This window comes from Nelumbo lutea, chromosome 5 (assembly GCF_056320005.1).
Source record: "Nelumbo lutea isolate HS-2025 chromosome 5, American lotus-T2T, whole genome shotgun sequence".
Taxonomy (NCBI): domain Eukaryota; kingdom Viridiplantae; phylum Streptophyta; class Magnoliopsida; order Proteales; family Nelumbonaceae; genus Nelumbo; species Nelumbo lutea.
In genome coordinates, this window is record NC_142688.1 from 30,764,393 (window position 1) to 30,829,012 (window position 64,620).

General features: G+C 37.1%; 3 protein-coding genes across 6 annotated transcripts; 1 reads left to right on the plus strand and 2 right to left on the minus strand.

Annotated features, from left to right (window-relative positions):
- Nucleotides 1–2,430: 2,430 nt before the first annotated feature.
- On the minus strand, nucleotides 2,431–5,486 carry LOC148851415 (Mitochondrial transcription termination factor family protein). The gene is made up of 2 exons (XM_088942565.1): nucleotides 4,990–5,486; nucleotides 2,431–4,875 (listed from the first exon to the last, which is right to left on the minus strand). The coding sequence occupies exons 1-2, from the start codon at nucleotides 5,085–5,087 to the stop codon at nucleotides 3,783–3,785; spliced, it is 1,191 nt and encodes a 396-aa protein (XP_088798691.1). The 5' UTR covers nucleotides 5,088–5,486; the 3' UTR covers nucleotides 2,431–3,782.
- Nucleotides 5,487–15,940: 10,454 nt separating this feature from the next.
- Nucleotides 15,941–22,996, plus strand: LOC148851416 (uncharacterized). Its single transcript, XM_088943055.1, has 7 exons — nucleotides 15,941–16,455; nucleotides 16,660–16,765; nucleotides 17,161–17,293; nucleotides 17,416–17,519; nucleotides 21,052–21,223; nucleotides 21,331–21,471; nucleotides 21,553–22,996. The coding sequence occupies exons 2-7, from the start codon at nucleotides 16,716–16,718 to the stop codon at nucleotides 22,582–22,584; spliced, it is 1,632 nt and encodes a 543-aa protein (XP_088799181.1). The 5' UTR covers nucleotides 15,941–16,455; nucleotides 16,660–16,715; the 3' UTR covers nucleotides 22,585–22,996.
- A 3,023-nt stretch (nucleotides 22,997–26,019) lies between these two features.
- LOC148851417 (putative inactive receptor kinase At5g10020) lies at nucleotides 26,020–46,113 on the minus strand. Of its 4 annotated transcripts, none has more exons than XM_088947737.1 (4): nucleotides 44,946–46,113; nucleotides 33,793–33,831; nucleotides 31,686–33,353; nucleotides 26,020–26,907 (listed from the first exon to the last, which is right to left on the minus strand). In XM_088947737.1, exons 1-4 carry the CDS (start codon nucleotides 45,892–45,894, stop codon nucleotides 26,843–26,845), a joined length of 2,721 nt encoding a protein of 906 aa, XP_088803863.1. In that variant the 5' UTR covers nucleotides 45,895–46,113; the 3' UTR covers nucleotides 26,020–26,842. The 4 variants fall into 4 exon arrangements, with proteins under 4 accessions (XP_088803863.1, XP_088803861.1, XP_088803864.1 ...); XM_088947735.1 differs by having other exon boundaries at nucleotides 26,020–26,842; nucleotides 44,946–46,108; XM_088947738.1 differs by lacking the exon at nucleotides 33,793–33,831 and having other exon boundaries at nucleotides 44,946–46,112.
- Nucleotides 46,114–64,620: the final 18,507 nt, after the last annotated feature.

The following is a 64,620-nucleotide window of genomic DNA, read 5'->3' on the forward strand; positions in this document are numbered from 1 at the left end:
AAGATTCCAGTATTCAGGAAAAACATGAAGGGAGGTTGTTTTTTACCCTATATCTTGTCATATAAAGATTAATACTTATAAATAGAAGTTGTCCAAATATTTTAGCCTTGCATACTTGCATGGTACATCCCTTAAACTAGTATGTAAATAGTTAAATACAATTTCAATAAGAAGCTTGTTTTTCTAAGGCTCCATTTGTTTGGAGTTTAGGCTCTGTTTAAAAGGAGTACAAATACAAATATGCAGAGTACAAAGCCATGTATTTTGTATTATTTTGTATGCATTTGCACTGTACATATTTGTATTTATACTTTTTCTAAACTGAGCCTTAATTTCACTTTTATTACTACAAATGGTATGCAAGTTTTGGTTCATTTTTCTCATAGGTTTTGCTTGCTTTGTTTTAGGTTTTATTTCACTTCATCCACGATGCAAATACACAAAATAGGGCAAAAACTGAAACAAATCCAAATAACTATTCACAATTGTATTTTTGCATCAATGAAAATGAAATTATACTGCAAACAAACCAAAACTAATTTTTGTGATGCTTAGCTTAACTTGGAATACCAACCTCAATAATTGATGTATACATAGGTATAACAAAAATTTAAAGCAACAGAACCGACCCTATTTTGGAATGTGACTTTGTCACTTTTTGGAAGCCATTTGCTTATCATGACTCATAACCATTTTTGCAACCAAATAGCATAAAATAACATTTTTTTCTTTTTGCAAATCATTCATTTTATTTTACTTTTTGTGCTACCAAATGGATCCATAGAGAACATTTTCTTCAAAACTAATAACTTTTCTGAAACTCATTTTTGAGTAACAAAGCCCAAAGAGTACAGTTGAGTTGAAGTTACATTTTCTTTTTTTTTTTCTTGTGTGTGTGTGTGTGTTAGAGAGAGAGAGAGAGAGATGAAACTGGGTTCTTAAAAGTTCAAAGCTCCAAGTGTACAATGTTAACGTCCAAAATGGTTCAGAATATATGGCCAGCAGCAGAACTTAAAATATTCCTTTTCTTCTGAGGGGAATGGTCATTCTTCCTTTCCTTGTATGGAACTATGGATAGCAAATGGTGATGCACAGTGCACTGGACTAATGACTGAACAGTTCATAAATAAAATAAATAAATAAAAGACACTTTAAAATAGAAATGACTTTGATATTGTCATGAGCAAAATGAATTGAAAATTACTTGGTTGAAACTTGAACCTATGACAGTTTAGTAAAAAACAAAACATTCTAACCAACTTTACTAATAGGTGCAATATAAATTTCAACTATATATGAGCATATGTATTTAACTCAAATCAAATTGGACTATATTAGAATGGATAGGGGTGGTTCCATAATTAATCCAATTATAAACAGATCGAATTCAGACTACCCTTAATGGGACATTCATATTTGGACAATCAGATGCCATTTGCAGCCCTATTAAAATAAAATTTCAGGGAGGATAACAGAGTGCTCCTCAACAACAACATAAGAATCAAGGAATTCCTTCTCTATGACCAAGCATCCATGCACTTTCAGTCAGGTTTATATCTTCATTATATGAAAGTCCAAAATATAAATAATGAATTAGCAATACCAGCATAAGTTGCACCATAAGATCTATAGCACAACACACAGGATCGTTATTCAAGCAAAGGAAGACTACACAAAAGCTAGATTGCCTATGTTTTCACTGTCCATTATGATGGCAACAATAAAAAGAATTGACAGACAATGCGATCTCTATTTCATTTCCTTGGTATCAAGGATACCACTGTACCCTTACATGAAGATTTTCTTTCTTCAGTTAACTTTGTTCATGTCCCACTACCATCAACATCAGAAGCACCTTGACTGCATAATGGCTGCATGCTGGAACATGTTTATGTACTGCTCATTTTGTTTCTAATCTTTGGATTTGTTAATGAAATTACACTGGTTAAAAGCTCATAATAATTCCACAGAAGAAGCAATGACAAAGCAGCCCCTATAATCTGCTTTCGGGGAATAAAAGTTTAAAAGAATATCAAAATGTTGTATGGAGCAGAGTGTTGGGAAGTTAGGAAACAGCACGTCCAAAATTAACTGTGGCAAAAATGTGAATGCTAAGATAAATAACAGGTAAAACTAGAAAGGACATAATTAGAAATGAAGTCATATATGCAGGAACCTAGAAGTAGCTCCAATAGGTGACAAAAAGAGAGTTATAAGAGTTGTATAGAATATACAAATTATATCTCAAAGGAAGATTCTAGGCAGCTAGAAGATTTTGCTCCAGTTGTAGTTCTCATATCTAAAAAACACAAGAAATTTCTAGATTCCATAAGATATGGGGTCCCAACAGTGCAAATCTCGCAATCAATTTCTTGAAATATGCTGATGATGAAGTAGAAGGAAAAATTTTCATTAAAACAGTGCATTGCAGACTAGAACATGAGCAAGGCTATACTACTGATAGTTTGTAAAATATGATGACAGGTCTCTGATTTTGGACATCAGAAACACTATATACAGCATAATATTATTTTTTCTGTAAGTAAAAAGCAGTTTATCAGCAACAGACAGGAAAAGGGAAAAGAGCCCAATACAGAAGAAAGCATAAGGATTTAGATACATATACAACAAAGCAGCCACCCTCCTAATCAAAGATGATAGAACACAGAGCATTACAGAACTTAGAGAACTGACTCCCTTAACACCTATGAAGAGATACTAATGAAACTGCAATTTGAATTGTTTCCTTTCAGCCTGAAATGCTACTCCCATACTTCGTCATTCACTAAGATCTGGAGAACAGCTTTGAGACAGGTCTTATGCACAGGTGTTAGCCAATAGCAAGAGAGATGAGCCACTTCTCATAAAAGAGAATGGAGCTACTTTAAAGCAGATAGAGTTGAGATCCGATCAGACTCCAACCTGAAATGCTACTCCCATACTTTGCTTCAATAATCTGCCTCAATGTTTATTTGTCCATTACCAAATCTCAAAAGCCACTTACTAAGAAGAGCCTTATTAATCAGTCCAAGTGGTCTAATCCAAATACATCCCCTCCCCCCACTTCTATGGGACAGTCAATTTTCCCCACTCAACTAAATGGTATTTCTTCTCAGCGTTTGGACCTTGCAAATAAAGTTTCAATCTTTCTTCTTAAGCCACTGAAACTGGCATGGAGAAAAGGGCATCAAAACAGTTTCAACCAATTCTGAGCCCACATAAAATTATGCAGAAACTTCTAAAGCAATCTGACTAATCTTGAAGCCTTTCTTTAATTTCTTCGCTACAGTTTCCCCACAGAAGACTGATTCATGTATTAACATACGCCCTGAATCATCTGAAACTATCTGTTGCCTTTCTTCTCAGCAAGCTACAAATCCACCCCAACAATGTCAACAAGTCCAACGAGAGAATATCATCCCAATCTCTTAATATATGTCAGTCATCAATCTTTTCATCCCATTGTTCCAGATCATCACATCAGAACTCGTGGCAGAGAAGAAAACATAAAACTCAACATGATCAAATAGGGAAGAACATCATGAGTTTGCTAAAAACACTGTAATAATATCTCAAATTCTCAACCACGAAATCCTTGTATTCAATCAGATTAGCATCGAACAAAGATGAAATTGATGATTTGAGCTGTTGAAGCTTCTGGACTTACTTCTCAAGCTAATTCCAACTGTGTCCGTAACTTCAACAATTCACCATACAGCTTTAGCTCACTGATATCTGATTGAAGCCTCCAAATCAGTTACTTCTCCCCAGAATATTGATGCTCATTCATCCGAAGAATCAGAGCTCTCACCCTTATAAGCTATCAATAACTCTTCAGCATCATTTATAAACATTGCAATAAATTTCTCCTTGAATACCTCATCAGATAATAGTAACACTTGAGCAAAACTAGGGTTCTTCTTCAACAGTTTCTTCGACTTCAGAATACTAAGAACCCTGTAACGAGGGATTACCCTCTTCTCCAAACTATTCATTAAAAATGTCGGCTGATAAACCAATACTTTTCTTTCAAACCCAACAGTGTATAAGTAGAATTCAAGTCCCGACTTTAACTTCTCCTCAGAAGTCCTGAATAAACCCGGATTCCTCCTGAACACAGACATGCATTCGTCTTTTGAGAATCCAAAGCTCTGAAATAGATTGAATTTCCTCTCAAGGGTCGCTTGGCTCATGCAACTAACTGTGTAGAGCGCATGGACTAACATTCTCGAATCTGTAGAAAATCCCATCTCCATAACCCTGTGAACACGTTCTCTGAGATTAGACGGTTTCATAGCAAACAAGGTCGGTTGCCGCTTCAAAAGCATCGTGAGCTGTGAGCCAATAATCCCACAGCTCTCCAAAAAGGAAATGTTGGGCAACAGTCTTGAATCTGGGTATCTGGTGACCCATTTGCATCTGCGCAAAACTTGAATCAAACCTCGATTGTCGGCACCATTAGACAGGACTTTCTTGAAAATTTCAATGCAAGGGATCAACTTCCGATCAAGGCTGTAGGTCAAAAGAGTTGCGTTAATCGAGATGAAATGACCCAAATCTGGTCCCGTGAGACCCAGTTCTTGAAATAACCTGAGCTTTGGTTCAAGGATCTTCTTGACATTAGCAAGGAGAATTCTGGGTTCCACTCGGACAGCAGTTCGAATATGGGTCTCCGTAAATTCCAATTGCTGGAGTAGGCGAACAACAGATTGAGGCTTTTCTAGGTCTTTTACCCGATGCAAATAATGCGAAGCCGAAAGGGCATGGGCTTTGGAGAACCCAAGGGTATCAATCAGATAATCGACGATAAGCGGATTTGAATTTGAGCCCTTGACGGGAGAAACAACAGGAGCAGAAGAAGAAGAAAAGGAGAATCTGGGGATGTAGGAAATACAGTAAGAATAGCAATATGAGAGGGAGCGTACTGAAGAAAGAATTCGCATTTGAGAATGCTTAAGAAATTACAACAATGCAGGAGGGCGGACAAACCTAAAACTGAAAATGCGACTGAAAAGTGAAAATTCTTTCTTCTCTTTGGTCTTTACTATTTGCCACTGCGGAACTAAACCTGGAGCGGCGTTTGGCATCGGAGTGATGCTTCCGAATCTCCTGAACCCCCCTATTCTCCATTTCCGACGAAAGGCAAACACGTATGAACTCTTTGTCTTCTGACCTCCCCGTGTGCCCGTTTGGGAGGGCTGAAGCGCAGCGGCTTCTGGCTTTTCAAGAATTAGGATTAGTCAGCAAAAAAAAATGGCTTTCCGGTGAAGCTAGCTTCCTCAAAGCAGTTGAGCGAGAGCAGCTCAAACAAAGCGTCAGCCCGATTCCCCAAAGATAAACCTTTTTGTACGTGGATTTTAGGGATGGCAATTTTTCTCATCCCCATGCAGATTTTCCCTGAATGGAGGGTGGATGGGGATGGGGATGGGGATGGGAGAATTTTCATCCATGTTGGTGGGGATAGGGTGTCCCGCAGAGATCCCAATTCCCGCTTCGTGGGATTCCTACTAATATATGTATATATTTATATATATATATATATATATTTATATATTAATATTTTTAAACATATGATTGAATATGTTTGAATCTTTTCTAATATAATTGTAATTTTTAATTATTTTATATTTATTTTTTAAATAAAATAAAAAACAAAAACAAAATGATTGACATTATAAAAAATCACAGGAAATGAGGATCCCGTAGAGATGGAGATCCCTGTGGGGACGAGAATGGGGATAAGATTGTCCCTACTAGTGAGGACGGAGACAAGGACGGGGGTGGGGATTTTTAGGAGGCCCTGTCCCACCCCACCCCACCCCATTGCCATTCCTAGTGGTCTTAGTTTGATTTCCTTTTCACCTTTAAGTAATACAAATAAAAATCTTGAGCAAGAGACATATCTGTACCATTTATAAAAATTAGGATGGTGATAACATTTCGTCAAAATGCCTGATTTTTTACTTTCCATTTTTACCCTTATCATATTTTGTATTTTAAAGCTTATTTTCACTTTTCGTTTTTACCCTTTATATTATTATGTTTTTATTTTTTCAAATTTATTTAATTAACGGTTAACTTTTAACACTTGTAATTGGTTAATCTTGTACCATTTATAAAAATGAGGATGGTGACAATGTTTCGTCAAAAAGCCTAATTCTTCACTTTCCATTGTTACCCTTTATCTGTTTTTATTTAATTAATGGTTAATACTTGTAATTGGATAAAGAAAATAAAATAATAATAAAATTGTTGTGGAACCTACTCCTCTCCTTATCTGATCTTCTCCTGATGAAGCTCTTCATTGGTTAGAGCCAACACGTGTCAAGTATTGAATGGTTTGCCCAAACCAAAAATTTGAGATGAAGGGAAATTTTGATTTTTTTCAACCTTTTTTCATCATGGAACAATCAATTAGATGATTAAATGAAGCTTATTTTTTTTCCCTGCTTTTTTGTTCAATTGTCTTTGTTAACATAATAAGTTGTATTGTATCAGGAAATGCTCTTATCATTATATTGATTCGTTTTAGGGTTTTTTTTCTCAACGATCATTGGGCCAATCTGGTAATCTAACACCCTACCAACGGAATACCATAGGGGTTGTACTTGGTAGGGCCGTAGGGTTTGGTATGCATTTTGTTGGTAGGAGATCCAAACTCTTCTATATAAATCAAACAGATATTCAATTCGAATATGAATATAAATTAATCAAGATAAACCTACCTATATCCTAATGCTAGCCATTAGATATACAAATAACGGCCCCACCATTGATGAGCAGAATGGCAAGAGGCAAAAGGCCAAATGTCATCATTCACACATTAAACGAAGACATAAACTTGATGAGGGCAGATTTGGCCCTCCAGTGGAATTGCAGCACGTGGCACCTCGTGCCAACTAAGTATGGCCTCCAGGCAGCTCGCCACAGGCAGCTCACCACAGGCAGTTCGCCACAGGCAGCTTGCCACAGGCATAGGCAGCAGCTCACCATAGGCAGCTTGCCACAGGCATAGGCAGCTCGTCAGAGGCAGCTCGCCATAGGCAGCTTGCCACAGGCATAGGCAGCAGCTCGCCATAGGCAGCTTGTCACAGGCATAGGTAGCAGCTCCCCATAGGCAGCTCGCCACAGGCAGCTTGCCACATGCATAGGCAACAGCTCGCCACAGGCAGCTCGCGATAGGCAGCTTACCACAGGCATAGGCAGCAGCTCGCCATAGGCAGCTCGCCACAGGTAGCTCGCCATAGGCAGCTTGCCAGAGGCAACTCGCCACAGGCAGCTCGCCACAAGTAGCTCGCCATAAGCAGCTCGCCACAGGCAGCTCGCCACAGGTAGCTCGCCACAGGTAGCTCGCCATAAGCAGCTCGCCACAGGCAGCTCGCCCTAGGCAGCTCGTCACTTGTAGAGAAGCTCGGTACAGGAGTAGTTTGGCGTATCGCAGGAAGATCTCCTGCCTGACGACCTGGCCCAGACACTGACCCGCCAACTGACACGGGCGCCGACCTGACAACCTGGCCCAGACACCGACCCGCCGACTGACACAGGCGCCGCCCTGACAACCTGGCCCAAGCGCTGACCTGGCCGCCTGACACAAGCGCCAGCCTAACAACCTCGAGGAGTTCACCACCATACCCCGGTTCTGACGGGATGTGACGAGTCTTACCGTTTGGAAGCTTTTCACCCACTTGACCCGCGAGGACTCCGGTATATAAAGACCTCACCCCCCGAAGGGGAGAGGAGGGGAAAAAAGGTGAGGTAATCCTTGCTCTCTAGCTCTCTCATTTCTCCAATATTATCTTCAAAGCTCTCTACAATCAGAGTGCTAACTTAAGCGTCGGAGAGCCCTGCCGGGAAAATACCCCCGGGTCCTCCGATTCAGTTCTCGCAGGCCCCTCAGCTCCCGCCGCCTACAAAGAGGAGGAAAAGATGGAGTTCTCGCAGGTCCCTCAGCTTTCACTGCCTACAAAGGAAAGAAGACCACCTCATGTAGAGGGTAGTCGGGTTGCGCTTCACCAGGGAGCTCCACCATTCTCTAAGTCACAGGCCGCCTACAAGGGAGTTCGCCACCAGGTAGCTCCCCGCCAGGCAGTTCACCACCAAGCAGTTCGCCACCAGGCAGCTTGCCACCAGGCAACTCGCCACCAGGCAACTCACCACCAGGTAGTTCGCCACCAGGGAGCTCGCCACCAGGCAGTTCGCCACCGGACAGTTCACCACCAGGCAGTTCGTTACCAGGCAGTTCGCCCCCATGCAGTTCACCACCAGGCAGTTCGCCACCAAGTAGCTCATCACTAAGGCACGTCAGCACCAGGTCAAATAACGAGGTACTTAGCAAAAAAAAATTTACATCACAAAACATTGGTACGTGGCAAAAAATGGTTACATCAATTGGCGTCGTCTGTGAGAACACGCTACAAAAAGATAAGTTCTCATCTTACCAATGCTAAGTCCTCACTTTTTAGACATTGAAGCTATCGCTTTATAGTTTACATTTTTTATGAACTCAAAGACTATGCAGGGAGCTAACGAACTAAGTAGCTCTACCAACCTTACTTTCAATTCAGATAATGCCTCATCAGTCCTCTTCGCAAGGTCCCCCCTACAAAGATGAGCTCTTCGTGGCTTCCGCGGGAGTTGGCGGCCAACAGACTACATAGGCGCCCTTACCGATCGAGCCTTCCAAGGCTCCCGTGAGCTAGCAACCTAAAGTTAGTAGTGCTGCCCCCGAAGATCAATCTCCTAGTAGCTTCTTGTAGGAGTGGGTGATCAGCATTACGAAGCTGATGCAGCACAATCATAGCTCGACACCTCACAAGCAAAGCCTACGGGGCACATTACTACTTAAGACCCGGTCGCCTCTCCGGCACGGGCAAAGTAAAAAAAGAGTAGACTACAAGTCACTCCCAAAGCCTACGGGCCACATTACTACTTAAGACCCGATCGCCTCTCCGGCACGGGCAAAGTAAAAAAAGAGTAGACTACGAGTCACTCCCAAAGCCTATGGACCACATTACTTCTTAAGACCCGGTCGCCTCTCCGACACGGGCAAAAGTCAAAGAAGAGTAGACTAATGCAGCTCGCCATTGGTAGCTTGCCATAGGCATAGGCAGCAACTCGCCATAGGCAGCTTGTCACAAGCAGCTCGCCATAGGCAGCTTGCCATAGGCATAGGCAGCAGCTCGCCATAGGCAGCTTGCCACAGGCAGCTTGCCACAAGCATAGGCAGCAGCTCGCCATAGGCAGCTCGCCACAGGCAGCTTGCCATAGGCAACTCGCCACAGGCAACTACCAGGGCTTGCCACAGGCAGCTCGCCACAAGCAGCTCGTCACAGGCAGCTCGCCCTAGGCAGCTCATCACTTGTAGAGAAGCTCGGTATAGGAGTAGTTTGGCGTATCGCAGGAAGATCCCCTACCTGATGACTTGGCCCAGACACTGACCCGCCAACTGACACGGGCGCCGACCTGACAACCTGGCCCAGACACCGACCCGTCGACTGACGCAGGCGCCGCCCTGACAACCTGGCCCAGGCGCTGACTTGGCTGCCTGACACAAGCGCCAGCCTAACGAACTCGAGGAATTCACCACCATACCTCGGTTCTGACGGGATGTGACGAGCCTTACCATTTGGAAGCTTTTCACCCACCTGACCCGCGAGGACTCCGGTATATAATCCCTGCTCTCTAGCTCTCTCGTTTCTCCAATATTGTCTTCAAAGCTCTCTACAATCAGAGTGCTAACTTAAGCGTCGGAGAGCCCCCACCAAGAAAATACCCCTGGGTCCTCTGATTCAGTTCTCGCAGGTCCCTCAGCTTTCACTTTCTACAAAGGAAAGAAGACCACCTCATGTAGAGGGTAGTTGTGTTGCGTTTCACTAGGGAGCTCCACCATTCTCTAAGTCACAGGCCGCCTACAAGGGAGTTCACCACCAGGTAGCTCCCTGCCAGGCAGTTCGCCACCAAGCAGTTCGCCACCAAGCAACTCGCCACCAGGCAACTCGCCACCAAGCAGTTCGCCACCGGACAGTTCGCCACCAAGCAGTTCACCCCCAGGCAGTTCACCCAGCAGTTCGCCACCAGGCAGTTTGCCACCAAGTAGCTCATCACTAAGGCACGTCACCACCGGGTCAAATAACGAGGTACTTAGCCAACAAAATTTTACATCACAAAACATTGGTACGTGGCCGAAAACGGTTACAACAAAACTCTAAAACCCCAGTTCTCTCCTTTAAACCCCTCTATGCATAGTGTATATCTTATCCATTCCCCCTACTTTACAGTAGGAAGGAGGAAATAGAAATGGTGTCTCTCTTATCCTATTCCCTTCTCCTCAAAATGAAGAAAACAATATAAAATACAATAAACAACAACAAAGAAATACATAAAAAATTACAAAAAATATAGAAAGTCATAAAAATTTTCTATATACCATACTAAAAAATGAGAATGTTGCAAATGGTTTAGTCAAAACACCCTAATTTTACTTTTCAACTTTACCTTCAACTTTCTATTCTTTCCCCATTGTATATATTGTCATTGCAAAATAATTATGAAAAACATAAAATGAAGAAAACAATATAAATTACAAAAAAGCAAAGAAATACATAGAAAATTTACAAAAATAATATAGAAAATCATATAAATTTCTATATACCATACTAAAAAAATGAGAATTTTGCAATTGGTTTGGTCAAAACACCCTGATTTTACTTTCCAACTTTGCCCTCAACTTTCTATTTTTTCCCATTGTATATATGTCATTGCAAAATCATTATGAAAAAACACATAAAAAGAAGAAAATAATTTAAATTACAAAAAACAAAGAAATATAGAGAAAATTTACAAAAAAATATAGAAAATCGTAAAAATTGAAGAAAAAAATAAATTACAAAAAAGAAAGAAAAGCCATCTTATTATAGAAAAATGAACAAAAATTGTAGAATAAAATAAAAATTTATATCTACTACCATATATAAAAAATGAGAATGATTCAGTTAGTGTGGTCGAAAGACCTTGATTTTTCATACTCATTCTATCCCTTAGTTTTTTTGTTATTCCAACATCCCAATTCTATATGAGGGTGCATGATAGTTGTTGGCAAAAAAAAAAAAAACATTGTCTTTTCTAAAAAAAAAATTGGGTGGGTTAAGTAATTAGGTTTGAGTTGAGCTTTAACCCATCCCACCTGACCCATCAACCCACTAGTGACCCATTTTGGGTTCAACCCAAACCTACCATAACCCAACCCATTAATTTTTTCACATAATACGTAAATTCTAGAAAAAAATAACTATAAAAATACATAATATATAAATAAAGATATAAAATGTAGAAAATAACATAAATTAAAGAAAAAAATAAAAATTACAAAATAATTGTAAAAAAATAAAAAAATGAAGAAAATAATATAAATTACAAAAAACAAATAAATACGCAAAAAAAATTACAAAAAAAAATGTAGAAAATCATAAAAATTTGATGAAAAATAACAAAAATTACAAAAAAAAAAACAAAGAAAACCATAAATTAGAGAAAAATGAAAATATAAAAATGCCATTCCATGGGCCCTAGACATGTTTGTCAATTAGACCTATGTCTTCTAAGGGCATTTGACCACTAGGACCATATGTTATCATGTGTGTGGTTGTTAAGTATGACTTACAACTCATGTCCTAAGTCTTATGCAACACTGTGACACATTATGAATTATTCGATTGTTTTATTCTTGGACAAATGTGTGGAGGTGCTCAACATGCCTAGAAGGTGTTTGCATACATGTTACTTTAGTGGTTGGTTGATAAATTTTTCTTCCAATTGATTTCTTTATTTTCTCTTAGTTAAAAAGTAAGAAGAAAACGTTTTTAGGCTTAAATGTAAGTCATTTAATAGTCATCTTAGATAATGAATTCTGTTATTCAATGGTTATTTGTGTAAATTAACATAATAGCTTTGTTTACTTCTAACCATTAATAGTAATTATTTTCATAGGTTTTAGGTTATTGCAAAATAGGAGATCGATTAAGAGTGGCATCTCCTATTTTCTATAAATTTTGTGTTTCATTGGGATGAACTGTATTTGTATATAATGTTGTTGAATGTAATTTTATCATTGATTTGGTATACTAATGTTTCAATTTGATGCATTTGCAACCAACATTATATGCATATTATAAAATTTAGATCTTGGCATTTTGAGAGTATAGTCTTTTTTATGTATTATATAATTGTTATAGAACTTTTGAACAGTATATAAATTTTCATCTATGCCCAAGATATAAAAGTATAGTCATACATCACCATCAACGGGCCATTTCACTAATCCTACCAAAATACTAATAAATTAGACTTTGTTGTTGTGTTCTAAACTTCTAATAATGTATGAGCCCCCAAGCTGATTGTAAGTAGTCAGGAAGAGCTAAACTCAATTTTCAAAGCATGGAAGTACAAGGAGCAATAATAAAAAGATAAGTTTAAGAGATATATCATATAGACTTTGGCACAGAGAAAATTAAAATAAATATGGATATATTTGGGGAACTCAAATAATTAGATCTAAAGTGCATCAATACTGAAGATCCAAGTTTTTAGATGACTATAGAAAAGGTATATATGCATAAAGAACGCATACTTTGATGGTTCACACTTGGAAAATGTGGAAAAATCATAGAACTTAAATATGCATATAAATTTTTTATGAAACCAATACTTTTTGCTAATATCTATAAATATTTAAATTTTAATAATCAATTGTTTTTATTTAATGTTTTGTCATAAATAAAAAATGCTTAAATGTCAAAATTTCAAATTTATAATGTTATGACAAGTAACTTAAACGTTTGCCTTACAGCCTATTTGAATAATCTTACTCGTAGTTCTTATACCATGAAAATTATGGGCCTATTTGAATAATTAATCTTGTTTTCTATACCATAAAAATTATGGAGTATAGCATAATTGATTGGGGAATAACAACAATTGGGAGAATTTAATTAATGGCATATAAGAAACAAAATTGCCCCATACATAGAAACTTAATGCCCACTCCACCTACATGTCCATAACACCAAAACCAATACTTTGGTGGCGATGGGCAACATGACTAATTTTGTTTTTGAAAACAAAAACAACTGATACATCAACAAAAACAATAGGGCAATAGGGCCTTGAGGGTCCTGAGGACCATTATTGTTGTTCCATAAGAAGATGCCTAGGATTTCCACGCCAAAAGCATAGTTCTTGAGGGTGTTTTAGGGGGATGTAAACCAACCATGTTCTCCAATACCCTATTAAATCTTTGTGTAGGTGTTTGGCATCAATGTCTTCTTTTTGGAAAAAACAATGTTACGTCAGTGCCATGCAAGGTTCAAAATATCGTTATGTATTGGCCCGTATCGGGTCAGGCCATGGTTCAGAAGGTAGTCGGGACTTAAACCAAACCTTCTGACCCGGTTTTGAAAAAAATAAATAAAATACAAAAAAAACACCGATACGGGCCGATATGCCCGACGTATTGGCCTGTATCGATATTTAAAACCTTGGCGCCATGTTTGAAATCTATTTTTCAGAAAATACCTAATTTTTTGTTAACTATTTTTTCAAAAAGCATTTTCTTATGGGCCTTGAAAATCAGGAAATGTGTGGTCTAAGAAAATGTCATTTTTACTGATTTCCTGTTTTTTTATTGTTGCTAGCAACAATATAATAACATAGCATTGAAAAATGTCTGTGTTAGCAACACTAGTGGTACCAAATAGAAAACTAAAAAAAAAAAAATATTTCCTGAGAAAACAACATGCCTATGCAGCACCAATTTTTGAGAAAACGCTTCTCAAGAAACAATATTGATTCTAAACACCACCTTTGTTTATTCATTTAAATTTGCCTAAGGAATTATGCTTTTGGCATGGAAATGAGAAAATCCTCGGCATCTTATGGAACAACAATAACGGTCCCCCAGCACCCTCAAAGCCCTCATACCTAGCTAGGAATGGTCTCAAAATAATCAATGTTCCTGTGAAACATTTTCTTCGAATTTAATAGCATCGGCATCTAGCCCTTCTATCACCATAGATAGGCAATGCCCAAACTTATAGATTTCACATGTGAGCAGTTGAATTTGCTTGGATAATTATTAGTCCCCCTTTGCTCCTTAGCTTTTCTTAATCAAATTGTGTTGGCTCGTATTATCTTGGGCTGTTTTTAGTATGAAGGAAAAAATAGGAAAAAGGTAGGGAAACCTATATAAGGTTTGTAAAGTTTCCTTTCCTTTTCCCTACTTTTTCCTTCAAATCAACATAGCAGGGTTTTGCTCTCCAATCTGCTAAGCCAAAGATATATTTCTTTCTTTTTCTTTTTCTTTTTCTTTTTCTTTTTTTTTTATATTTCAGGTCAAGATATGCATGCACTTGACCATTCAAATCGAAGTCTATAACCACTGCATGGGGATCAAAGTGGATGTAAAATCCCTATCCCTCAAGAAAAGCAAGGTATAAATCCAACAATATAAGAAACAACTATTACACCTATGCTTTTTAGGTTGTGTTTAGGAAGAGTGCAAATGTTGGTTTAATGCATATATATGTGCGTGTATATATATAGACTTGTTCATGGGTCGGGCCGGGCTGGGCTGGGCTCAGGTCGAGCTTTTACTCTTCATAAACAGGATTTTGTTAGGCTCGAGCCTGAGCCTGGCCTGACCAATGGGCCTACAACATGGGCCCGAGCCCGAAGCCCAACCTAACAGAAGAAAGGACTCACCACCAGTGACTGTGTTTGTCAGTGCTGAGTTTGCGTCTGAGAGAGAGAGAGAGAGGACTCACCACCGCCACCGGTGCCTATGTTCGCCACCTCGCCAGTGCCTGAGTTCATGTCTGAGATTCTGAGAGGGAAGAATTGAGAAGAGGAACGAGAGAGAGAGAGAGGACTCACCGCCGCCGCTGGTGCCTGAGTTCGTGTCTGAAATTTAAGAGAGAAGAAGTGAGAACTAAGAAGAGGAACGAGAGAGAGAGAGAGAGAGAGAGAGAGGACTCACGCCGGGCTACTGGAGTTTACTGGTTGCACCAGTGAGTGTTCGTCGGTTCTGTGTTTGCCTAAGAGTGTGAGGTTGTGAGTCATTGTGAAAACTACGAAAAGGTTTGGCTAACTCGCTTAGACAATAAAGAGATGAATGAGAAGAGGGGTAAGGATATTAGGGTTTTTCATTTAATCTATAGGTCAAGCTAGGCCGGGCTTTTTTAACAAATCCCGAGCCCGACCCGCAACATAGTCAGCTCGGGCTTTTAGGCTCGAGGTTAAGCCTGCGGGCTCAAGTGTGTGTTCAAGCCCGTCCGGGGACAAGGCTACCCGATATACACTCTTGAAATGAGAGCAAAAGTTTGTATTCATTTAACACCTATGCTTTTTAGGTTGCATTTATGAAGAGTGCAAATGTTGGTTTAATGCATATATGTGTGTATGTGTACCTCTCACAACTAAAAATCATTATAAAACTACACCAACTTTGCATTTTTTTTTAAACAAACATTTGGTTTTGGTACTCGTTTTTGCTGACATGGACACTCAAATAACAACAAATCCAGCAAACTAGGGCAGAGAATATCTTCAAATATTCGGGAGACCTGTCTCAAATATCTAACTCAACATCCCAATCAACCAAATAATTGTATAATTCAAATTAGTTTCTCTCTTTCTAATAGTGAAATAAAATGAACAAAAAGGTGTAGAAACTTTTTCATTATCTTTGATCTAGTACTATATTAATTCAATTCGCCAAGGGAGACTAGCTTTAATTTACTACTGAAAATATACACATGCAATCACCATGCAACAACTTTCAACAACGATATAGTGTACGCAACTCTAGAAGCTGAAATTCCTGCTTTCAAAAGAAGCCCCACATATAACCGTGTATTATTTAATAGAGTTAAAGTCAGCTTGAATAGATAGGCGCAGGTATCTTTCTATGTTATATTCAAAGAGTTGAGCTCTGCTCACGTCTGCCCATATAATATCGCAGTCACACATGGAAAATATATCATCGCGGGATGAGTTTAGATCTGCGCTCCCCAAAATCCCACAGCACATCGCTTCCGTGTATTGAGAAGATCTCCCGATGATATGTCAGAGACGTGCTGTGAGACGCTGTGGGGCGCAGATGTGAACTCCACGCGGTAGTGTGTTGTGACTTGTGAGTAGACGTGCGCAGGAGATCCGGAGGGAGAGACTCGAGCGGTAGACGATGACAGAGCAGTAACGACTAACGAACTGAGCACATCCACATCTTTTCCGGAGCCGCGTAATAACTAGATGCAATACAACATATTTGTGCGAGTGTGAACTACACCAAGCGGCGCAACGTATATTTGTCTGGTTACAGAAGGAAAAATCAAGGACGTGAAGATACTTGGAGCGTAAGAAAAGATTCTCGAGATAGGACGCTTTCCGAAGCTGAGGGAGCAGGTAGAGTGAGCTTCCTCTCTGTCTTCTTCCCTTTTTCCAATTCTCACTTGGTTCAATCTTAATTGTTAATTAATAGAAGTCTCCATTGATGAAAAGGTTTAGGAGACAGATCCTTTATAAATAGTTATTTAGAAATTGAACATCATATTCGCCGGCTGGTATCTCTCCCGCTTCTTATTGTTTATTTTTTCTGGTTTTTGCAAGGACGATTGTTGGATTCCGAAAGTTGAGTTTGAGTTTCTGGATCTTCGGTTGAAGTCATGTCCATGCTCGATGCTTTCTTCAATAAAGGTTTTAAAGGAGCGAAATGGTGCGTGTTTGTCCCAATTTGAGCCTTGAATTTATCAACTTGTTCTGTTTCTACTGTTTCTATTGATAAACCTAGCTACTTGAATCACTCTATATCCATTGTTATGTAATCCACAATGTTGGTTTCCAGATTTTGTTTGATAGGCTCTTTCTTTTCTTTGTTGTCGACATTGATCTGCATTGGATCATGGAGTCAGAGATATAGACTATAATGGCTTAAAATACTCTTCTTAATTAATAATTACTAGATAACATTATCTTCATTGACGTTGGTGAAATAAGATGATACTTGTTTCAGTTTCACTTTTACTTAATTTAGCTAAGTAGGTATTTGGTAATGACTTTCAGAGTGTTTATTTGAACCTTTGCAAATTTGATTTTTATTCATCGTTCCAGTAAAACCCTTCTGAAGCTGACAATTCCGCGCATAAAGTTGTTGCGAAACAGAAGAGAAGCTCAAATAAAGCAAATTTGGAAGGAAATTGGCAAACTACTGGAGACTGGACAAGAAGCAACAGCTCGCATACGTGTATGATGGCTTTCTCTCCTAAATTCAAGTTTGATAATCTTTCACTTGTCCACATATGGATACGTAATGGATGTTTTCTAGTTTCTTAATGTCATCATTTTGGGCTTATGCATTATTTTCAGGTGGAGCACATTATTCTTGATGAGAAAATGATAGCTGCACAGGAGATTATTGAACTATACTGTGAACTTATTGCTGTTCGTCTTCCAATTATTGAGACACAGAGGTGTTTTCATAACTTCAGTATTTAGTTGCCAATATGACTTACCCTCCTGTGTACTGAAAGATCTAATGATGAAAGCATTTCATTTTTATGATTATATAATCAGTTCTGCACCTAATTTTGTTAGCTTGGTGAGTCATATGCATATTCAAAACAATTGCTATTTGTTGTTTATGATGATCAGAACCTACAGTTTAAATGCACCCTACCATTCGCTGCAGATTAACATGATTGAATGACTTCTAATCATCTGATGTATTTATTTTAAGGAGCTTTCTTAATAGTTGTAATAGAATAATTCTCTCCATCCAAATGAATACAGTAAACCTACAAAATGGGAAAAAAACACCAATTCTGTGTTAAGGCAATTCATTGACCCAAGTTATATCCATGTGGACCCTTCAATTGTCATGCCTGATCCTCTTAATACGAGCATGTCATAGCCCCCAACACTATCTCTACGGGGCCTTCTAGCCTCATACCCAAGTTTTTGCTTGTTTGAATTGGGAAATAACTTGTACTGACTTACGGAATTCATGAGTTCTAAGGGGATAAGTGTTATCATCTTCATCTCATAGCACAGGAGGCAAACCATATATTCAAAAATAACCAGTCCATGAACAGCATATAAATGTCTATTCCAGGAAAAGCTATGGTTTTCTTGGATCTTCTGATAGAAGTGGATTGTTTTAAAAACCAGACCAGACTAGACAACTGATTGGACCAGACCAGAATCTAGGACAACTTTGGTTAGCCTCACCAATTGAATTGATATAAAAATTATACAGAACTGCCCAAGCTGTCTGACTTCTAGAAGTATATGTATACACACACATACAATAGGAAATTTGTTTTCCTTGTGATATTTGGCTTTAACTCAGAATACAAATAACAAACCTGAATAATTGATGCATATATGGGGATCACAAAAATTTAAAGCAACAGAACCAACCCCCTTTTGGAATGTGACTTGTCACTTTTTAGAAACTGTTTGCTCACCATGACCATTTTATGTACAAGAAAACTTTGTAAAATAACTTTTTTCTATAAATCATTCATTTTTGTCCGTTTTCTATGCTACTAAATGGATCCATAGAGGAAAAAATTCTCTAAAACCATTAACTTTTTTGTGTGTGAGGGAGAGAGAGAGAGAGAGAGAGAGGAGAGAGGAAAGAGGAGAGAGGGAGGGAGGGAGGGAGAGGGAGATTAAAGCTAAGGGGGTTGGTGATTTAAAAGGCATGCCTTAGGCACACCTAGTCCCGGCCTGATGCACCTTGCACCTCATCCTAGTCATGAGCTTTTTCAAGCATGGGCCAGGGGCTCCACCTAGTCAGCTAATCTAGGCCTGATGCCTCAGCTGATGCTCCTTGCACCTCATCTGGGCCAGGGGCTCCACCCATGGACCCCAACCAAGCTCCTTGAGGTAAGCCCAAACAAGTCCATGCAAGGGTCCTAAACGTGGGAACCACCATTTTCTACTAGTACTTCTCATCCTCCTAAATACAAGACATTCTTCATCAAATAATATTTTATTCCTAATCCTCAAATCACACATCTCTTTATATAAAAAAGCTATTACGGTATTACCCAACGTCAGCTATCTAGGATCTTCATGGGTTGGACTGTATTGTTAGAAGGGTTTAGAACCCATCATATGGATGGCCGAACCATGCTAAATAGCTGGGCGAAATTTCAAAAAATTTTCTAACCCTTGTGGGAACCGATTTCCCGGTGAATTTGAAAACTGAATTTTCCAGATCAATCTTGCACTGAACTGGACCAGATTTGAAACCAAATCAAAAAGGGAAATCATACCTGATACAAATACCACAAGCACAGATCCAAAGGTGGAAGTTCACGCCCAAATTATTCCTAAAACCAACCTCCACTGAAGATGGCACAATGTGTAGGTGAAGCCGGTTCAGCAACACTATTTTTAGCAAAACTGTGATCCAACTTGCTTGAATCGAATGAGGTAAGTGAGCCTGATTTTCTTAAAAACTAGAAGAAAAACTTATCAAAAATCAGTTCTTGAAAGCCCAGGTCGTGATAGGGTTTCCCGGGAGACAAAGGAGAATAGAAGAGAACAAGAGAGAGAAAGGTGTTTTAGTTTAGTTCACCCTCTTCTTCATTTATCTCCTTATGGAGCACTCTCCTAATCAAATTAGGAGATTATCCAAATCTGATTTGGATTTGGACTCTATTAAGAGATAAGTCTTATCCTCTTAAGCGAATAGGTGCTCCATACCCATTACCAAACCTAGATTTGACCCAGAGTACATGACAACTTCATGTGACAACTAACTTAATCTTATTAATTATGGACCTAAGGCTCATCTACTTCAAAGGCTCACGACCCAAGGTGTTGCATGGCCACTTTAGGCCTGATACTATATGGCATGGAACCCCACAATGATCTCACATAAGCCCACATGGGTTTGGCCCAACCTCTGAAAGAGGCTAGGCCAAATGCACTACTCAGGGCAGTGAACCCCTGACGCAATCAGCATTGGTCCAGTTTGGGCCCAACATTTACACCTAAATGATCCTTGGATTCAGCCACTCTATGAAGACCCAAAGATAATGGACTCATGTAAGACAAAGTCCATCAAGTAATCAGACCTGTAATGGTCTCTTACACTTAACCTCTCGGCCCATAATGGTCAAAAACATTGCCTGACAGGGAAGGAACTCTCCCCTAGCTGCAAGGTGCAGTGTCACACTCTTTGCTTGAATGGATCCCAGGATTAAAACCTTTTGCAGACCTTTTCATAAAATAGTAATATATATAACATATAAATATATTTTACAAAACCATATTTCAAACACAAGTGAAATCCACCACCGGCAGTTTAGGTTTCCATAAGATATAGTGTAAACCCTGACAATTCACTTTGTCCGACAAAGGGACCGATCCTATCTCTATGATCACCCACTCAGGTGAATTCTTAGACTGCCCCAACATACCCAGGTATTTTACCCTTAATGGATCTCACTGGTTGGCATATCAAAGACAGCTCAGTCCAACAACTAGTGTAGTACCATAATCAAGTTTGGGGTTATGTGTAACTTTCCAATTTTGCCCATCTATCTTCAAGGTCCAAGGCATAACTAGAAATTGGTCCAGGTTCAGTGCTTCTAATAAACACACACTGGTTGTGCTTGGGGTCTAACCCTAGTAGCTGAGACAAGCTGCTCCAACTCCTTGGCAGCACACCAGTGTTAGCCTTGTCAGGATAAACTCCCCAAGTCTATCCAATGGCTAAGAACGTTTTAAACTAACACGAGTCTCTTAATTGTCCAGTTTAAGGTGTGTGGAGGAATGATAAGGTGCATTAGGAATATGGGTTATACTACAATATTATATATAAGCTTACATAATCCAGAGAACCTAATTGAACCAGGTTGAATTGGGTTAGACCAAATCATCATTGGGTTCATCTTGGTTGTGTTTGTTACAAGGATATACATATATATATATATATATGTATTCTAGAGTCGGATAGTCGTGATCTGATACTGCCAAAATGTTCAGGGAATGTCCTCTTGACTTGAAGGGAGCAATTTCCAGTGTGTGTTTTGCAGCACCTAGATGTGCTGACTTGCCAGAACTACAACAGGTTCAGATGTTATTTGCTAACAAATATGGAAAGGAGTTTGTGTCAGCTGCAACTGAGCTCATGCCAGACTGTGGTGTTGATCGCAAGGTCACATCAATTTCCATCCATCTTATAATGTAACTTGTAGGGGGAATTTCTTTTTTTTCTGTATATTGTTGCTTTTTTCTAATGGGCAGTATAGTATATTCTTGCAGTTAATTGAACTACTATCTGTTCATGCTCCTCTTGCTGAAGCAAAATTGAAGTTGCTGAAAGAAATAGCAGAAGAGCATGAGTTGGATTGGGATCCAGCTGCCTCTGAAACTGAATTCTTCAAACCACACGAAGATCTTCTGGTAATTAAAATATTTCACTTATCCCTTTCTATATTAAGATTTTGCTTTTCTCTATTTAGCAAATTGCATGTCTTTTAACAGAATGGCCCAACCCAGCTTCTGAGTGGATCTAAATTGCCTATGCCTAAGGAGAAACATGACAATCCACTGTATTCAGCACCTGCTCAAGCACCTGGCCAACAATCTGAGTCTGATACAAGCTTTGCTACATTGGATCTTCCTGAAGTCCCTAAATTACCATTGGAACCAAGTATTGACACTGTAGCACCAAACATGGATCTTCCTGCTCATGAATTTAGAAATAATTCTGAGGGTGATCTTGACATAAAAGAATATTCAGTGGGTGATCATGGACCAATAACATGCAGTTCTAATGAAAATCATGACCCACATGTGGAACCTGAGGAAGTTGTGGTAGAACCATCAGTTGCTCCCCCAGTCAATGTCTCTGCTGGTACAGGTGAAGACAAACAATTCTTATCATTCATTGCTCCCCCTTCATTGTCTTCTGCTTCATTTTTGTCAAGAAAAAGCAAGCCAGCTCCATCCATTTTGGGGACAAAAAGTGAAGCCAATGTTGACCTGCAGGATGTCTTGGCTGCTGCTGAGGCTGCTGCAGAATTTGCAGAACATGCAGCAGTGGCAGCTCGCTCAGCAGCAAGCCTTGCACAGACCAGGATCACTGAATTCATCAAGAAAATTAATGAACAAGCCTATGAGGGCAATGATTTCACAAGTGAAGATGAAATCAACATAACGAGTCATTATCAATCGGATAGAATGGAGATATCAAAGCTGGATCATCAGCAGTCTTTTGGTGATACTGATGGCATTTCATATTCCTTGGACCTACTTAGAGAAAATGGATCCAATCAAAGTTTAGAAATTCAAAATTCCCCAACTTATGATGCACCTAGAGAGGAATTGGAGCTACCTACTTCTGGTGACCGAGTTATTGAACACAAATCTATCCAGCACCAACCTCAGCCATTGCCATCAATGGATGATGACCCATATTTCTCATACCCAAACTTGTTTACTCCTCATGAGCCAGACCTTGGATCTAATAATCTTTCTATGACAAGCAATTCAATAATAACTCCTGAATTTTGAGTACAAAAGGCAAAAGAAATGAATTTGGATAGGCTGATCATTGAAGGTGACTCACAGCTGGTTGAAGGGTGAGGAAAATGCAGTTTGGGCTCATATAGAAATGCTAAAAAAGATTAAATGGCTAACAAGAGAAATGTTGATAAGAATTCAATGGGTTCCTAGAGCAGCAAATGGTGTGGCTGATACTTTGGCTAAGCAAGGGGTAAATAGGGTTCAGCCTTTTTGGTGCTTAGTTGTAATTTTTGTAAGTTAGTGTAATGAGGAGAGATAGGAATCTGTACTCTCCAAGAATGGTTTCATTTTACATATATTTGTTCATTTTTAATAAAATATATTACTTACAAAAAACTAATTAACTTTGAGTACACTTATTTATGAATTAAGCCCAATAAATTTTGTTACAGGTTTTCCATGTGTATCGTTATCTTTTTTTGGTAAGTAATGGAGTGTGTAGATATCAAAGTTGAAGTTCCAATACTGGGAAAAAGGGTGAAGTTTGTTAATAGTGTGTATGCTGAATTAGATCTGGCTTTATTGATGAAAATGTGAAAAGTGGCTATAACTTCAGGCGGTGAAGCCTGAAAGGGCATGCCTTTGTTTTATAGAGTGATAAATTGTATTTGGTTGTATTTCATTTTTCTTTCAGCAAGGGTGTTGGAGGTTGCAAGAGTATATTTGTAATCAAGGTTCAAAATATTGATACGTATTGGACCGTACCTCCCGATACGCCACTACAGTGGGTGTTCCGGGGTCTGACCTGGTTCAGTGGGTAGATGGTCCTTAAACCAACCCTTCTGAACCAGTTCGAAAAAAAAAACTAAAAAAAAATATAAGCAAAGCTCGATATAGGCCGATACACCCCAACCAGTGTATCGGCATGTATCAATATTTTAAACCTTGTTTGTAATGTTGATGAACTTTTGAGACTTTGTATGTATTTATGATAGGAAGAGGAGCACATGTATAATCTTGATATAATTGGGTCCATTGCTTATTTAAGTGATTGGTAGATTAGGGTTGAGTGAGAATGGACATTTTGTTGCAGCTTGCGAAATTTTAAAGAAGTCAACAATGTATATCTTACTCTCATCGTGGATGTTTTTCCCTCTTCCTATGGATGTAGTATACCAAGCTGAATCATGTTAAATCTTGATACTTTCTTCTTTCTATTTTCTTCTAGGTTTATTATTTTCTTTTTTGCTAGTTAACATGGTATCAGAGCAAATTTGGTGTGGGAATTAGTTAGGTGAATTAAGGTGGACCGATGGTTATGTTTTAACCATAAGTTACTATTCATGGCCTTTTATTGTTCATGTCTTGTCATGCAAGCTTGAACTTGGAAAGAATCTTTTAAGAATCCACTTTTACCATTTAATTACGAATATTTTTGAGTATTTTTTGTCATTATCTCTGGAATTTTTATAGGCCCCTAAAGGGGTGATATTGTTTCTCATTAGTTCTATGGAAAATCAGGAAAAAGTAGTACTAGTATAAGATTTGGCTTTTTTTCAATTCTCTCACACTTTCTAGTCTTAGACTTGAGTTTTTAGAGTTCAAATCATATTTTAGATGAGAAAGAAGACCAAAGGGTCATTTGTGCAAAGAAATCTAATCTGGTTAGTAAACTATTGTGTCTTTCTAGTCCTTATTTTTAACACTATTAAAGCCTTTTTGGGATTTCTTCTTTTCTTTTCTTTCTCGAAGGACTCCCTCTCCGACAAGATTTATATTTGTCAGAGAGGGAGTTGTTTGATTAATTGTCTTAAAGGTTGGTTGTGAGCCATTTGGTTAAATTTGGTGTTTTCTTTAAGAGTTCTAAAATTTTGCAAAGAATTATTATGGAAGTAGTACAACCTCTTTAGTCTATTTATGTTATCAACATTAGCATGTGATATTGGATTCCAAGGCAACTATTCAATGTTCAAGAAAATGTCTCAAAGGTGTAGAATTTATACAATGGTTCTTCATTGTTATGATCGGTATTTGGAATATTCTAATGAATTTTGGATTTATTCATTAGTGAATATCTAGTTTGTTTAACTCATGTTTGTTCTACATGAAAGGCATTCGAAGAAATGCTTTAGCAATGATTCTTTATTATATTCCATTCTAAATCAATGTTGAGGAATCTAGTTGAGTTTTCTAACTGGTTTTCCATTGGACATTGATTTGGTTTATGGAGATCATAGTTGGCTTTCCACAAGTCAACTCTAATTTGGTAATTTTTTTGCATTTCTCATTATTTAGTCGGTTGATATGGTTGGTTCTTTAGTCCGGTGATTGTGATTATACTTTTGATAGCTAACTCCAATTCTTTGGCATAACATATGTTGGTTTTCCATTGGCTAACTTTGATTCTTTACCCATGTTCGTGGATTTCGTAGTTAGCTCCATTGGCCAATTTTGATTAGGTAAATTTGTTGGCACTTCTAATTATCCATTTGTTTGACATGGTTTTTCAGTTTGGTGGTTGTGATTGGCTTTTTCAATGGTTAACTTCAATTCTTTAGTATGACATACGTTGCTTTTTCATTGTCTAGGTTCAGTTTGGTGATTACTAAATCATGGCTTGGTTTTACTCTTAACTTTTTTACACTAGCTCATATTATATTGTTACCACATATAGCATTTTAAAGCCAATTTTGGTTTCTAAGAAGCTACTTCAACATCCCAACTTTCATATTTGCTACTTCAACAATATATCAACTTTCATGGAGATTGTTTCAATATCCTTGCAAAGTTAAGTTGGTTTCTCAATCTTGAGTTTGAGAGGTGGAGTGATATATTGTACTTAGTTGTATTTGAGTTTTCTTTTAGGGAGGGTGTTAAAGATAATAAGGGTTTAAATCTGATGGAAGAGGGCCTATATATAATTTTGATATAATTGGGCATTTTGCTTTTTTAAGCTATTGGTTGCATGGTTTAGGTTTGAATAACAAATTTTGTTGTGGGATCATAGAGAGATCAGCCATGTATATCTTATTCTCATAATGGATATTTTTTTTCTCTTCCTGGATGTAGGCTATTAAGCTGAACCATGTTAAATCTAAGTGCTTTCTACCAATGGACATGTTTAACTAATTTCAGTCTAACCGTTTTTTGGGTGCATTTACCTATACTATATCATCGAACTCCCTTATTTGAATTTCTCAAATATTCTGTTAGAGCTGCCTTGATGGTCAAAAGCTGTTGGAGACCACAGGTAAGTTTCACTTGTGAAAATACCATTTGACCTCTGAAGAACTTCGTGAATGAAATAAAGTGCATTATAAAATCCGTCTAAAACTGAACTACGGATCCTTAACGATTGAAAAACAAGGACTCTCTCCACCAGTAAAGAATTGCAGTATACTGTTCCATCACGTGAAGGGAACAAACGTCCAAGGTGTTTAATTGGAATTTATGCAGCATTTAGAACAATAAAAGATAAACAGCTCCTTTCAAAGTTTTTTAGTGTCATTTGATTGAGCAATCTCATTAATGGCATTTGACAAAGAATTACAACACTCAAACTAACTCAAACAATATCAATCAATCAATGGATCAATAATCCCTTTACATGGAGAAAAAAAAAATGAAAATTAGCCCACATTTGAAAGGCTTGGAAACCCTCAAAGAAAAGGAAAAGAAAAATAGAAGTCAGAATGCAAAATTAATTCCAAGATACATATACACAAATTTCAAACTGATATAGAACAAAGATCCTCGAAGACTTGTCTGATGTTAGGCCTCTCATTTACAGGGAGAATACACCGGAGAGATACGGCAAGCAAATCATCCATTGCTTTTGTTTGTTCTTCCCCACCAGAAATGTCTCTGTCAAAGCACTCGTTTACTCGTCCTTCATGGGCACATAGCCGAACCCAATCTGTGAGGTCAACAGCACCTGACTGGCCAGAAATTATGTCGCCAGCACTTCTTCTAGTTAACAACTCCATAAGTATCACACCAAATGCATAAACATCAGCCTTAAATGTTGGCAATGGTTTTGCCGCAGAAGCAATCTCTGGCGCTCTGTATCCAAGCGCTCCCAAATTTAACATCTGCTCTGCAGTCCCAGCAGGTGTCATTAACCGGTGGAGACCATAGTCCGTGAGGCAAGCAGTAAAATCAGGGCCTGCTAGGACTATGTTTGTTGGCTTTAGGTTACCATGAGGCAAACCTCTATCATGGAGGTAAGAGAGCGACCGTGCAACATCCACTGCAATTTTTATTCTTTGGCTGAATGATAATGGAGAGTACCTTCGTGGCGTGGTCTCTACAAAGCACATTGATAGAGATTTGTACATGTCAGATTGGAGTCCCTTTTTTTTTTTTTTTTTGCTGCAAGAGATTCGAGTCTCATTTATGAACAAAAAGATCTTATCAAATATAAACAATTCCTACGAAGTATGGAGTCAATGAAGACTTAAAATTTCCTAAAAGATAGTCTCAACTAAAATCATAAATACAGACATCAAGTAACTTTCATGCAAGGTGGAGTGATAATTTTACACATTAAGAAAAAGCTGATGCACTTCGATGATAATGGCAAATACTCATGCAAGGTGGATGGTCTAATTGCCACATGTTGTCAACCTTGGGTTGCTGTACAGTGCCTGAATTCTAAAGGGTTTTCACTTTTGACCACTGTTGCTGACAAAAAGAAAAATCCCATGTCATTTAAGAAAATATCTAGGTATTGGAGTTTCATGGAGGGACAGCTGAACACTCGTACCAAGATTTAAGTACATGATATTTCATTTATCAGTTCTTTAAATTAAGTTTAAAATACATAATTCTTTTTTTTCTTTTTTGCTGAAGAAAAAACAACAAAATTCCAGCAAAGTACTAAAATTTTAAAGAAATTAAAAAACATGTTCATAACCACAGCGTTGCTAATGCCAATGTATGCCATTGGTAACAACCATATTTGAGTTCAATTACCACAAAGGAATACGTTTGTTATTTAGGCTCAGTTTGGAAGGAGCACAAATACAAATATGTACAGTACTAAACCTTGTATTTGCACTATACATTTGTATTTCAAAACCTTGTACTTGTAACGTACATATTTGTATTTGTACTCTTCCCAAACTAAGCCTTAAGTTCGAGTGCTAAACCAAGTCAAGAAAACTAAAGGTGATAAAAAAAATTTATCATGAAAGCCCTGATCACTAAGTATGAAAATGCATCTTCTAGCTCTGACATGACTGAAACCTAAACAAAATAAAAATTTGTGTTCCCTTGTGTCTAATTAATAGAGCAACTGCACTTCAGTTTATTAACTTATAGATGCACCGATTCCCCACAAGTTTGGCAGGCTGGGCCAGGTTTAAGATCAACCCAGGCCCTGTCCACATTGAAATTTGACATGAAAATATGTATCTCTATATATGCACATATGCATGTGTATAGTCAGATCAGGCTAGGGCTGAATTAGGATTTCAATAAGGTTGGGCTGAACTCGGGATATAGCTACGGGCTAGGCCCAAGCCCAGCCCAAAAAATAAAAAGCCCAAAGCTTTGGACCCAGGCCCAGCCCATGTAAAATTGCAGGATGGGTCAGTCTGAGCTCAAGTTGTCCACTGTAATATTAATTGCAAACTACAAAATATAAATATAGTCGATCTCTGGATGCATATGCTTTTGCCATCTATTGAAGGGAGGAATGATTTTTCTCTATGAAAAAGGTTATCCAAGAAGGAGCACACATTTTGAAAGGTCAGTATTTGTATTAAAGAAAGGAAAGGAGGGGGAGAAAGAGAGAGGAACCCTTACGAAAGCCATACAGAAAGAATATAAGTGATGAAGTCAGCCAGCCCAAGTAATGTACCACAATTACCTAAGAGCACCTTGGGCTAACCAATGGAATATCAATTGCCACTTCTGTGATACGTCAGCAGAAAATGTCTAAGATTTAAGCAGGAATTTTTTGGCATTTTTTACCACCTGCAACCTCCAAGAAATTTCCAAAATATACTGTCCCAAGTAATGGCATTTCCTAAATCTGTTTGTGTTTCTCTTCCCAAGGAGAAACAATAACAATAGTATTACACCAGTTGATAAAAAAATTAACTAAATAAATCTCAAACAATGGTGCACAATAAACCTAGACAATAGTCATATTGAAGAAATGGTGTAATAGCACCAGTAAAGAAATTTCCTCTCCTTGTGAGCAAGGAAGTCTCTCAATTATCTTTAGATACTTGTAGGAATAGTACCAGAGGAGGCTATAGATGTGAGCAAGGAAGTCTCTCAATTATCCTTAGATGCTTGTAGAAATAGTACCCGAGAAGGCTATAGAAAAGAAGAATTAATGAAAAAACAAGAAAAGAAAGGGTCAACCTAGAATCACAAAACTACACACAAACCGGCAGATTCAGTATCCAGTCTCTATTTCATTTTAACCATCACTTCATGTTTTTTCCCTTGTGAGCAAGGAAGTCTCAATTATCTTTAGATACTTGTAGAAATAGAACCAGAGGAGGCTATAGAAAAGAAGAATTAATGAAAAAACAAGAAAAGAAAGGGTCAACCTAGAATCACAAAACTACACACAAACCAGCAGATTCAGTATCCAGTCTCTATTTCATTTTGATCATCACTTCATGCTTTTTCCCTTAAATGTTTAATCTTCATTTTCTTATGACCACTACCCTGATTCTCTTGTATGTTAATCCAAGTACCGAGAGCTTGTAAGAGCAAGGAAAGACTGAGATCTGAGATTGCCAAATTTGAACATACCCCAAAGTCTAGAGTGCCACCAGAACATAATAGTGCTCCAGTTTTAAGAGGCTTTGCACAGCAATAGAATTTAGATCCTCCCCCACTGGACCCCGACCTGGCATCCAACCAGGACAAGGGGATCTGCATACTTATCATGCATGTGGAAATCAAGCTGGGATCTGCTGCCCACAAAGAAGCTGGTTAGAAGTGATGCATTCATCTCCATTCAGGCCTCTCACCTGCCAACCTCTACCTCCCAGGCTGGAGACAGATTATATCCTTCAGTTTGATGGAAGTTTTAGAAGAAACCATGATGACCTTACTGCAGCTGGTATTAGGGATATCATTAGCAAAGTTGATGGGGAACAGCTTTGAGCTTTTAGTGGCCCTACTACAGCTACAGATGCAGCTAATGTTGAAACCAGCTTCAGATTGCCAATCAGCAGCTGATCAGAGATACAATTATAGAAGGAGACTCCAAGAAGGCTATAAAATGGGCCAAGCATTGGGAAACAGCCCCTTGGAAACTCTCTCACCCTCTCCCTCAAAATCCATGACATTTACTCTTCTTTGAACTGTAGTTTCAGATGGATTCCAAGAGAATGAGTCACATGCCAGATAGATTAGCTAAATCTTGGTTGGGAAGGGATTTCTTGTATAGTGCAAATATGCAGCCATTTTAATTGTATGGGCCCGTGTTTTTTTGTTTTTTCATGGCCCTCTCGCACATCTTCTTGTGTACATCCTTCCCTCTTTGAAGTTTAAATACAAGTACCTTTTTCTCAAAAAGACATTACATCCGTGGATCAGGAACATCTCCCCATGAATGACAACTGAGATGTTGCCAATGTGCGGCTGTAGTGTCTTGTGGGTAGAAGATCTGGAGGCGTGGAAAGCCATCTCAAAATAATTAGAAAAGTTTCTAAGGGTGTAAGATTCAAGGGAGAAAAGTGACAATTATTTTCTAGGTGACTTACAATTGGAAGAGACTCCTCTAAAAGGCCACATTTCCAGGTCTCTAGCTGTAGTATGAAAAGAATCAACTATAGTTCTAGAATGCTATGCAACTAGGGCAGAAAGGATTCACTGAGCCCATTACCTAGACATAATCTAAATATTTACATCGAAGAATTTCCAGACAACTTGGAGATGTAAGGTGAGGACAGAACATACCAAGACTGAAGGGGAGGAAATGGGGCAAGAAAGGAGTTATAGTGACTGAAGGGGAGGAAATGGGGCAAGAAAGGAGTTATAGTGATCAGTTCTTTCTTCTCTGTATTCATAAAGAAGTAGGCAACATCGTTCTTAGCCAAGTTTATGTGCAGTTATCAAGTCTTGTCCAAGGTGGAATTTTCTCTAAGGAGTGCAATTTCCATGTTGAATTAAGATTTTGAGAGTAGATTGCCCAGTAAATTGCAATAACTCAAAAAAAAAATGCATTTGTTCTATGCCTTAGGGGTGGAGAGTGGCAATCATCTCTTTTATTGCCTTTCCCAGAGATTAATATGGTAATGGGCATTATGATTGCTAAGGTTACTTTTTATTCTTTAATAACATGTTCTTATTATTGAAAAAGAAAGATCATTCAGGTTACTTTGGTGCTCAGTTGAGTGGTCAAGACTCATGAGATGCTGCATGGTTAGAGAGATGTGATGGTCCAACTGCCCAAGTGAATAACAAACGTAATAGAGGATGACACTAATTGCATATGGAACATGATGACAGAGACCTAACAGATCAAAGGGCTTTATTTTTGAAGTAGCTGTTTTCCATTAACATGTAATAGAAGTTCTAACAATAAAAGCATTGTTATTTGATTTAAATTCTCAACTAATGAAAGTAATTTCTGTTGCTGGTAAAAAAATAAAATAAAATTGTTAGATTTCAGCAGGAAAAAAAAAGGACTAAATTTGTAAGCTTGGCTAAGGGAGGTGAAACCAGATTACCAGACCCAAAGCCTCTCGATCAAGAGAGCAAAGCAAACAATACCCTTAACAATTATTTGGATAAGGCAAGGATGATACTTCATCCAATGATAACCCTATAAGTGGCAATAGGAGTTAATCTTTTAGTCTACCAATAATAAGATTTTTCTGGAATTTAATTTACCCCAGTTTGGGATAAGCAAAGCTTGAGTTCTTTTTGGGCTTTTGCCTTATCAAGTCATGTATTCAGTTATTATCCATAAAAAAAAAATAGAAAAGTTAATCCTTGATATACAGTAGTTCATGAAAAGGAGCAACTACCGATAAATAGATGTATGAAGGCAATGATCATGGCTCTTACATACCAAATGTATAGCAATATAATTGCAAACTCCAAGCAGAAATAGTTCACAATGCAATGATAATATTAAGGTGGAAACATAAAGATCAGTTGTTCGAAACCCTTACCATAGAGATGAAGAGCCAAGCTATCTCCATGGATGTAATCTGCAAGAACCAGCCTCTCTTGCTCCCTGGGGCCCCAGTAATATGCTCTTAATGGGACAATGTTTGAATGTCTAATAGATCCAAGCTTTTTTGCCTCCTTGGCAAACTCTTTCTTATGTCTGACGAGTCCTACTCGCAACCACTTCACAGTCAAAATATGGCCACTATCTAAGGTAGCTTTGTATAAAGTTCCATGACTGCTTCTACCAAGGACTTCTGCTGGGGCTCTAGACAACTCCTCAGCTGTGAATACTAGTGAGCTATCCAGAAAGTACAGCTCTCCAGCCAACCGATCTGGTGAATACACATTTAACATCACAGGTTGCTCACATGCCTCAACAAAATGGGGTGAAGAAGATAGAGGGGACCCCGGAGATGACTTCAAACCAGAGGTTGCAGAATGATTATCTGGAAAGTTAGGAATCAGAGATTCTGGGCCTGTTTCTCTTCCCTCAGGTAAACCACACTCCGCAATTTCAGTCAGAAGCTCTTTCTGCCCAGGTAATGACCTTGCATTTGAAGTCAGCAGTCGATCATTTGAAAAACTCATTGAGGTTGAAGTGGGTTCTATGTTTTTGTGGAACTTGAAAAGCGAGGGGCGTGTAAATTTTCCAAGTTTAATATCTCGGCCAGTCATTTGGCCTCTTGATCCACTCCTAGGAAATTCTTGTAGTTGCCAACGATAATATGCGAATAAAACAAAAACAATCATCACAGTGACGCCTACAGAGGCAACAATAATTGCTATTCTGATGTTAGCCTTTGAACTGTGACGTTGGCCTCTACCATTAAAACCCAAGGGCCCATTACTCTTTGAAGGCATGCCATTTGGGAAGATTAGTAGGGCATTTCCAGGATGAAAAGAAGTAACAGGGAAATTTACCAAATTGTCAGGAACTTGTCCCGATAAATCATTATAGGATACATTGAAAACCTTTAGATTTGATGGAAGCCCATCAGGGATCTTACCCTTAAAATTGTTGTTGGATAAGTCAAGGTACTCTAAGCCACTAAGCTTGTTCATTGCACTTGGTATCTCTCCTGATAATGTGTTCCTTGACAAATTTAGCAACTTAAGCCTCTCCATGTTACCTATTTCAGAAGGCAATGAACCTGTCAATAAGTTATAAGAGAGATCAAGTGATTCCATCTGTGAATAAGAAGGTAGAACCAATAACTCAGTTGTGCGTGAGCCTTGAAGAGGGATTGTTCCTCTAAACTTATTTCCTGAAAGGTTCAATTTTGTCATTGTCAAAGAAGTAAAGAAACCACTTGGAATAGGCCCAGTAAGCTCATTGAAGCTAAAATCAACTATAGACAATCTTGGATAGGTCCCGAATTCAGGAGGTAGTTCACCTATGATAGAATTACTTGAAATCATAATAGAAATCAATCTCTGAAATTGATTAGCCAGATTTGGAAAGCTTCCAGATAATGCATTTGAACTCAAATTGATAACCTCCAAAGTATCTCCCCAACCTTGCATAATAGAAATATCACCAGAAAAATTGTTTTTGCTCAAGTCCACCATCACACATGTTCCAAGAGCAGAAGGCAATGAGCCAGAGAGTATATTCGATGAGAGATTCAAAATTTTCAAAGTGGTGGAGTTAATTCCATGAACAGAACCTGTGTAAATAATATTTTCAGAAAATAGATATTTCGGGCATAGCTTCAAGTAAAAGCAGTTGCCAAGGAAAAATACCAATAAAGCAAAGATATGGGACCATTCAAATTTTTATAGTTCTACATACTATATTTAATTGAGCAAAATACAGAGCCATATTTATATTTAATTTGCTCAATATAGTTCTACATACTATATTGAGCAATTTTTTATAGTTCTACATACTATATTTATGTTTGACTTCCAATGTTGAAGCCAAACATGCACACAACACCTGAAAATCGTAGTCATAACATAAATCATAGGAAAATTGAGTTGAATCTTCATTTGTAATTGTGAATCATTAAATTATTTCTGTTTCTGATAAACTTGCCAAAAAGTTAAAAAAAAAAAAAAAGATATACTAAAAATTTAAATATATATATAGAAAAGATAGTTTACCCTTATTTAATCCATGATCCATATCTGCCATATGTGCACCTGAAATAATAGTGTATCATTTGTACACTAGAAGCCAAAGATGATAAAATCAAGTTCAACCTGAAAGTCAATTAATCCACGTATGATGGCCCTTATAATGTAAATAAACTCAATACAGTCTGTAAGAGATCTTCAATAGCCTAAATTGTTTTCGAGCAGGGACCTTAAACCATGTCTCCATTAAAAAAAATTAAAAGAAGTAAAGAACTGACAAAGTAGAGAACCTAAAACTTGATTGAATTAATTCATACCCATCTTCTATTTTTCAAAGCAAAATTCCTTGTAAACATGTTTTTTATCAGAATAACTTCTTACTACCTGTTTGCACTGATAAAAAATAGACAAGTTTTTGAACTATTCTGTTTCTTGTTCCTCTACATTACCAGGTTCCCACCCACAAAGGTACAGTACCCACTGGTGGATTTTCTATCATCAATAGCACCTGTGCAGTTTGCATTTGTATAAACCTCCACCTTCAGGTTGTTGTGCTTCTTAAACAACAAACTAGTTCCAGGATACTTCTTCAAGTACCTAAGGACCCTCACAACATCCTCCAAGCGTGATACTTTAGGGGAATGCATAAACTGACCAAAACCCCAACAACAAAAGCAATACCGAGGTGTGTCATAGAGAAATACAACAATCTGCCCACTAGCCTTTGAAACAGTTTCACATCCTTTAAAGGTTCTCCATCACAACCAAATAGTCTGTGTTTAGCAATGTTTAGAGAACTGGATCGGGCATAGAACCAGAGAAGGGAGAGGTTCACGGGTCAGAGGTTCAACCGGGGTCGAACCATGATGACATGGCATATACATATATATACTACGGGTCACATAAATACTATATATAATACATTTTACAACTTTTAATGTACTTAAATATGGTGGATGGATGGTAAGCTTCTTAATTTTTAAAACAAATAACTAGGGTTCAAGCCTTTTAACTTGCATTTTCTTTAAAATGCGTGCATAATAATGTAATATGTACAATAAATAGTCATTAATTAGCACAAGTAAAGAGGTGGATTAGTGGTAATTAAGTAATCTGTGAAAATAAGAAGTCTTTTGTTCAAATCTTGTTAACAACATTTTAAAATCTCACTTATGGACCCAAGCAATTTCATGAAACCGGGACCGGTTCACCGGTTTTCCAATTAAACCAGCTGGTCAGCCCATTTTCAGCGGGTTTTGAGCAAGTCCTATTATTGGGGTGTGGCCGAACCGATCAGTGCCCCAGGTCACAATTCAACCAGTTCGACCAGCCAGTTCAACCCAGTTTTCTAAACACTGGACTGGTTAACATCAATAGGGGAATCATCTGGCTTTGCCCCATTTTCTCAATGTCTTTCAAGAGATCTATGATGTATTTCCTTTGAGAAGTAAAGATACCCTTTTGTGAGCAAGCAACCTCAATTCCAAGGAAATACCATAGGGGTCCTAGATCTTTCACTTCAAATTGGGTGGTTAAAAATTCTTTTAGTTTTTGTATATCAGATCCTTAGTTACCTATGGTGATAATGGCATCTACATATACCATCAATATTGTAACCTGTCCAAGACTCCTCTTAACAAAGAGGGCATGGTCAAACTGACACTATCTAAAACCCACCTGCTAAACCGCCATTTGGAACTTGCTAAACCAAGCTCTAGGAGACTATTTCAAGCCATACAAGGACTTCTTCAACCTAAACAGTAAGCACCTTGCCTTAACTAACCTTAGCATGGAAACCCAGTGGCTAAACCATAAAACACCATTCAACAATGCATTTTTTTGTAGCAAATGACAGAAGTACTCAGAAAGAATTCGTTTTTGCCATTGGGGCAAACATCTCAACATAATCAATGCCATAAACTTGTTTATACCCTTTTGCCACCAACCTTTCCTTATACCTCTCCACTGTCCACTAGCCCTATACTTTACTGAGAACACCCATTTGCACCCTATTGGGCCTTTTTCTTTGGGAAGATCTACCAACTCCCACATGTTTATTTTTATGGAGGCATTAATCTCCTTCATAGCATCTGTCCATTTAGGATGTATTAAGGCCTCTACAACACTTTTGGGTATGGGAATAATGTCAATGGTAGATAAGAAGGCATGATATGAGGTGGAAACATGGTCATAGGACATATACTGGGAAATGGGGTATTTTGTAGTGCATGACCTAACACCCTTTCTTTTTGCAATAGGAATGTCAAGGTCACATGTACGATCATCAACAGAAATAGGAACATAAGAATAAACAGGAATAATAGTACTTGGCTGAGATGGACTCACCTCCTAAGAGTCTGATGGTGTTGGTTGCACAATATTCAGAAGCTCAACATCTTTAAAACAGTGTTAATCTCTACGGCACTTACGTAGGAAGACATGAAAAGAAGTGGGATCAAGAATGGAAAGAAGGATGAACCTGATTGGCCTGCTTCTCTTCCAAACAACTCTCCCCCTAGTGAGAAGCAAGGTAGAATGGCTCAAACTCAAAGAAGGAAACATCCATAGAAACAAAGTATATACGAGTGACTAGGTCAAAGCAACAATAGTCCTTTTGAGAGAAGGGGTACCCCGTACCCAAGGAAATGCATGAAATAGACCAGGGATCCAACTTACCACGAGAGGAGGGCAAGTCATGAACAAAGGATCAGCAACAAAGAATCTCATGGGAATGGAGAACAAGCAAGACTGAGGATACAAAAGCTAATGGGGGCCTTATAATCCAACACTAGAGGGCATCCGGTTGATAACATAAGTTGCACAAAGTACAACATCCATCCAAAACTATGTGGAGTTTTCTTTCAGCAACACTGTTTTGCTGTGGAGTTTTTGCACACGAACTATGGTGAAGTGATCCATGTGAGGTAAAGAATAAATTTAGGTTGCCATGAAAGTATTATTTTGCATTATTTGATTGGAATATCTAAACCTCCACATGAAATTGAGTAAACACCATCAATTGGAAATCCTTAAAAATTTTTGGAACTTCATACCAAAATGAAAAGTAGACATTGTGGCTATTCACAAACAATGCCAAACCAACCAACCCAATTTGGTCAATTTTTCTTCACCACCGGTCGGTTTTGGGTTGTGAAAAGGGATAAACCGATATTTCGGTTTGGTTCCGGTTTTCATTTTTGAAACCGAACCCGAATCGAGTTAGTTAGTTTCTAATCTCCTAGTCTTTCCCTAACTAGGTAATCCTTATCCTAATTTATTCTTTCTAGTTAGTTACTTATTTTTAACATAAAAGAACAATAAAACATTAGTTAAATGGGAATTACTTTTGTCTTAGGATTATTTTCCTTTTTTGAGTAGGAAATTTTACACCAAATATAGGGTTGTTCACAAACAATGCCAAACCGACCCTTCATGTTTGGGTCGGTTTTGCTTAATGGCATGTTGGTTTCGGTTTGCTCTTTAAGTAACCCGACCAAGTCGGGTCGGTTGAAAAAAAAATCTATTAAACCAACCCAACCCAACCCGTGAACAGCCCTAGTAGACACCGAACATGACTTAATAACAAAAGGAACAAATATTTCAATAACTCAAAGGCAGGGGTGAGCAAATGGTTTATTAGGTTTAAAACCAAACCAAATAAACCAAAATTTTAAATGAAAAACCAAACCAAAACCGAAATCGAAATATTGAAAAACCAAAATAACCAAAACTGAAATTTTCAGTTCGATTTCCGGTTATTTTAGTTAAAGTCGAATTTCAACACTATATATATTTTAATATATTATAGTGTATATTTTAATATATAATATATTTTTTAATATAAATTATATTAAAAAATAGTTTTTTTATAAATGAGAGAAATTTTATTAATTCAAATAAGAAAATACTATCGGCCTAGGAAGAGGCACAAGATGTTACCTCCCCCGAGGACTGAATCAAATACACTAAACAAGCCCAAGCCCTGAAACACAAATTACAAAGTAGTCCAAAACAGATCTCCCCTTGACACCCCTTGCTTGGCCAGAGAATCAGCCATTGCATTTGCTGATCTGCTGATCCACTAAAATCTGACAGTCATATTTCTTGTCATCCATTTAACTTTCTTTAACAAGTCCCTATAGCCCTAGCAAGTTGTATCTGGGCTATTCATCCAGCCCACTACTACCTTGGAATCCTCTTCTACTAACAAATTGTTCACTCCAATTTGACTAGCCATCTATATACCTTGTACCACTGCTAGTAACTCTGCCCTTACAGAATCACCTTCACCCACTGGTCCTGAAAAAAGAGACAACATATTGCTGTCTTTGTCTCTTGGAATCCCACTAATTCCGGATGGCCCTGGGTTACCTTGGCAGCTGCCATCAAAATTCAATTTTACCACTCCATCCGGTGGAGGTTTCCAATCCACTTGTGATTTGTTCTTAGTGGAAAATATAGAAGCCACTGCTCCCTAGTTTCTCCTAAAGTCATCAAAGGAGAAATCTACCAACAATTGTGAAGATTTCAACCATGAGATTGTCCTTGTCAATATGCATTCCTTGATTTCAGCAAGACTTATTTCCTTTTCTTGAAATATTCTAGCATTTCTCTCTTCCCATAAAATCCACAAAGTAGCAGCTCTGATACATTTCCACATTAGCTTACCTCTTTTTGTCAATCTCCCAAGAGAAGCCGGAGTGAACAGCAGCTTTACTTCAGAGGGCAAGTTCCACCTGCACCCAAATAAGGAAACAACCCAGTTCCAAATACTGGCAGCAAAGGAGCACGATATCAGCAAATGGTTGCAGTCCTTACCCTTCACTTTACACATAAAGCACCAATTGGGGGACAGGCACATAAAAGGTTTCTTCTTTTGCAAGTTTTCCACAGTATTGATCTTACCACAATAGGCTTCCCAACGGAACACCGCTAATTTGGGGGGTATTGGCCTTGACCAAACTTCTTTATCAGAGAAGACCTGAAAGGAAGGGTTAGAGCAAAGGGCTTTGAAGAAAGATGCGCAAGTGAATGAGCCAACCAAGGTTAGGGCCTAGACTCTTTTATCCAGGTTAGTGGGGTCCAAACACACCGACTCTAGAAGCAATAGCTCTAACACACAAAGAAACTCTTCATCCTTTAACCCTCTTCAAAACCCAAAATCCCAATTTAAAGCCAAAGGGCAAACCGGGGGGGGAAGGAACCAAGAAATGGGTTTCTTTTTAAAGAGGGAGATGGAATAGAGAGAAGGGAAACGGTCTTTCAGGGGTTGAGTGCTCACCCAAGTATCTTCCCAAAAAAGAATGGAGTTTCCAGAACAAGCATCGTACCTTACAAAACTGAGGAATTTAGGGAGAATGCCAGAGATTGCCTTCCAAGGTGTTGTGAGCAAAGCCCTTCGAGATGCCCCCACATCCCAACCTGATTCAGAACAGCCATGGATACTTTTCACTACTTCATGCCACAACCTCTCCCTCTCCAAGGGCCACCTCCAAAGGCACTTACCTAAAAGAGCCTCATTCTTACTCACCACATTCCCTAAGCCTAGGCCTCCTTTTTTACTCCGACTCACCACCTCCCACCTAATCAAGTGATCTTTTTTCTCTTCTTCAGGCTCCCATAAGAAGCCCCTCATCAGTTTTTCCAACTTCTTTGCCTCCCTTTTAGGAATTCTAAAGACTGACAAAAAATATAATGGCAAGTTGGCTAAAGTTGTTTTAATCAGAGTAACTCTACCACCCACAGAAATATAGCTTCTCTTCCAAGCTGCCAATCTTTTTTCGAATTTTTCCACCTCCGGGTTCCAAAACCTAGTTTCCTTTGGATTTGCACCTAGAGGAAGTCCTAGGTAGGATAGCGGCCACTGAGAGCAAGTGCATTCTAACAAGGCTGGTATAGACTCCATCTCCTCTCTATTCAAATTAACTCCCACAACACAGCTCTTCTCAAAATTTACCTTCAAATTTGGGGCCCTCTCAAAATGAATTATTAAATCCCTCAGATTCCTTACCTCCATCAAATCACAACCTCCGCAAAAGATTATTATGTCATCTGCAAATTGGACATGGGTAACTGAAACTCTACTCTACCTATTCTCCACCCTCTTATAGATGCAGCTCTATCCGCTTCTGAGAGGAGTCTACTAAAGGTATCGGCGACTAAAGTTAAAAATATATATTATACAATGTATATAATAAATTATATATTTTAATACATAATATAGTACAATATATTTTATACATATTATATATGTATTACATGTTAATATATATTATAGATAATAAAGTTCGGTTAATTCGGTTTTTTTTTGTTAACTGGATTTCTAAACCTAAAAACCAAAACAGAAACCGAAATTTTACAAAACCAAAATAACCAAAAAACCGAAACCAAAATTTTTGGTTCGGTTTTTTGTTTTAACCAAATAATGCTCACCCCTACTCGAAGGACGCATGACCCAAACAATTTTGCCATAAAACACCTAATTCCTATTTTAATGACTCGATTGACCATTTGACTCAAATTTTGATGCCAAGAAACCAACCTTATTCTCGAGAATATAAAGGCCTTTTACCATGCTTCCTTTACCAATCGTTCTCTCTAAGGTTAAGTCTTGAAAAAACACAAGAACTAAGAAAGAAGGTTACACTACAATTCTGGGAGTTCGTAGTACTACTAATGCATAGTAAATTGAGAGGAAGATTTGGGACATGCAACACATTATTAAGGACAAGGCCAGGAGGAAGGGATATTGATCCCTAACCTGCTATGGAAGAGAATAATCCATCTGCAAGCCTCACTTTATCCCTTCCAAACAAAGGACTATAGAACTGAAAAAGGTTGGACTTGCCAATCATGTGATTGGAGGCCCCTGAATCAATAATCCAAAGGGAATCAATGGTTACATGAAAAGCAAGGGTAACATTATCTAATGTAGACACAAATGAAGTAGAGGGGTACTACTAGTTGCATTGTCCATCTGGTGTAAAGCCCCACCATAAGACTCCAGATGATCAGAAGAGGAGTTAATGATATACTCCTTGGGGTCAGACCTAGTATGATGCTCTTGAGTAGTACCAATAGGCACACTACTACCCTAAGAATCCCGGGTTGCCATGTTAGCTGCACTATACTTCTTTGGTCCTGGTTTTTTTGTGCCCACTGCGGCTTTCCAATGAGGTCCCAACAAAGTATCATGAGTGTGTAAAGGACATTGGCAATGTGTACACCACAACTTGTCCTTATCATCATACTTCTTGTTATCCCCTTTCTTCATCACATTGTTACCACCTTTTGCATCTAATGCAATATGTTGCTCCCCCTTAGTCGTAACCATCACGTTGTGCCTACTCTCCTCAGACTAAACCAAGGCATACACCTCTTGGACTGAAGGTAGCTCACTACTCCCCAAAATCCAAACTTTAAGGGGTTCATACACAAGATTTAGTCCCAATAAGGCAAAAGCTCACTACAGAGAAACCATGGTTTCAAATGTCGCCAAGTGTCGCTAATGTCGCCCAACATATGTCGATGTCGAGGCTCACCGACATGAAAATGGATGGTAATATAAAAATTACATTATGTCGGTCGACATTCCCTATATTTCGGAAATGTCGACCAAATCGGTCCAAATAACCAAAAAAAAATACAGTTTTTCCTATTATGTCGACAGGATATCGACTAATGTACATTAAAAACATAATATATTAGTATATTATATAAATATAATACAGTATACTAATAAAGATTATTCCATTAATAATTTCTATTTAATATTTCAAATAAAATATTTATAAAAAAAGAATTAACAAAATATAAAAACAAAAGAATAAATTAATTACTTTATAATATAAAACATAAAATATTTTTCAAGTAATTAAATATTAACTAGTTAGTATTTTTTAAAATATTTATTAAAATCAGAAAATGTTTATTGAATTTTATAATAAATCATATTCTACATTGAATATAAAAAATCATAATAAATTTAATAAACTTTATACTAAATCATAATTTATTATAAATTTAGTATTAAAAATCATAATAAATTCATTAAGTTTTATAAGAAAAAAGAATTTATCATAATCTTAATACTACAAAAAGGAGAATCAGTTTATTAAATTTATAATAAAACATAATGTATTATAACTTTAATATTTAAAAAATCAGAATAAATGTATTTCTATTTACTAGTGTGAAATAAATATATTAGAATTTATAATAAATCAGAATTAAAATTAAGAAAAGAAAATATCAGATAACCTTGTAAAAATATCAAAATGCATAATAAATCAGTAAGTCGTCATTTACTAATTTGTTATTGATCTTAGTTTCTTAGCTTTATATAATGGTTGGGAATAAGATAATAGTCTAGAAATATGTATTAATGCTTCTTTTATCATTTTACAAAATATCTTTGCATATTTCCACATATTTCATAATATTTCCACAATGTCTCTAATTTTTACAATATTTCCCCTTGACATTTCCGACATATGTCCTATATTTTGGTAAGCGACATTTCAATCGACATCGACATTTTAAACCTTGTGAGAAACTAACTTCTTATATGACTTAGCATCTTCGTCATTCTTCCATTAAATGGCCTGGTAATGGTCCAAATGTCCAATTCCTTCCAAACAAATGTAAGGGCTGATGGTAGGCTGACAGACTGCAGTCTGCTTGTTTATAGGTTGAGGACTCAGCTTGTAATTGATAAATCTTGGCATAATGACTTTGCTTAGAGTGGGTCGATTTTGCTTGCTCCCGTATCTCATTAGGTGCATGCCCACATGAAGTTCTTCCTCATTTCAGGTTGCATAGCTACAAGGAGCCAGGACATCACCATATTGTTCTCCTAGTCCCATCTACCATATTCAGCAGTCCCACTTTTAGGTTCTTTCACCTTCCCATTAATATATCCAGTCTTTCCCCTTGTTGTAACATAAAGCTTGATGCCTATAGACCATTCCAAATAATTTAACCCATTTAAATGTGTGATGGGAATAGGGAAAGCCATACTTTCAATCCCAACACCAAATGTACCTTGGGACAGAGCAACTCCAGAAGCGGATGATTCATCAGTTGCCATTGGTTCTACAAGTACTAAAGAATAAAACTGAAACAAAAAAAAAAAAAAAAAAACAATCAAACACTCATGGTCAAGGTACTGCTAGAAATTCCAAAAAACTCTGCTGGAACACCAACAACACACACTGCAGCCAAAAAAAAAAAAATCCCTACCCACTAATAGTCAATATACCTCATAGGTCAACAAGGGAACAGCACACCCATACTAGAAGAAGCCACACAACTCCTTCACAATACTGGCCACTTAGTTTTTTGCTCTTCCAATAGCAGGTCACAGCATTGAAGTGCCACCAGAATAATATCCATGGTTTTTTGCTCTCCTTCCAATAGTTGATCTGGTCACTTAGTTTGGACGAACACAATACAGCACCAATTCAGACCCCACAGTACCAGTTTTCTGGGTTTTCTTGGCATACGACCAAGTGAAAAGATAAAACAGAGAGTCCTATAAGTATCTCAGACTAAAACAATTACTTGTACTTGTGTTTCGATCCAAGAGAACAAGAAAAAATATTCAGATGGAGCACTCAATCTGTTAACAGAATTGAAGAGAGAGAGAGAGAGAGAGAGAGAGAGAGAGAGAGTAGAATAGAATAGAAGAGGAATAAGAAAGATTGGGAGCCAAAAAGATGGGCTGATGGCCTCTTCTTTATTTATAACAGAGAATCAAAATAAAATGACGAAATTACATCTATACCCTTGTCTGACATTCTAATAAGAAATAACATAAAACTAACATGGGGTAGCTTTCAAACAGCTCACTAACAGCATTATGACAACACTGTTAATAAGTGGTAAAACCCGGCCCAAGCCTGGATTGAGCTAAGCCCATGAACAGGTCTGGCATCAATGTCCTTCATGTCCTTCATTGCTCAATATTAGGCCATCTCAACTACCTACTCTTTACTTAACATTCAAGACTGTTAGAAGGCTACTAATACAATTCTTCAAATGTCATAACTAAAAGGAAGAAATAGATCTGGAAATATCAGTAACTTCCTGTCAAATATAACAGGCATCTAAATAGGTCGATCACCTAGGACATTAAGTAATTGAGTTGAGAGATAAATTATCCGGCAGAGATAAATAGCAGATAATTATCTTAAAATAAAATTTCAAAGAGGATAACAGAGTACTCCTCAACTTTTTTTTTATAATTGTGCTCCTCAACAATATAAGAATCAAGGAAGTCCTTCTCTATGACCAGGCAACCATGCACCTTCAGTCAGGTTTTATATTTCCTGTCTTCATTATATGTGGTCCAAAATGTAACTAATGAATTAGCAATATCAGTAAAAGTCACACCATAAGGTCCATAACAGAGCACACAGGATTGTTATTCAAGCAAAGATTGAAATACAAAAGCTAGCTTGCCTATGTTTTCACTGTCCATTACGAAGCCAATAATATGAAGTATCAACAGGCAATCTGAGGAATAAGGTGGGGATATTCCACTCTTAGTTCTTCAATTGTTTTCTTTCTAAGATGTCTATCACTAATCATTAGTATGAAACTTCTCTATTTTATATCCTTGAAATCATCGAGGATATCACTATACCCCTGAATGAAAATTTGCTTTCTTCAGTTAACTTTGTCACATGTCCCACTACCATCAAATCAGATGCACCTTGACTGCATAATGGTGCATGCTGGAATATGTTATTTATGTACTGCTCATTTTGTTTCTAATCTTTGGATTTGTTAAGAAAACTCCACTGGTTTAAAAGCCCATAATAATTTCATAGCATATGTAATGATGTAGTAGACCAGTAATCCCGTATCATCCATTTTTGGGGAATATAAGAACAAAAGAAAATCAAAAAGCTAGTGCAATTGTAAGATGGATGATAAGGCAACCACATATGACAGATCAAGCTTATAAATTTGTTAGCAGATTACTCACAGTTCACCACAATTATTTTTACAGTAACTGTTACATTACATTTTATGTTAGAGAATATGGAACGACCATATTTGATGCAAGAATGTACGACAGAAGGCTGCAGAACAAAAAGTGGTCTGCTAATGAAACAAGCTTATGCACTTAAAAGCAGAATCTGTACTTTTTTCTCGTTTTCCTCTAAACGCTTTACCTGAAAAGCCATTGAGGCTGAGATCCAGTTCTTCCAACGGAATCAAGCTCTCAAGAAGCTCCTCCGGTATAGATCCATATAGCTGATTGTTTCCAAGCCGTAAAACTCGAAGATGAGGTAAAGAGCCAAAGGAAGGAAGCTCGCCAGCTAGCTGATTGTTACCGAGGTCCAAAACTTCCAAGTTATTAAACAACCTGACCGCTTCATCCAAAAAGAAATTCCCATTCAATCTATTGTGACTCAAATTCACATAACGGACAGTTTGCGCCAAGCTAGAAATGTTATCTGAACCCAAAGAAAGCCCCCCATAGAACATGTTATTGCTCAAATCAACGTGTTCAACATTCCGAAGCTCAGACAACACGCCTCCAATGTCCGCCCAAAGCCCATTGGAATGCAAATCCAAGACTCTCAGTTGTTGAAGGTTTCTAATTCCGCTGGGGAACCCGCCCGTGAAATTATTTGACGACAGATTCAGATAATTCAATCCCCATAGGTCATTAATCCTAGCTGGGATCGGCCCATAGAACCGATTTCCCGACAGATCCAAACGCTGCAAAGAAGCTATAGCTCCCATTGCGGGCACAAGCCGGCCGGTGAAGAAATTCCCCGATAGGCTAAGATTTCTCAGCATTCTCAATCCACTCAAGGTGTTGAACTTCAAATCTCCACTCAAACCCAATCCATCAAGAGCAATACCAGCAACCGAGCCTGAGTCGTCGCACGAGATTCCGTGCCAGTTCTGAGGGCAGCCGTTAGCTAACACTGAAGACCGGTCCCATGATTTCAGTACACGGTCAAGTGGATCATACTTGATTCCTTTTTTGAATTCCAGTAGAGATCGAACTTCATCTTCGGAGGAACCTAGAACTCCAATGAAGAACACCAGACAGATGAAGATAGAACAGAAATGGAGACGCATTTCTCTCCAAAAAAATACCCTAATCATTCGTTCATGGAGAAATTCGTCGAAACCCTAGAAACTCAGAAACCCTCGAAATAACAATGGAGAGCAGGGTAGAGTAGATACCAGACCACGCACCACACCAGCAGTGCGGGAGAACTGAGAGGGTTAATGTAAAAAATAAAAGTTAAAAAAGAGAAAAAAGGAAGTTTAGGGTTTTTATATTGGTGCCTGGCCAGTGAGATAGTGAGTGTATGCGCGTGTTTTTGGAGAGAGGGAACGAGCAGAAAATTCCGTTAAATTGGCGGTTTGGTGTGAGAGTTGGTGAGTTAGCACAGTCCGTAAAGATTAACGAACAGCCAGCCCTCCATGGCGGGCCACTCACACGCCTTAACGGCGTTAACGCCGTTTATCCGTTTTTCTAATTTCTAATTTTGTTTTTTTATTATTGCGTTTAGTTTTAGCATGCCCAATAGTTTTTTTTTGGTAAAAAAAACTTCATTAAAGAAAATGAGAGAACAACACAAATCCGAAAAAAATCCAATTTTTATTACTAAATATTTTATCAATTGAAAAATAAAATTAAAAATTTGTCATGTATATTCTTTCTCAAGTGTTTGGAAATCAAAGTGAAAAAAAATATTAAATAAATTAAATTTAACAATAAAAGAAAATTAGAAATGCACTTTGTCAATTTCGTTTTAAATAAAAACAAATATAAATGAAAATAATATTTAATACATTTATGAAAAAATGGGAGATCCCCATTGATATTTTTTGGGGGGGAAAGTCCATGACCCCTAGTTGTATATGAAAATTTTCCTTAATGGAATGTTATGTAGTGTGGATGATAAATTGGTGGGTGTGGATTGGTCCATACTATACCACAGTCCAAGCTGGTATAAAATTGTGGACTGATTCAATTCATATCAACAACAGCATTCTATAAGTGTGGTATGAAATAGTCCATTCCACACTTTTTTATTCCATATATCTTATATGTTGTTTATGAAATAATCTACATATTTGATTATAAATGTCTAAGTTTTACAGTTTGAAAAAAAAACATTCATAATAAAATATTTAAAAAAAAACAAAATAATAAATTATTGCAAGACAAGTGGTAGGGAAGAATCATCTTCTTCCTCTTGTAGTGGAGCATAATGGTAGAGGAGAGCTTCAGGCAGTGGAAGAGCTTCAACGATGATATTGTAGGGTCATGACTTTTTTTTTTGGGGGGTCGAAAAAGGTCATGACTAGTATAATAGGGTAAAGAGTTATGTATCTTATCATTATTATATTCTCAAAACAATGGGGGTCAAATTCAACCACGAAAAATATGTGTGAATGAGATATTAAGTTGTGGATGGGGCTGATCCACGATATATTATGAACTAGTCTCATTCACAACATACAAAACGCTAAGGTCATCCCATGACATGGACCAAAATGGGCCATCAAGGAAATGACTACAATTCCGAACACCATCTTAATTGCACCATCACTTATTATCTTTTTAATTTATTAATTTTTATCTATCTCACTTTGAAAATATGCCAATACAAATATGTACAATACAAATGCATACAACAAAATTTTGCACTCTACATATTTATATTTATACTCCTTTCAAACTGAACTTTAGAAAAAAAAATATTTGTAATCCTTCCAAATGCAATGTTGTACTGAACCACATTAAAAAAAATAAAGAAAGAAAGAAATACGAGAATAACAAAACAAATTGGGACTCAAATAAGCTCTTTGGTTTATTGGTTGAGGTAGAAAGCTCGATTGGAATACATGAGAAGTCAAATGTGAAATGATAAATACAAAATTGTAACTTCACCCCATCATCCCCTTTTGTACCATATTTAAATGGTAACTTTACAAATGAGCAAAACGCCATAAACTTCTCGATGAAGGGCCCACCTTAGCTAACATGGAGGCAAATCAATGCAATACATTTTTTTATGCATTGAATTCATCATCATCTAAGACTTGTCCCTACTATATAGGGTTGGCTACATGAGCGTTCACATTGTCTTTTATTGCTTCAGATCCTCATTGGTTCAGTATAGTGCCATATTATGAGCATTCATGTTGTCTTTTACCACTTCTACCTATGTTATTATTGATTTTGTCCGTAATCCTTCTAATCTATTAAAATTCAAATTGCAATAGATCGCTCTCACTAGGGATACAACTTAGATGGGCTTAGGTTAGGCTTTTGGCCCTATTTCTTAGGAGTGATGTATATGGTTCTTATTAATGTAGATCTTTACAACTATATAAGTCACTACCTTTTTTTTCCGGTAATCAAATAGACTGCTAATATTATTAATATAACTAATTGGGATGTGTTCCTCACAAAGAAAGGACACCTCACAGCCCCATTCCACCGTGGATTGAGAATATCTCTTCATAAATAATAACATAAAGTATAGAAGATTGTAAAATAGGGCTGTAAGATGCATTATATAAGGAGCAGATCCACATTCAACTGTCAATGGGTCGGTTCTGCTTGACCCACTGAACTAAACCAAATCAGTTACACCGGTGGTTCTATCATTTTGTCCTCAATAATAATCGGGTTGGTTGTAGTTGCTTATTCCAAACGAATTCAGACCCGAATTGACTACTTTGTTAATGGCATACAAAGGTTTTTTAGTTTTCTAGTATTTTTTTGTAATTGTTATTATATTCTGTATCAATGAAAGATATATTATTGTTATTATATTCTGTATCAATGAAAGATATATTTCATGGATAATAGATAAAATAATTTTGGTTAACAATAATCATTTCAAAGCTAGTACGGTCTGTCTGAAACCCGACCTGACCCATTCCCTATGAGTCATACAAGAGGGGCAGCTCTCTCCAAACCCCTCGGGCAAATTCAACTGAACTGAACCAAACCATACAATTATGATCTAAGTTTGCATTATGGCCCTGTTTTCTTTTTGATAAATTATTTATTCAGGTAAATATAGTTATTTGGATAAGTTTTTTCTGTGAAACATTTATCCGGATAAGTGCATTTACTCGTATTCTTTTATTTTTCATGTAAATAAGGTAATGACTATTTTAGTCATAAAAATTCATTATTAAAAGGGACATTTTTTTGTCTCATTCAAGTGTTGGCAACTTTCCCCTCAGGTGGAAAAGTTATTTATCCATCTAGGAGATAGGTATCATTCCACATAAATCTGAAAAAAGAACATATGACCAATTTTGATTGATGTGAATTGGAAGACCCTAGTGGTATAAAGATTAGAGTGCAAACTGGCCGATATGATCCAAATTGAATTCGAATTCAATCCCATTTTACCAAATTCAAAACACCCCTATTGGATTTTTCTTTTCGAATTGGGTTGGGATCAACAAATAGGACATGTTTCAAAAGTTCATACCAAATTCGAATAATCCCTATCTGACATGTAAAAATCCAATCCAATCTAATGCATTATTTCAAATCATTTTGTATGCATTTTATATTGGATATACTTGAATGTATCTTAGTGATGTTGTTCGATCCAAGGTATTCCAAACTGAAGACGTAGTCAGATAGTCCTGCCAACTAGACGAGACTGAGGTAGAAGGACGAAGCCGCACACTGAGATCTGCAACCAAAATAAGAGTTAGAGGCCCAAGGAGTTGCTCCCCAGGTAGATACTCCGACACTCAAGTTAATAGGATAGAGACGGATGTGGCCAAAACGAGCAAGTTGAGATAGCGTTGGTCTAAGCCAAAGAGATAGTGCAAAAAGATATTCAAATAGTGTGGTTCCCAAAAGTCCCTTACCTTAAATGGGGAGTACCTATTTATAGTTGGGCGTCCGTGTCCCATATGGATAGGGCATTCAGGGTTGTCGAGATGAGAGTGTTCGCCAAGGTCTTTGGGAGGTTTTTCTCTTCCCCAATGAAGTTCGCTTCCTTGTCCATGTGGAACACTCCTTAGTCGCTCTCTTCCGTTACACGTGGCATGAGAGGAGGGGGCCGCGGAGATAGCCACATGGCATCATTGGCCAACTCAACTATCGCTCGCAGAAAATAGCCACGTACTCTTCCGTTACGTGTATGTTAGCATGTTACAAAGATTAGAGTGCAAATTGGCCGATATGATCCAAACTGAATTTGAATTCAATCCCATTTTACCAAATTCAAAACACCCTATTGGATTTTTTCGAACTGGTTTGGGATCATAAAATAGGACCTATTTTAAAAAAATCATACCGAATTCGAATAAACCCCTATCTGATCTAGAAAAATCCAATCAAATCTTATGCATTTTTCAAATCATTTTGTATGCATTTTATATTGGATGGATTTGAATGGATCTTAGGTTCCATTTGAAAGGAGTACAAACACAAAAACGTAGAGCACAAAACCTTATATTTTGTATTCTTGTTTGTATGTATTTGTACTGTACATGTTTGTATTTGTATTCATTCCAAATCGAGCCTTTTTAATTCTACATATTTGCATTTGTACTCATCAAACTAAGCCTTGGCAAGAATATAAATACAAATATGTAATGCATAAATACATACAAAATACAAGGTTTTGCACTCTACATATTTGTATTTGTACTCCTTCCTAACTGAGCCTTAATTTGAATCCAATATGATCCATCTCGCATCCCTAGTCAAAGATATCCTTAGGCCTTGTTTAGTTTGCGGGAATAGGGATCTGAGATTGGAATGGACTATTCTGATTCAAACTGTTTGGTTGGGTGGAGTCGGAATCACATTCCCATTTCTGCTGGAATGGCATTCCCCCATTTGAGGGAATGGCCATTTCATGCCCCTCCCTTGAGGATGAAATTATATTCTTGTTGATTCCAATTCCCATTCCCATTTCCATTGTTGTCTGAACCAAATAGATTATAGAAATAGGCAATTCCAATTCCAAAGGATTTTGATTCCAACTCTGACCATGAACAAAATGGACCTTTAATCTAATACTTTTTGTTTTACATTTTATTTATAATATTATGATATTATTATGATGTTCAAATTTATTGTCAAAAAGAGCTGTTAATTATAATTAGGTATGACCTGATTGATAATTGACTCTACACCTTTTTTTTTATGGTTTGGAATTGGGAATTGGGTACACACTACCGTGGACCAGACTAACTCATTGACAACACTACCACCAAAATAGTTGTGTATGACTGAATATATTGTGAACATGAATCATAGCCATTTTTTGTGAGATCAAATCAGCCACCCACAAGAATGCTCCCCACAACGTCCCACAGCACATCCCCATCATATATTGGGAATATCTCTAGATGATGGCATCATCATTTCTGATACTATCATCAGGAGATGTTCTCAATACATGGCGGAGATGTGTTGTGGGACGTTGTGGGGGGCAGTCTTGTGGAGGGCTGATTTGAATTCAATTTTTGTTAATTAGAAGAAAGAATTCAGATGAATTATGAGGATTGAGGAGATTTTTCTTTTATTATTTTTATTAAACTATCAGAAAAGGTATACACCGATAGGTGCAATAGTATTAAGCCCCGTTTGAATTTATAAAATAAGCAAGTTTTAAAAACCAACCCAAAACCTAAACCATTATGGGCATTGGTTTCTAGGTTGACGGTTCGATTCCTTCAATTTGAATGGGTGGCCCATTCCAACTAAACCATTGAATGGATCAACAGTTTGACTGACTAGGTTATCGATCAATTCAATTATTTTTAACCAAAGATCAAGTTTGGGGTAAAATGGAACTGGTTGCCTAATCGACTCTTGGGCCGAACGGTTTGACCATCCAATTCAACAACGATTCAAAAACATTGAAAATAAGTACTTATTAATAAACACTTGGCCAAAAAAAATGTTTCTTTTAAACGGAGTATTATAAGTATTTTAAAAATTATGTGGCGGATTAAAGTGGGCCAAAAATGCAACAAACATTTATTGAAAAAAAAGTTTAAGAACAAGCCAAAAATTTTAACTTCTCTGGAACTGACTTATTTTTTAAATGCAACAAACATTTATTGAAAAAAAAGTTTAAAAACAAGCCAAAAATTTTAACTTCTCTAGAACTGACTTATTTTTTAGAATAAACACTTATTCAATTATTTTCCTGGATGCACATAAGGTTGTGCTTGGTTGCAATGCAAATAAATTTGCACTAATGCAAAATCATGGCAGTGCAAAATGATTTGAGTATAAATTCTGACCTATTTTTATTCAATTTTTAGCTTATTTTGTTTAATTGAAGTACAATTACAAGTGGATTAAATTATGATATGAAATAGAATACAGTAAAACTCAAAACAAAATTAAACAATAATTTGCATTTGTTACATTTGCACTCCCATGCATTTATACTAGTGCAAATAAATTTGCACTGGAACCAAATACAATCTAAGTATTAATTGGAAAAACAACTAATCAATAACCTGAAATCATAAACATGGTAGAAAAATAGGTGTTATTTATCAGAATTCATGGATGGGTTTTGATTGTTCAAAACTCTTTCCATACAAACATACAATATGTTTTCCGCATCATAGATTTTTCCTTTAGGCTGTGTTTGGTTAAATTTGCACTGATGCAAACTATAGTAGTGCATATGTTTTGGGTGTAAATTTTAATTCATTTTTTTTAACTTTATCTTATTTGTTTGATTACAGTACAAGTGAAGTAAAATAAAACCTAAATTAGAATAAAGTAAAATCTAAAACAAAATTAAACCAAATTTTACATTTTTTTTTCATTTACATTCCCATACATTTATACTAGTGCAAATAAAATTGCGCGCTGCAACGAAGCACAGCCTTATTATTATACTCTCGACTTAAAACATAAATAAATACATCTTGTATCATTCTTTTTGGCTATAAAACCAGTGACAGTCAATCACTTATCACTTATCCCGTGGCCTTCTGGAACCCTGAAACTTGCCACGATTTTCATGTTTCACAATCGAGAAATATCGCTGAGTAGGGCCCACGGTCCACGCTTTAACTGTATCGAGTGGGACCCGAAATCAGCTTAGAATATGAAACCAAGCTGTATTTTGCGGCCCAAAATTAGAAATGGATGGATCATTATGCAAGAATCGGACGGTTGAAAATCATATGATATCTTAAAGTGGGACCTTTGAATGATGTTCCCCGGTATCCGAAACATTAAAGATACGAGGCTCAGACCGGACCCAATGAGGCAATGAGACAAGGCAAACCGCCTCTTCTTTTTTAATGAAATTCAGGTACCAAACAGTGCAGCTGTACATTTTTTAGTGCTTGAATATGCAGTGACAAATATTAAGGGGGTGGGGTACTGGGGTGCAAATGATCGGATCATTTGATCCGAAATCAGATCCTATGGGATTCGGATATTCCTCTCTCGGATTTTACATCGAATCTTAAGACCGGGTCCGATCAGTAAGATGGATCAAATTCGGATCACCTCTATTTGATCTTATCATATGTAATGCTTTATATTATTTATTTTTTTATAAAAAAGACAAATATATATGATAAAAATAATTGAAAAAATAGTTGTATTTTTTTGTGTTTTTATATAAATTATTATGTTTTTTTTCTCTTTCAATATTTAATAGGAAAGTACAATTAGGAAAGTGTATAATATCAATATCCTATCCTCTGAATTAGGAAGGTGTATAATAGGAAAGACAATTAGGAAGGTGTATCTTGTTAGATTTTCTTTTTCTTTTACTTACTATTTTTCTGTCCCATAACTTGTATATATATTGTAGCTTCCGACCCTTCTTCGTACAAGTTTATGAGAAAGAATTTCTCCCATTAAAAGTTCTTCTCCTTCTCTGAGTTCTGCAATTTTTGGTTGACTTATGTTTTTATAGTTTTATCAATTCTTTCTTAGCTATTATCATCTTCATAGTTTTCTCATGGTATCAGAGTCGTGGTGAGTTTCACCATTGATTCGTTCAGAGGGCGTGTGCCCATCAAAGAAGAGGAGTCGTGTGACTTCGGTGTGTGCTGAACCACTCCTTCAATCCAGCTGTATTTCGAGTAACCTCATGTCTGAAGCAATGACTGGCAGCAGCTCATCCACCTATTTCAAGATTCCATCGATCAGTGATCCCACGTCTATATATTATCTAAGCTCGTCTGATAGTCCATGTATGCTTCTAAGCCAAATCATTATTAATGGAAAAAAAACTATCATATTTGGGAAAAAGGCCTTTCAAAGAGCTATAAAATCTAAAAACAAATTGAGTTTCATTGATGGGACTCTAGAAAGAGCTAAGGCGGATGATATTGACAAGAATACTTGGGATAAATGCAATGCTATGGTTGTTTCATGGATCTTTAATTGTGTCGACAAAAGCATACAAAACACTATAATTTCCTTTGATGATGCTAGAGAGTTGTGGATTGAACTCCAACAAAGGTATCATCAAGGACATGGTCCCCGAATATATCAATTGAAAGGGGAATTAAATGAATTCGGACAAGGGTCATTAAGTGTCAAAGATTATTATGCTAAACTAAAGGGAATATGGGATCGGTTAGATCAGCATACTAAAACCAATACTTGTGTATGCGGATCGACGTGCATAACGCTGATCAATATATTGGAAGAAAGAGAGAATGAAAAGGTCTATACATTTTTAATGAGCCTTGATGATCGATATGGTATTGTTAGATCAAACATTATAAGCATGGACCCACTGTCTTCACTCACTCGCTGCTTTGCTATGATATCAAGAGAAGAATTACAATTGAAGGCAGGGTAGCGCGAAGATCCAAGGATACAAGTTGTTGCCTTTGCAAGCCAAGGTAAATTAAATCAAAAGGGTCAAATAAGAGAAGGGCGAGACTCTGCTGATCTACCCGTAGTTTATGCTCACTGCAGGAGACCTGGACATGACAAATCCCGCTATTTTGAAATCATTGGGTACCTGGAACATTGGAAGAATCAAAATGGAGGTAAAGTAGGCCGTGGTCAAGGACAAGGCAATGGAAATCGCGGAGGCAAAGGAGCAACGACCAATGTCATCCAGGTCCGAGCAGGTGCTGTCACTAAAGAAGTGGGAGCATCAAACAACACTGTACAGATGTCGTCCCTCACGCAAGTCTAACTTGATCGTTTAATGTCTCTATTGGGTACAGGTGATTCAGAAAACATGATCCATGATGCACTGTTTGGTAAGAAAATTTCCTTGGTTCGCTTATCAAATTGAATTATTGATAGTGGTGCGTCACACCACGTTTCTAGTAATCTTAAAGCCTTTGAGAATGTTCGAGAGGTTGGAATGGATGAAAGAGTCGTCATCCCAAATGGAGATTATTTAAAAGTGAATAAAATAAGGGACATCATGATTGACATACATATCAAATTGAAAGATATTCTTTATGTTCATTTTAAATGTAATTTGATATATTCAAGAAAGTTAAGTGAATATATGGGTTGTGTGCTATTACTTACTATTTGAATGTTTGTGTAATACAGGACCCCACCCGGCGGACGCTGATTGGACTGGGTGATCTCAAGGATGGCCTATACTATTTGTGAAACACACATAGTGCTCATGCAATAGTCGCCAAGAAGAATACAGAGGAGTTGTGGCACAAACATCTAGGACATCTTTCTGAGAAAATTTTATCGTACTTATCTGAAGTGTGTGGTTTTGACTGTAATAGTAATTATGTTGAGTACTATGATATATGTCATCGTGCAAAACAGACACGAATTCCATTTCCTTTAAGCAACAATAAAGCTTAACGTACATTTGAATTAGTACATTGTGACTTATGGGGTCGGTATCATACTCCATCTCTCTCAAGAGCCCATTATTTCTTAACCATCGTGGATGATTTTACACATACTATGTGGGTGTATCTTTTGCATAATAAATCAGAAACTCAAAAGGTCTTCATGTCCTTTTGTATTACGGTTAGGAGACAAATTGGGGTCGATATCAAGATAGTTCGTAGTGACAATGGAACATAATTCTTAGGGACTCTCAATGAATTTTTTTTAGCCAAGGAATCATTCATCAAACCTCCTGCGTTGCGTTGAGACACCGCAACAAAATGGGAGAGTAGAAAGAAAACACCAATATATCCTCAATGTGGCAAGAGCTTTACGTTTTCAAGCCAATCTACCTTTGAAATTTTGGGGGGAGTGTGTTATGGTAGCAGCTCATCTAATTAACTACACTCCAAGTAGGGTACTAGGAGGCCACACACCATTTGAAGTATTATTTGGAAAAATACCTAATTACTCTCATATTAAAGTTTTTGGGTGCCTTGCGTATGCCAAAAGGAAAGGCATTGGAAATGATAAGTTTGGAGAACGTGCCAAGAAGTGTATTTTCGCTGGATTCCCATATGGAAAGAAATGATGAAAAATGTATAATTTAGAGAAAGGAGATATCTTTACATCTCGAGATGTACATTTTTATGAGGAAGTCTTTCCTTTCAACAACAATGAGGCACTTAGAGGAGAGCGACTTCCAAGTGAGGGGAGCACGTGATTGTGGAAGATGAAAACGAGTTGTTTAGGGATAAGAGGAGTCTTGTTGGGGCTAATGACAAACAACATATAGGTGCAAATGAGGAAGGTGTCCACACAACTGATGAGGAAACAAATTCGGAAGAACATCAAGGAACAGGTGCATCTGACCGAGCTACAGTGAGCACACCACAAAGAAACAAAAATGAGCAATCTATTCTGCGACAGGAGCGACCTCAACAAGAAAGAAAACAGCCTGGATATTTAAGAGACTATGTGTGTGACGTGTTGTTACCACCATCCAATGTGAACTCGGTCCGAAAAGCGGCCGCTGGTAAGGCCCATTCCCTAACACACTACATTTGCTATAGTAAATTTAGTCCAACTCATAAAGCTTTCTTAGCGGCCATCGATTCTCATGATGAGCCAACCAGTTATACACAGGCGGTCAAAGATGAACGATGGATTAAGGCAATGGACAAAGAAGTTAAGGCCCTGGAAGAAAACAAAACATGAAAAATTGTGAGTTTGCCTCCAGGGAAGAAAGTGGTCGGATGCAAATGGGTCTACAGAATTAAGTACAAATTAGATAGAAGCATTGAATGTTTTAAGGCAAGATTAGTTGTGCAAGGCTTCACTCAAAGATGGGGAGAGGATTATACAGAGACTTTCGCTTCAGTAACAAAGCATGTATCTATTCATGTCTTTTTAGCAGTGGCAGTAGCAAAGGGATGGGAACTTCACCAAATGGACGTAAACAATGCGTTTATGCATGGTGACCTCAAAGAAGAAATTTACATGAAGCTCCCACTAGGCTTCAGATCTGAAAAACCAAATACAGTATGCAGGCTACAAAAATCTCTATACGGCCTAAAATAGGCCTCTAGAAACTGGTTCACAAAGTTGACAGCATCCTTGCGTGAGTATGGTTTCAAGCAATCCACTGCGGAAAACACTCTCTTCATATACAGAAAGGGAAACATCTTTCTTGGTCTCTTGGTGTATGTTGATGACATTATACTAGCTGCGAACAGTTTAGAAACGTGTGCAGAGTTCAAGGCGTATCTCAACAGTTGTTTCAAGATAAAGGACTTAGGAAATTTGAAATATTTCCTTGGAATAGAAGTAGCTCGGTCCACTACTGGGTTGTTTTTGAATCAATGCAAGTTTGTTCTGGACATTTTGATAGAAACTGGACTGACTAGATGCAAACCCGTAGACACCCCAATTGAGCAAAATCACTGTTTGGAGTACGCCAATGGGAGTTTTCATTATGATTCAAATCAGTACCGAATATTGGTGGGACAACAATTGTACTTGACAATCACGAGGCCCGACATCACTTATGCTGTGCATGTGCTTAGCCAATTCGTTCAGCAACCCCGAGTTGAACATTGGAATGGCTTGGTGCGTGTTCTGAGATATCTCAAAGGATGCCCAGGGCAAGGTATATTGCTAAATGGTGAGAATGATATGGTATTGCGAGGATACTGCGATGCAGATTGGGCAAGTTGCCCTTTGACCAAAAAATCAATAACGGTTTTGTACTTCCAATTTGGTTTTTCCCCTATTCTTTGGAGGAGCAAGAAACAACCCACAGTGTCTAGATCCTCGGTAGGAGTGGAATATAGAGCCATGGCCATGGCTACTAGTGAAGTAGTTTGGTTGCGGAGATTATTGAGTGAATTATTAACACCGCAGTCAGGAGCCACTAGTTTTTTTCTGTGACAACAATGTGGCTTTACACATTACAAGCAATCCCGTTTTCCATGAGAGGACTAAACACATCGAAGTATATTGCCATTTTGTACGTGAGAAGTTGCTTTCTGGCGAAATTTTATCGTACTATCTTCCATCACATTTACAATTAGTAGATTTGTTCACTAAAGGTCTTGGCAAGCGATAATTTCAATTTCTCCTTTGCAAGTTGGGCATTTCAGACCCTCATGCTCAAACTTGAGGGGGAGTAATAGAAAATTACAATTATGAAAGTGTATAATATCAATATCCTATCCTCTGAAGTATGAAGGTGTATAATAGGAAAGTACAATTAGGAAGGTGTATAATATCTTGTTAGACTTTCTTTTTCTTTTACTCACTATTTTTCTGCCCCATAACTTGTATATATATTGTAGCCTTCGGCCCTTCTTCGTACAAACTTATGAGAAATAATTTCTTCCATTAAAAGTTCTTCTCCTTCTCTGAGTTCTGCAATTTTTGGTTGACTCTTTTTTATGATTTTATAGTTTTATCAACTCTGTCTTAACTATTATCTTCTCCATAGTTTTCTCAATATTTTATTAAAATTTTTAGAAATTAAATCAGATCCAATCAGAATCAGATATCCGACATTTTTAATAGACACTGATTAAAATGTGAGATCCAATTGAATCTTCAGATGGGATCATATTCGAATGTACCCTACAAATATTAGGATTAGAGGTTAGAAGCAATGCATATGCTTTTGTTCTAGTGGCGGTACATCCAGGAGTTTTTCTTTAACAGAATCCTTTTTTTTCATTTACTTGAAAGAGATGAGAGAATGGATACATAGTGGTGCATATGAACCCAGATCTGCTCACAACAAGATTTTTCTTTTTCAATACATCCCAACATGATCACTGTTGCAAAGATCACATCAGCGCTCCACATGCACATCTCAACGTGCATTGCAAATATTTTTCATACTTGTCATTGAGAGATATTCTTAATACACGGTTGAGAATTAAGATGTGCTCTAAGGTGCCAATGTGAATTCGTGTTAGCACATCTTACCGCTACCATAGTACTGAAACCCACCATCATAAGATGTGTGTAAGGGTGTCAATGAACTGGTTTTTAGATTGGACCCCGTCCAGCCTAAAATCAATTTGGACGGATTAGATGAACCAACAAGATGTCCAATCCAAAATATTTATTAGATTAAATTGAACTTAATCCGTGTATAACAAAATTATATTGGATCAAATTGAACTAAATCTAGTACAATTAACATTCCTAGATGTGCGGACACGGATGATGTTGAAATGTATTGAAAAATATTTTATTATGAACAGAACGCAGCTCGCCAGCTCGGTGCACATGCATTAGGCCTATAATTTTGTTTTTGGTACTGGCCACTCGAATGTACATATCTGCCGACCATGGAGTAGTAGGACCCATATAATTATTATTTTACATATAATATTTTTTAATCAAAGAATTAATTTAATTTTTGAAAGGGGTCAGCTGACTTGCTGGGAGATTCAAACATGCCTTGCTTTCTTAGGGTTGGGAGTATTTAGGGAAGGATTAATCCAATAATGTTATTATACAGTACATTTGTCTGTCAATTAAAAACTTTAATTAGGGTTTATAAATGATATGGGATCTCTTGCAAATATAGACTTTGCACACACATCCAGCCACATATTTGAAATATCTTTCAATGAATTTAACATATATATGTGGGAGATATTTCTAATGTGCAATTAAGTACCGTATATGTAAGGATTTCGCTTGTAGCAGATCCAGGCTCAGGTGAGTCAAAGTGGGATTCAATCCTAGCAGAGTTGCAGATGGATTGGGTCGAATCATTGAATTTGGATGAGGGTATTTATGAATTGATTCTACAGAATTCGAACATTTCGAATTTGATTCGATACCCGATGAATATGTAAAACATGGAGTGGAACTCAATTCATTTACATATCTGAATGTTGGATTTTAATATATAACGATTAAAATATCAATAAGTTCACATTAAATTAGGATACATTTATAAATTGAATATAAGTAAAATATATATTATAAATAGAAAACTAAGTTTATATAAATCCCAAACCCCACGCTTAATTCTACAAAAATCATTACTAGAAAAAAAAAGTTCTGTTTATGTATATGTAATAAGCAATATCCTAATTTGATCCAATTAACAAATGAATCACTTCAATCAAATTATGACTAATGCATATTTGAATTTGATTTAAACGAATTTATTCAAATTTTGATTGGATTGAATTATGATCCTTTTGCATGCTTAAGCCCCACAAACCCAAGAAACGAAACCCATTGATGACCTTACTAGTAGAGTTAACTGAACTTTCAAAATGAAAAGGCTTACACATATTTTGTGTGAGATTGGAGGAATTGTGGATGGGGGCAACATTTGTACCAACCATCCCCTAAGGCTTAGTTTGGAAATAGTACAAATGCAAATATGTACAATATAAATACATACAAAATATAAGGTTTTGCACTCAATATATTTACATTTGTACTCCTTCCAAAATCAGTCTAAGAAACTATTTTACAGTTATATTGTTTTATATATGACTCCTAAATTATATTATAATTACTAGTGTAAGGGCACATGCTAAATTTGATATATATTTTTTATGATCTGCACTAAAATCAAGACAAATACCTGCTTTATAAAGTATATTATATAAAAATGCCAGCTCTAATTGGATGAAGATGATTTAAGGGTATTAGATTGGCATATGCAAAAAAGAGAGAAAAAAAAAGGTAAATATTGATTTTTTTTAGTATGATGGTGTAGATATGAAGCCAGACAAGTATTGGCTTATATAGTAAAGATAAGCATATGTGAATGTCACTTAACCCAACCAAGAATATAGAAGGCCTGCTTCCTTATATGATATAAAAAGGGGCAGCCCAATGCACGAGGCACCTGCCAATGTGAAATCTGAGGAGGAATAGATGTGTATAGCCTTACCCTTGCATATAATATATAGAATCTATTTTCAAGATTTGAACCCTGTCCACCTAGGTCCTTATTGATAACTCCCTATCGAATTCGATCCTATTTTGTTGGATATGGATATCTCCTTATTGAATTTCATCTTATATTATTTATTCTTTGAAAAAAGACATATATATATATATATAATAAAAATAATTTGAAAAATGCTTATATTGTTTGTTTTTGTTTATATAGATGGTTGTGTTCTTTTTTTTTTAATAATTTCTAAATTTTAAAGAAATCAAATTATATTGGATCAAATTCGAACATCCTTAATGGATTCAAATTTGAGTCGACCTTTTTGAAATTCAATTAGATGAGTATAAGATTTATATGTACCCTGATTCAAATCGAATATGATTTATTAGCATCCCAAGATGAAGTAACCCAACTATTGGGCCAAGGCCCACTTTCTTAAGAGATGGCTTTCTAAATTGTCGATCTAATGGTGGGAGTTATAAAATAACACATTATAAAGATAAGCTTGAATGTCTTTAGTAGGGTCTCATTGTCCTCATAGCAAAGTTTATCAGAGTTGCTTTTGTCCATTAGAACCTCTGGGTTTAACTTTTTTATGGCCTAGACGTAAAGCCATCAGCATTATATAATAATAAAGAAGAGAGGCCTCTTTTCACTAAGATTATTAATAAAGATTATCCTACTGTACCTACAGCTCCGGGACATGTACTAAACATAAATATTTGGAGACAGAACAGGATCACTTTATTGAATATTTACCCTTCACCTATCTAGAGGGAGGACACAACCAATTAAAACTATCAATCTGGTACAGGCCTTTGAGCTTGTTCATATATAAAGTGTCTTATGTCCACACCAACTCCATAAGTTGGCCCTTATTTATTTATTTATTAGTATATATTATTATATAAATTGGTTCAGTGTGGCACGAGAAATTGGAGTACATCAATCAGCCTAATTTTAACTTAAGCAAAATTCAAAATTTTGATATAATATGCCCGGTCGATATATATTTTAAGACATTAAGTAACATAAAAAATAGTCTCCTTTAAAATTAAAAGAAAAACCCTAAAAAAGTGCAAGGTTCAAGTATCAATGCATCCCTTTCGACATATTGGGGTGTATTGATATTTTGAATCTTGAACTTAAACCATTAAAGATTTTACAATCTCAACCAATTCAGCTATTATCAAAAGGCCTTAAGTAGGAATATAGGGTTTAGTTGACACTGGGTGAACAGATGGGCCTCCAAAGTGGTTCACAGGCACTGACTTTAGTATTCTGATCTTTACTTGGATGAAGAAACTTTATTAAAAATCATCAGTAAAAATGGAGTTTTCTCGTGTCACTTAGCATGTGAAGTGAATGTCAGATTTCACACTTGTCATATCAAAGTTCTTTCATCTCTCAGCTACCACCAAATGGAAGAGACATATGATGATTAGGCATTTAAAGGTTTATAAATTTTAATTATATTTTTATTACAATCAGAACAAAACAATTGAAAAAATATATATCATGAACATTGGATTTATTGGGTGAAAATTTTCAATGGGCCCAAACCCTAATCCAAGTCTTTCAAATTCTTCAATTTGGGCAACCCCATTACTCAATTTTCTATTTCTCTCTTATTTTTTTATTATCAAATAGTGTCTCAAAGTCTGCCATTGCATTAACATTTCTATATAAATGGGCATATTTTTTTTTTTATATTCAGTACTATACACCATTAATAATTTCCCCTCACCCCTTTTTTCCGAAAGTATTAGTTACTATGAATATGCCTTTTGACGTTTTCTTTTGAAAAGCAAAAACTAAAAATATCATTACATGAATGGTCGGTACAAGTTACATCTCCCTGATAATAATTGTAGATAAGATACGAACATTATGAATCAAGCAATAATAATTGTAGATGAGATATAAACATTATGAAATATAAATGGAGTAACTGAGTAAGCATGTGCATCACATTTAGTAATTACATCGACGTAGTACAAGGCTGAGTTTAGGAGTATAAATGCAAATATGTAGAGTATAAATATGTATTTATGCTGTATATATTTATATTTGTATTTTTTTCAAACTGAGCCCAAGTGATTGATTACAGATAACGACTACACGAATCTAAAGCACCCTTCAAGATAGGGGTGCTAGTGCAACTTGGGTCAATCTGAGTTAACATTTTAACTTGGGTTTTAGGTCGGGTTTACTTAAGATGATAAAGGGGATGTTTGGAACTGTGGCTGTTTTTCAAAAAAGCTGTGTCACGTCGGATCCACATATGTGTTTTAACAAATGCCCATGTATTTCATTGTTTAGCTCAGCCAATTATTAAAAATAGTGAACCGTTTCCCCCAACGGTTGACTGATGTGTATCCTATGTGGTGCTTACCTGTTAGTATATACATGAAAAATGGTGATGAAAACCACATTACCAAACAACATAGTATTGCTCACTGCTTACGTGGCAGAAGCATATTTTTTATGAAAAACAAGTCTTTGAAGCATGGATGTTTTTTCTTGAAAATCGGTCCCAAAAAATATCCACGCTTCCAAACACCATGAAATTTAGATGATTTATACAGTTAAGTTTTGTGAGTCTGGATTAGCTGCACTTTATGGATGTGATAGGGGTTGTGTCCCACAATTGCTTATCATGTATGGCTGATGTGGGGTGTTAATATTGGTTAAATATCGACTAACATAAAACCAATCAGTCAATATGTCACCTGGCCAAGATTCCAAGTTTTTTTTACCTCAAACCTAAAGTTAAGCAGAAACCAGTTGCTGTTGGTCAAAATCTGTTGACATGGATGACTAAGCTAGTGAACTGTTCAAACTGTTCATAGGTCACAATTGAAATAAACAAATAGATACCATGGTTTTTAAAACCGACCCGGTGATTGAATCAGTTAGGGGTCCGGTTACCGGGTTGAATGGTCCGACCATTTGAATTGGATGCTCGGCCCGTTCTAGCAAAATAATAAAAAAATTCCAAAAAAATAAGGTCAAAACCGTTCGAACAGTTAATCACTTGGTTCAGTAGTTCGCTGACCAAAATCAACGGTTTTGGGGGGAAATTGGTTTTTTGGGAAAACAGAACCGGTCACCGATTCCCAACTTTTTCGGTGCAATTCGCTTTTGAAAACCATGATAGATACAATAAATTAAATATTAAGGGTTTGTTTGGCTTATAGTCCAAATCAAAATTGAAATTGAAATCCATTGGAATTAGAATCGGAATAGTCTATTCCCATAGTTTGTTTGGTTCAAACAAGAATGGGAATGAGAATTTGAATAAAGAGGAATGGAATTTCATTCTTAAGGGAGGGGTAGAGAATGGTCATTCCCTTAAATGGGGGAATGCCATTACAGCACGAATGGGAATGGGATTCTGGTTCCGCCCAACCAAATAGTTTGTACTAGGGGTGAGCATTCAGTTTATTCGGTTAAAAACCGAACTGAATAAACCAAAATTTTAAAAACTGAATTGTAAAAATACAAACCGAACTGAACCCGAAATTCCCATAGTCTGTTTGGTTCAAACAAGAATGAGAATGAGAATTGGAATCAACAAGAA

Coding starts and splice junctions, on each gene's coding strand:
- LOC148851417 (XM_088947735.1), bottom strand. CDS start 45,894: ATGATTAGGGTATTTTTTTGGAGAGAAATGCGTCTCCATTTCTGTTCT. Junction 33,354..33,792: donor GGATCATGGATTAAATAAGG/GTAAACTATCTT, acceptor TTATTTACACAG/GTTCTGTTCATGGAATTAAC. Junction 26,843..31,685: donor CTTGGCTCTTCATCTCTATG/GTAAGGGTTTCG, acceptor TGTGCTTTGTAG/AGACCACGCCACGAAGGTAC.
- LOC148851415 (XM_088942565.1), bottom strand. CDS start 5,087: ATGCCAAACGCCGCTCCAGGTTTAGTTCCGCAGTGGCAAATAGTAAAG. Junction 4,876..4,989: donor AGTCGCATTTTCAGTTTTAG/GTTTGTCCGCCC, acceptor CTACATCCCCAG/ATTCTCCTTTTCTTCTTCTT.
- LOC148851416 (XM_088943055.1), top strand. CDS start 16,716: ATGTCCATGCTCGATGCTTTCTTCAATAAAGGTTTTAAAGGAGCGAAA. Junction 17,294..17,415: donor AAGCAACAGCTCGCATACGT/GTATGATGGCTT, acceptor CATTATTTTCAG/GTGGAGCACATTATTCTTGA. Junction 17,520..21,051: donor CCAATTATTGAGACACAGAG/GTGTTTTCATAA, acceptor CAAAATGTTCAG/GGAATGTCCTCTTGACTTGA.